This window comes from Apium graveolens, chromosome 6 (genome assembly GCF_009905375.1).
Source record: "Apium graveolens cultivar Ventura chromosome 6, ASM990537v1, whole genome shotgun sequence".
Classification (NCBI taxonomy): Eukaryota; Viridiplantae; Streptophyta; class Magnoliopsida; order Apiales; family Apiaceae; genus Apium; species Apium graveolens.
This window is the reverse complement of record NC_133652.1, coordinates 187938074-188010162: the sequence shown is the minus strand read 5'-3', so window position 1 is coordinate 188010162 and position 72089 is coordinate 187938074. Positions and strand designations below refer to the sequence as shown.

General features: G+C 36.1%; 2 protein-coding genes across 4 annotated transcripts; one reads left to right on the top strand and one right to left on the bottom strand.

The window, feature by feature from the left end:
* Positions 1-46265: 46265 nt before the first annotated feature.
* LOC141665633 (uncharacterized) lies at positions 46266-46913 on the bottom strand. The gene is made up of 2 exons (XM_074471618.1): positions 46666-46913; positions 46266-46587 (listed from the first exon to the last, which is right to left on the bottom strand). Exons 1-2 carry the CDS (start codon positions 46911-46913, stop codon positions 46266-46268), a joined length of 570 nt encoding a protein of 189 aa, XP_074327719.1.
* A 5357-nt stretch (positions 46914-52270) lies between these two features.
* On the top strand, positions 52271-60896 carry LOC141668263 (INCREASED PETAL GROWTH ANISOTROPY 1-like protein 1). Of its 3 annotated transcripts, none has more exons than XM_074475060.1 (6): positions 52271-53096; positions 53177-53493; positions 53586-53697; positions 58729-58860; positions 58939-59007; positions 59995-60896. In XM_074475060.1, exons 1-5 carry the CDS (start codon positions 52464-52466, stop codon positions 58978-58980), a joined length of 1236 nt encoding a protein of 411 aa, XP_074331161.1. In that variant the 5' UTR covers positions 52271-52463; the 3' UTR covers positions 58981-59007; positions 59995-60896. The 3 variants fall into 3 exon arrangements, with proteins under 3 accessions (XP_074331161.1, XP_074331158.1, XP_074331159.1); XM_074475057.1 differs by having other exon boundaries at positions 58932-59007; positions 59995-60895; XM_074475058.1 differs by lacking the exon at positions 59995-60896 and having other exon boundaries at positions 58939-59193.
* The last annotated feature ends 11193 nt before the right edge of the window (positions 60897-72089 follow it).

The following is a 72089-nucleotide window of genomic DNA, read 5'->3' as shown; positions in this document are numbered from 1 at the left end:
CTTACTTAAAATTTCTCAGTTCTCATCACCTTAATCACAACTCAACGGTCTTTTACCGTCATCAAATATATCAGTTGCTCATGCAACCCCTATCCCAATCTTTACTTCATACATTTGGAGTTAAATTAATCTTCGTAGTCATACACACATGAATGTCTTATAAACTCGTTATACCTATGACAACAAGACCAACTCATTCACAAACGTTCAATCTATCTCACTATTTCAAAGGACTAACTTAATTTATATTAACCTTCTTTTCTTTCTAATTCTAATAGTTTGTGTTCATGAAATTTCTATTTTCACTGACTGTTCTACTTTACTTTTCATGTCTCCTTCTGTTCGATTAGTCTGGCCTATACTCATTTTCTAATCAAATTCGAGAATTTTTAATCGGTCTCTTGCACTTTCCATCCGTCTGCGCCCGATATACTGAGCTCATGGCGTCTGATGCTTCAAAATGTTCTAAACCTATTCGAAAATTAGAAATTAAAGGAAAAATCTTGGCAATTGCATTTAACTCACCACTTTATGGTATACTTCAATTTCTTTTCAATCACTATCAAGGATATTCATCGAGCGAGAATCTGTTACTTTCTGAAAGGAAATATTAATTTGGAACAGAATGAATCACAACTTTATTCAAAACCCGGTCTCTTGGTAATAATACTCATTTTGTTGTCCTATAAAATTAGATATCAATACGAACTTTGATGCTCACAACGTCCCATTTTGAAGTCAACATCAATCATCTATATTAATACCACCTTTGATATCCAACAACAAAGTAAGTATCAGCATAACCCAGAAGACGGATCCAAACCTATTCTTCAATTTCGAACTTTTTCAATTCTTTTAACCATTTCCCAACAACCTTAATGGTATTCACTCTTTTCTTTCTATTTGAAACACATGTTCCTAAATGGACCTTGCTTGGTTGGTAATTAACCATACTTCCGTAGCTCATAATCTGTCATAACCGGAATTCAGACCTTTGAAGTTGAGAATGCAGTTGCTATTTTTTTAACTCTTCACAGTCATATCTTGGGGCATTCAACTTGGTCTTCCTTAGTCCTTCAATTAGCGAAGATGTTATCAATAAATACAATCACACTATCCAAGTACCCCTGGTACATTATGTCCATTTAATCTTCAAATTCAAAATTTTTGATAATCGATGCGTAATTTCATACCTCCATCCTATTTTTGTCACAACCACTTTTGTACATGGCGCGAAACATTCTTTATTTCATTATTTATTTCATTACACATTTCTGAAGTTTTCTTTCACTCATTATTTCATCCCTATTGAGTTATACAAATACAGGGCTTTTAACACTAGCTTGACTCTGTGCAGTAACCGACGGGAAATTCTTACGTCATTCACCGGGGTAATTTTGGCAATTCATTCGCTCGAACCCCCAGGACTTCATTTTAATTTTAAAGAATTCCGACATGAGATTTATTGCAACGTTCTTCTCTAGCAGTTCGCCAGCAATACCTTTGTTTAATCATCCCTGTTTACACGCATTTTTGGAACGAATTCCTATCTCCAACTATCGACGTTTAACCTCATTCTCTTCACAATTCTGGCACAACTGACGTTCCCAACTTGCTTATTTCCTGGATTATTTTATAAAATTTCTTTATCATCCTTTTTTATTCCACTTCTTTTCTTTATTATTTCTCCATTCTCATTATTCATTATCTCTTTTAAACATAACGAATTTCTTTTTCTTAGTAATATCAATTTGTTTATTATTGGACATGTCATTTTTGGAGTTCACACTGGAATGAAGGCTTTTATTTGCACTATTTAAATTCTTACTAACAGAATTATCGAATTTCCTCGGTAGCTATTTTCTTAGCCTTGCTTGACGTATCACAGATCGCGTGTTTGACTTCTCTTTATTGACCATCATCTCTTTTCCCTGAGTTCACATGCAGACTTCATCAATCTCCGTCTTTCATTGGATGCTTGAATTTGTGAGCTTTTCGTTATTCTACAGCAACTTCCATTCAATCATCATTTAAAATGAGTATACCTTCAAGTCCTTCCTAGAACGTCATTATGAATGATAACGTCTCTTCGTTTTGTCTTACACCTTCAGTTCTTAGAATATTTTTTGTCATTCACCGGTACCAATCACTTTCTGTTCCTCTTATTTATTGAAAAGGGCGTACTCTTCTGGATAAAACCTCGTACATGTTTGCCGTAACATCATGCTACTTTTACTCAATTTCCAATTTTTGTTAATGTCATTACTTCCTCCAAATTGCTAATTGCTTTGATTTTGGTTCTGGAAATTATGTTAGAGCTTGGCTCAATCTAATTCAAATCGATCTCCATTTAACTAACCATTAGTTCGTAAAATTGATTAATTAAATCTTTTAACTGATCAATTAAACCAAGTGAAGACTAGCTAACTGGAATCAAAGACCAATTTCACAAAGTCGATTTGATCATAACATTCTTTCTCAAGAACCGATATCGCAGTCATTGATGTACTGATGAAAATGACCATATACTTCCTTATTCTTGAATGTAGGGTAATTTCTGAAAATTTGGGCAGCACTTCCCTTGTACCATTGACTACCATTCGGACTCAAGCCGACACCATCAATCAATTAAAGTATTCACAATCATACCCATCCACTTTTATCAACCAAATTCATCCATTCCCACAATTCACCTTTGATCAACATCTGACTGGCATAACACATATCTTTTCAATTGGGATTGGGTCTGAAACCCACAATGTTTAATATAACCATACATTCCTCAATTCTTTCAAAATATTACGAATTGTCATTAATGAATTTATCTCGTTTTTTTTTCAAGGATTTTATTTCAGGATTCTTTTAACTTATTTCTTGTCATTACCAATTGTGTACAGTTACTTTTAAGAATTATGCCGCATCCTTCCACCAATCACAACAATCATCTATCTTGGACGATACACATTCAATTTCGTTAACTAATCTGTTTATCTTCTAATAACCACACACATTTTCATTACTATCATCACAATCTGGTGGAAACTTAATCGTTATATCATTATTTCTTAAAAAGGTTTCACAGTCGAGTCACCATTGCTTCCTCTCCACTTATGGTTTCACATCAAACTTTCATCACTGACCCGGGTATGAGCATTGAATTCACCATCACTTATTTACGTAAGTTAGAGAACTTCACAATTTCTTGAAGAGTATGCTCGAAGTTCGATTACATTTAAGATTTCTTCCATCTTGAATCTTCACGACGAATATCTTCCCGCGACAAAGAAATGCTTCATGTAGTAATTTTATGTCTGAATCATTGTTTAGAATTTCCTTGATCTTTGATTGTCGTCCCAATACTCGTTTGCTCCATCTGACGCACACAACTTTACTTCCTTGTTTTGTAATTGATTCAGTTATTACGGTTCACTAACGATTCATTTCTTATCGAAATCTTCCAATTCGAAGTGCATCGCGTTAACGTAATCTACCGTACTGATGAGATCCCTGTAGCAAGAACAACTGTCTGACTTGATATCTTCGCCATGTCCACATTTGTCGGTGCATCCATTTTTTCTCGCTCGCAGATGTCCACCATTTATCGATTTGCAGTCGTATCTATGTTCGTTGTATGATTCCACGTATCACATTATTTTATTTCTTTTGAAATCGTCAGAGAACAGACTCGATGCAAGATGAGAGTTTGTGAACATGATTTTGATTGAAAAACGGAATAAGTAATAACAATACAGCAACCGATTGGAAGAATTTGTAAATCAGAAAATAGAAGGAAGAAAAATGAGTGAAGAATGAGACAACCATATTCGTACTCAAGATGGCCAGTCTTTCATACTATATGGCATACATCACATGATTAGGTGGCGTCTCACCTGACTCTTCATCATTTCGACAAAGCGTCATATCACAACACTGTTGTCTCTATCAGGAATCAAGAGTTTGAGAAGAGAAACAATTCAGGAGAAATACAGAAATTTCATTTTTGTCTCATATGTTTTATTCACAGAAGAAGCTCATACGTATTCAAGAATCAAGAAAACATATACTACCGGATCAGAAGAAAGAATGTCGATGTTGATCACCTTCCACGCTTCACTTACGTATGCTTTCAGAAACCATTCGAATGAGAGAATTGAAAGAGATATGTCCTAAGTCCAATCATGTATGAGGATTTAGGAATAACTTTTATGTAATCTGTTTTGATTTCATTGATATTAATAAAAGACTTGTTTTGTTTTTATTACAGGCTCTATCTATTTAAATGTTTAAATAAGATATACCACAGTTTAGAGTAAAGCTTTTTATGGATTGTGATGAGATCATAATAATGAGACCTAAAAGATGATAACTCTAAACTTAAATAGTTCCTGGTCTTAGGATTACTAACTGGTAATTAATAATCTGTAAAGATCGGTATATACTATGCTTGCTTCATTATGAAGGATGTCTGTTCTCATAGACATTTGTGTGGTGACACTATAGCTGGTATGTAGGTGCTTATTATAGAATAAGTTCACTGAACATGACTCACACAGCTGAACAACTGATGGAGTTCACTCACGTGTCAGCAATTGTTCACATAGTGATAGTTGTACAAGTATCCTTAGACTTGAGGTCATCATAGTCATCTTGTGTACACTGAACTATGCTTTGGTTTAGTTCTTAGTCTCAAGGGACAATTATAAGGGCTCTACTGGGTATAGGAATTTGTACACGAAGTTAGTGTATGATCAATAAAGGATCTACCCCTTCCAGTGTAGGAAGAGAATGTTCAATGCTGATCCACTTATGTTAGTTCAGGAATCTCTGGCCAGAGTGAATGATATTAGAAAGAAGTTTCTAATTTACATTAAATAGAACTAAGCATAGTGAATGGGAAAGCAAGTGATTAAATAAGATAGGCTTGACACAAGTTCCATGCCTTGTATTTAATCGTGACATTGCAGGGTAGAAGGAATTGATTGTACGGTAACTACTCACTGAATAGGTTCTTGGTATTCTAAGCAGTGAATTCGTATTATCCAGATAGTCGCGATATGCTGAACTACGAATTAAAGCTTCTTAAGGTAAATATACTGAACTACGAATTAAATATTATTTTTCGCATGGATCCTGCGGAGGGTTTCGGTTTTTTAATATTTAAATTTACGTTTTCGCTGTGTTTATGTGCTAAACACCCTTCAATGGTATCAGAGCTACTTGCGAAAAGTTTTAATTCGTTTATGTGTTTAACTGTTTTCGATATATGAGCATGTACGTGATTCGCCATGATTTGATGTTGATATAATATGCTTATATATGTATGGTTTTGAATATATGATATTCATGTCAGTTGTATAATCATAAGATGATTATGTAATCTGTATATATACTGATATATACATGATTTATGTTTGTTCTAATTATGAGAATCATATTAGATACGGATTATGAATTGGCTGCTGTAGATTTGCTGAAATCTGGGTCCGGTGTCCGATTTATGCAAACGAATATCCTATTCTATAGGTAAATGAGCGTCTGAACAAAACTGATAGCTAAAGACTCGTCTGTAAGGCGTTGGACGTCGTTTATTGCCCGTAAACAGTGATTCTTGTTTTTCTGATTTTTCTGATTTTTGTCATATTTTTTTTTATAATTAGATCATTGATAATATGATATGTTAAGATCAGATTATGTGTTTTAACATGCTTTTATGTGTTGTATGAGCATGGTGGATAGTTATGGCCTTTCGACCTTAGTGTAATGGTTTTGGTTTTGGTTTTAAATATGACTTGCATGTCATCAATCTTTGTAATCATAAATCTCGAATGTAACTCAAGTTATTCTTGTAAGTTCATTAGATTAGTTTTACTTTCAATCTATGTAATGTAATTGAAGACTCAAGAAGGCTATCCAATGGAGGTGATACAAAGAAGAAGACGAGGCATACAAGAAGTTTAAACAAAGAAGAAGACTTATATAATAAGTAGTTGTATTTATTTCCATCACCATATTAGATTGACCTTGATCTTTATCACGAGCTTGATAAAGATCACATAGGATGGGGCCATAACCAAACACATTTACTTTATTGCACATTATATTTACTTGTTTATATAATTTTATATATGAGATATATGCCTATGTTTACCATGCAATGATAGATTTAGGTGAACTTAAATCAATATAAGGCGTGCTCTAGAAAATCTAGAATAGGAATCGTTTCTTGCCTTAACAATAATATTATGAATACAATCATGAGATTCTTGTGTTTATGAAACACGTAATTGAATATGAATTTTCAATATTGAGAGAAAGGATGATTCTGTCAACAACAGATTTCTATCTGTAAGAAAGGGTTATTAAGTGACGCCTCTTGACAATGCTCCACCCGATCTGGGAATCATCTGATTATCGATTATTGATTTGAAATATTTAATTTAAAAGGAAGAATCTCTTTATAATATGATTATGATTGTAACGTAATATAATCCCTCTAAAATTAAATAATATCAAGTAGTAATTGGCCAATGACACAACGGGCTTGTGTCGGTCATAGCCTTCCAACATGATAGAAAGTGGTTCTTATTTTTAAATCATTGTCGTTTCGTGCTACAGCCGAGGGCTTTGATTCCGAAATAAGAAATACTTGTCTATTACATAGAGATGTGTACATTGAATTAGAATCTAAAGGTCGGTACGTGCTACAGCCGTGGGCCGTTGGAGACTGATTCAATTGTACAAAATGTTGGGTTAGACTTAACTTAGAATATTGAGTTTGTCGTGCCACAGCCGTGAATCAATTATTCAAGAGGCTAAACTTATATTAAGGAATAACATAAGATGTAATTGACAAGAGTTGTCTGCCTTTTGAACATCACATGACGTTTCGTGCCACAACCGAGGTTGTGTGATGGAATGTAGGATCCCTATTCCCACTAGCATTATGAATGCTTAATTTTCACTTAGGGGGTTGAAAATTAGATAATCTAGTAGGAGACACTTATGAATAAAGACCCGATTCATATAGTGTTTTGAAATGAAATTGAATATTTGCTAAGTGTTGTTATGTGTTTATCACTTACAGATTTACTATATTCGTCATGTCTTCTGCACTATCACTCCGGAGCATACTAGATGCTCACAAGTTGACTGGTCATAATTTAGCTGTTTGTTTTCACTGTAACAAGTTGGGGCACTGGAAGAGGAACTGCAAGGTTTACCTTGCAGAATTGAAGAAGAAGAAGGGTAGTAAGACTACCGCTTCTGATTCAGGCATGTTCATGATCGAAGTTAATATGTCACTAGGTCAAATTTCTACTTGGGTATTAGATACCGCCCGTGGTTCTCATATTTGCAATTCGTTGCAAGGATTAAAGGGAAGTAGGACTCTTGAAAAAGATGAGGTAATTCTACGTATGGGCAATGGAGCAAGGGTTGCGGCCATATATGTAGGATCATTTAGTTTACATATGCCTACGAGCAAGACTATTATTTTGAATAATTGTTATTACGTTCCCTCTATTGTGAGGAATATTGTTTCTATTCCTATGTTGGATGTGGATGGTTTTTCATTTATTATTAAGAATAATCAATGTTCTATCCTTAGAGATAATGTTCTTTTTGGACGTGGCATTTTAAATAATGGTCTGTATGTATGTGACGTAGAGCATGATTTACTTCAGATTGAACAAACTAATAAAAGAAAACGAGATGATAAAAATCTGACCTATTTATGGCACTGTAGGCTAGGTCATATTAGTGAAAATAGACTGCATACATTGCATAAGGAAGGGTTACTTGACCCCTTTGATTTTGAATCATATCCTACATGCGAGTCTTGTCTATTGGGTAAAATGACCAAATCTCCATTTAGTGGACATGGAGAGAGGGCTGCAGATTTCCTAGGATTGGTACACACAGATTTATGTGGACCAATGTCTACGCAAGCCATGGATGGATTTTTATACTTCATTACTTTCATAGATGATAGATCTAGATTCAGATATGTGTATTTGATGAAACACAAGTCCGAAGCCTTTGAAAAGTTCAAAGAATATAAACATGAAGTGGAGAAACAAACCAAATACAGTATTATAACTCTTCGATCAGATCGAGGTGGTGAATACTTGAATGGAGAGTTTTTAGATTATCTCAAAGAAAATGGTATAGTCTCCCAGTGGACTCCTCCATATACTCCACAATTAAATGGGGTATCTGAAAGGAGAAATCAAACTTTGTTAGACATGGTTCGGTCCATGATGAGCTATGCGAATCTTCCAGTATTCCTATGGGGTTATGCATTGGAAACCTCAACATATTTACTGAATAAGGTGCCTTCCAAATCAGTTCCTAAAACTCCATATGAGATATGGAAAGAAAGGAAACCGAGTCTTAAACACGTTAAGATTTGGGGATGTCCAGCTTATGTCAAGAAAGTTGACCCAGATAAGCTGGAATCTCGATCCGTAAAATGTAATTTTCTGGGATATCCTAAAGAGACTTTGGGGTATTACTTTTACACCGATCATCGGGTGTTTGTCTCCAGACATGCTACCTTCTTGGAAAAGGAGTTTATCCTTGAAAGAAACAGTGGGAGCAAAATTGAACTTGATGAAGTTCAAGAAGCACAAACTACTACGGATCAAGTGGAAACACCTGTTCAGACTGAACAATCTTCTGTGGAACAACCCATTCGTAGGATAGGGAGAGTGTCTCGCCAATCTGAGAGGTATTATAGCCTTGTCATTGAGAATGACAATGAGTTGTCAATCATTGATGATGACGGCTCTGTGACCGATAATGAGGCTATGAGTAGTGTTGACTTGGAGAAATGGCATAGTGCCATGAAATCCGAAATGGAATCTATGTATACCAACCAAGTATGGACTCTGGTTGAGGCGCCTGAAGGTGTTAAGCCTATTGGGTGCAAGTGGGTATACAAAAGAAAGATTGGAGCAGATGGCCAGGTGGAGACCTATAAGGCCAGGTTCATGGAAAAAGGATTCAAACAAAGGCAAGGGATTGACTTCGACGAAACTTTTTTGCCTGTAGCCCTGTTAAAATCAATTCAGATTTTGTTTGCGATTGCTGCTTACTACGACTATGAGATCTGGAAAATGGATGTGAAAACGGCCTTCCTCAATGGGGAACTTGAGGAGGAAGTGTATATGACACAGCCAGAGGGTTTTCTTTCCAAGGGAAATGAACACCTAGTGTGTAAGCTGTTGCGAACCATATATGGTTTAAGGCAAACTTCTCGTAGATGGAACATCCATTTTGATGAGACAGTCAAAGAGTTTGGTTTTATCAAAAACATAGATGAACCATGTGTCTACAAAAAGGTTAGTGGGAGCGCGGTAACATTTCTTGTATTGTATGTGGATGACATACTTCTTATAGGAAATGATATACCGATGCTACAATCAGTCAAAGTATGGCTATCAAAGAACTTCACCATGAAGGACTTGGGAGAAGCATCCTACATTCTCGGTATGAAGATCTATAGAGATAGATCTAGAAGAATGATAGGTCTTACCCAGGCTACATACATCCAGAAAGTGCTTAAAAGGTTTAGCATGGAAAACTCCAAAAGAGGTCTCATACCGATGAGCCATGGAGTGTCCCTTTCCGAAAAAATGTCTCCTAAGACACCTGAGGAAAGAGAGCGTATGAGTAAGATTCCTTATGCTTCAGCAATAGGATCTATCATGTACGCGATGTTTTGTACAAGGCCTGATGTTGCTTATTCAATTAGTGTGACAAGCATATATCAGTCCAATCCAGGTGAAGACCACTGGAAAGCAGTGAAAAACATCATTAAGTACTTGCGAAGGACTCAGGACATTTTTCTTGTTTTTGGTGGTGAATCTGAGTTGAAAATAGAGGAGATGTCAACGTCGAGAGAGTTGACACACATAACAACGTAGCAGACCCACTCACAAAGCCGCTTTCGCAGAGTCACTTTGATCGTCATAAAGACAAGATGGGTATTAGATACCAGAGTGATTGGCTTTAGTACAAGTGGAAGATTGAAAGAGATATGTCCTAAGTCCAATCATGTATGAGGATTTAGGAATAACTTTTATGTAATCTGTTTTGATTTCATTGATATTAATAAAAGACTTGTTTTGTTTTTATTGCGGGCTCTATCTATTTAAATGTTTAAATAAGATATACCACAGTTTAGAGTAAAGCTTTGTATGGATTGTGATGAGATCATAATAATGAGACCTAAAAGATGATAACTCTAAACTTAAATAGTTCCTGGTCGTAGGATTACTAACTGGTAATTAATAATCCGCAAAGATCGGTACATACTATGCTTCCTTCATTATGAAAGATGTCTGTTCTCATAGACATTTATGTGGTGACACTATAGCTAGTATGTATGTGCTTATTATAGAATAAGTTCACTGAACATGACTCACACAGCTGAACAACTGATGGAGTTCACTCACGTGTCAGCAGTTTTTCATATAGTGATAGTTGTACAAGTATCCTTAGACTTGAGGTCGTCATAGTCATCTTGTGTACACTGAATTATGCTTTGTTTTAGTTCTTAGTCTGAAGGGACAATTATAAGGGCTCTACTGGGTATAGGAATTTGTACAGGAAGATAGTGTATGATCAATAAAGGATCTACCCCTTCTAGTGTAGGAAGAGAATGTTCAATGCTGATCCACTTATGTTAGTTCAGGAATTTCTGGCTAGAGTGAATGAAATTAGAAAGGAGTTTCTAATTTACATTAAATAGAACTAAGCATAGTGAATGGGAAAGCAAGTGATTAAATAAGATAGGCTTGACACAAGGTCCATGCCTTGTATTTAATCGTGACATTGCAGGGTAGAAGGAATTGATTGTACGGTAACTACTCACTGAATAGGTTCTTGGTATTCTAAGCAGTGAATTCGTATTATCCGGATAGTCGCGATATGCTGAGAAGTATCCCTCACGATGTAGAATAAATATGATTAATTAAATTAATCATATTTAATAAATTAGAGAATTTATATAAATAATGATAAAATAGTTTTATTATTATTTATTTCTACTACCGGCTTAATATTGAACCTACATGGTCACACCATAAAAGAGAATGATTTAATAGTGGAGGAATTAATTAATAATGGCTGATAATTATTTATTTATGAAATAAATAATTAATTGACAAATTTAATAATTGATTAAATGAGATTTAATTGATTATAAATTAATTAAGAAAAGGTTATTAATATTATTAATTAAGAATTTAATTTTTGGAAATTAAATCAAGTGAGAGAATTATTTCTAAAGAGTTTAGAAAAAGGATTAATAATTAAAAGGTGTTTTAATTATTAGTGAGAATAATAAAGGGTTAATAATAATAATATTTTATGGGAAAATTTTCAGCTGAAAATTTTGCCTATAAATATACTATTATAGACCCTATTTTTGCCTCAACCAAAAAGATATACAAAACCCTAATTCTCTCCATCTCCTCCTCCTTCATTACATCGTTTTCTTGGTGGATACCGGTGGAGTGCTTCACACTTGAGGAGCAGCTGCCAAGGATCTCCGTTCATCATTTTTGGATCGCCATTAAAGACCTCCATCTTTCCATTAACGTAAAGCTTCTTAAGGTAAACATACTGAACTATGAATTAAATATTATTTTTCGCATGGATCCTGCGGAGGGTTTCGGTTTTTTTAAGATTTAAATTTACGTGTTCGCTGTGTTTATGTGCTAAAAACCCTTCAAGATTCACCATTTAGGTCACGTTATAACTTCGGAATGTCGTCTGGAAATGCCTCCATGTCCAATATTGTAATGATTTGACCATAATTGCGACCTTGTGAAATTTATAACCACTGCTTTGGATTGCATTTATCTGCGTAAAATAACCATCGATCACGCAACGCCTCAATTTCGTCAATAGAAATACAATTCTTCTCCAATCATCTGGAAGACTCTTCCATCTCCTTTAATCATCCTCCGTCCATTCGATTCACGAATCTCGTTAAATTTTAATAATTTTATAAATTAGATAAAATTTATCAAGGGTAGATTTAGGATTTTGTTTTTGTTTTTTTCGTTATTATCTCAATTCGCATTGCAAGTATCGTTTTAAACAAATAACCCACGAGTAATAATAACCCGAAAAGTTATCCGAACATATTTAAAAATTCTCGAGATAATTAAAATTAATTATCCTAAAATTTTTATAATTTTAGAAATTATTTTTGAAACGCGCATTCAGACCCACATTTATCATTTAACGAATACACTTGCAGTTAAATAAAAGCCAGAAAATTCCCGAAGAAATTTTAAAATTCTCAAAATATTTAAAAGTTAATAGAATCAAAATTTCCATAATTTTTGAAGCATTTTCGAATTAAAAACTGATTTTACAATATAATCAGAAAATCATTTAAAATTAAATAATTAGTAAAATATTGATTTCTAAATTTTATAAAACCCTAAAAATAATAAAAAAAATTATAAAATAATAAAAATAATTTTAGAAACAATTTTAGCATTTTTAAGAATAAATATTCAATAAAATCACTTTAAAATGAATTAAATGCATTCAGCTAGATAATTAATTATAAAAGTAATCTTCGTGTCCAACCAATCAAATACAATTAACAATATAGCAACACATCGCTAACAGAACCATTGCATATTTTATTTATTTAATATTTCGATAATTACATTTATAGACCGGATCCAAAAATAGGTTAATTAGCCGCTAAGTAACTAAAATGACGATACGATTTTAATACCAAAATTGGATAATTATCAAAACAGAGCTTCCTATAAAACATTTTATACGAAAATAAGGTGATAATATCTCGCCTTTTGAAAATATGGAATTTATCAATCTATAAAATGATTTGCGTATCGAAAATTTCACACTGGGACTCGTACAGGTCAAACCGTATCCCGGATCGAGAAAGTCAAAACATGAAAAGTGTTCAGAATTATCAGATTAGGTTAGGAAGGAGTTTTCGGAAGAGTTTCAGGTTGTAAAAACGCAAAAATGATTAAAGTGGGATGATTCCTAGGTCTAAAAAGTAATTTTATAATTAAGTAAAAATAATCATTATTAATTCTATAAATCCTTATAAAATCATATGATAATCCAAAAATTACCAGAAAAATACCAAAATTATCTAGATTTAATTCTGGATAATTGGAAATTAAAATATCTCAATTTTATCAGAAATAAACATCCAAATATTATTATCCATCATCAAATAATTCACCAAAATTCACATAAAAATCACATAATAATTATTTATTGATAAAAATAATTACATAATATTTTCCAGACGTTACAACATCTCCATCTGTGGATTCCTCAACTCTGACCATAGGAGTGAAGGGTCCATTTTTGAGAATCTGAATGTATAGTGGATTGGCCATCCTGATAAACAACAACATTTTCTTCTTGCAAAGAGTGTAGTTAGTTTTATCAAAAGTAGGGATTTTAATGCTACTGATTTTCTGTATATTCATTCTTCCAAGATCTTGAATATGTTTACTTTCAGATTTTGCTCTGATACCACTTGTTAGATAATGAATCACACACAGATGGGGGGGGGGGTGAATGTGTTTTTATGTTTTTCTGCTTTTCTTGAATTGTTTAAGGTGGTGAACAAAGTAAATTAAATCTTGTAGTGAAATGCGTTAATACTGAAATTAAACAAGTAAGAACAGTGGACACAGATCTTTCAAAACTCACTTCATTTTATATTAAAATTAAGAATGTTTTGGTATAAAATTTCTAGGCTCTTTGTTGATACAGAGCTTAGCTTCTTCCTTGAGAGAATACAAGATTTTTCTTATCTAAATTGTTACTACTAACAAAGCATCAAGTGTTTACTTTATAGAACAGTAAACACTGGTTATTACACAGCATGCAACATCATGTACTAAACCCTATTTTTAGATAACCAAATCTTTCTATTTCTGGCTTAGTGTATCTTTGCTAATCTTGCATGCCTGTGACTTTTACTTTTCCAGTTAATCTTAGCCTTTGATCTTGCACTCTTCAAGCTGCTTTTTGTAGACTTGTCAATCCAACTTGATTAGATTGTTTGTTGATTGATAATCTTGGATATTGAATTGGTCTGCATTTTGTACTTTGAGTTTTACCTCGAGATCTCCAGTTTGGCATGTAGAGAACTTTACATCTCGATAAGTATATTGGCTTATCGAGATCGCTAATCACTCTATAGTTGTTTTGACTTATCAAAGTCTCTGAGTTCTCTATAAGAGAGTTTGGATTGTCGAGATCTGTTAACTTCACATCTACACTTTGAATTATCGATAACTCTGAATTCTCTAGTGATATTTTTGACTTGTCGATATCTCAAAGTTCTCTAGTGATATTTTGACTTGTCGATATCTTAGAGTTCTCTAATGAAGAAATGACTTATCGATATCTCCATTCTTCATGTCTTCAAATTGGCTTGTCGATATCTCCAAGTTCTCTAGCAGCTTTCCAGATTTCTCGATAAGTCATTCCGGAGTTCTCGAATGACTTCTCTATAACACTTAATCTGTGACTTGTGGAGATCTTGACTTAGAATATTTTTCCCAAAACAGATTTATTCAACTCCAAGCTTCTTCACAATTCTTCTGAGACATGATCTTCTTGATCTTCTTCCAGATAGAATTCTTAGGCTTGATACTGTTTACAGAAAAAGAATCAAGTTTGCCCCTAAACATTTTTACAGACTTAAGAATTACAATATATAACATAGATTATCATACAACTTACTTAGGATTTTCATATTGACTTAGTCTTGTTATTGTACAGGCATGTGTTGCACAACACTCAGTCATGTACTTCTTTAGCTATTCAAAGGCCTGTTGGCTCTCAGTTGTCCATTCAAAATTCTTCACCTTTTTAAGGGTTTTGAAAAATGGCAGGTCTGATATCCCGTAATTTTTTTAGGAATTAATATTATTAATAAGTGAATGATTTTATGTGAATTAGTGAGTAAATATTTAAAAATAAATTATTCCATTTTAATGAGTTGGTATAAGATTTGAATTGTGATTTGTGACGGATGAACGAGTTGGAAAGTATGTAGGGCGGTCAACTGAGACGCGACCCGTAAAAGACATTTACATGAAAAGAGGAATGGGTGACAACAAAGAAGTAGAAGAGTTGATTTAATTATATTCAAATTTTGTGAAAATATGTGTTGTGAAGAATATTATGTGCTTCGGTGATTATCTGAGTCAGGGTATTTAAAGTCAGGTCGTTAGTTGAATTATTGGGTGATCGGTGATTATTCAAAGGAAGTTATAAATAAAGGATTAAATAGAAAAAATTGTGAGTATGAGATTTTATTAATTGAGATATGTCATTATGTGTTTGATTCATAAGTGAGTGACTTTATGGTCAAAGTATTTTTTTATATTTTTTAATAATTTATTGTATAAGCAAATGGGGTTTAATGGACCTTTAAATATTTTTATTAAATCATCGATATATGATGGAATCGTAAATCCTGTTTTATTATATCTAGAATACCTTTAGAGACAATTTAAAAATAATAGTTGTATTTATTTTGTAATTGGAGTATTTTATAATGAGATTATGAGCTTTATTTCTATTTTTGAGCATTATCTTGTAAAATTCGTATAAAATAAATCGTACGCTCAAAAATTATTTTAAAAATATGGGGACGAAGCTAATTTTATTATCTACATTCTAAAAATATAAATATATATATATATAGTTATTACTGACATGTTTTATATTTTATAAAAGACGTTTTTATAAAATTCTACACTAAAAACAAATAAAAAGGAAATGGATTTTTATTTTAAATTACATTTATGCCCCTAGGATATAACCTTCTTAGCCCCCTTCCTTTCTCCTGATTCTTCCTGAGACTTCATCTCTCCCTCTCTCGATCTCTTTTCTCTCTCTTATTTCTTCAATCTCGTTTTATGACGGAAATGGAGATTCGTGGCCAGATTTTCATTCCTTTTCTTATCCTGCAGGCATGTTTAATTGTGTGTATGGTTTAATTTTTATAAAAACCCATTTGGGTTTGGGTTTGATTTTGATGCCTTTGAGTTCAATTCATGATAAAAATATGATGACTATGATGTGAGTGATTGAATTAGAAGAGAATCGAGATTGGAAACCCGAATTACGGGTATGTAAGAACCCAAATTTTTGACGTCTGTAAAAGACCTTTAGGAATAGTAACCTTGCGGTTTAATAAAAACTTTTGCGACCATACTGTATACGAGTTTCTAATTTAAGATTTCGAGTTGATATTGTGACTATACGTACCAAATGCGTGTATGTAAAAGCCATTCGTTTTAGGAGAAAACAACCTTATCTTACGGACTATCGAGGAATATGAGAATCACATTACGATTAATAATTTAGAATTCTACGAATTAAAATCCAAGTACAAGATTTCAAAGCATAAAGGATTTATAAGAAAGGATTTACCCCAAGAATCGCTTACGAAGATTTATTACGAAAACGAATAAACGACCAGGCGAATATGTAAGCGAATAAAAAATGAACCAAGGAAATGAGAATCCCATCCAAATTAATTAGCAATAAATTATCCAAGCTAGCTAATTAAATTAAAAATTAAGTAAAAGATAATATTTCTTAAAATAAGAATTCATGTTTTATAATTAAAATGCCTAGTCAACTGTGGTGTGTAAGCTAATACCTAGGCTTGAATAAGAAGCATCTTGTTGAACACACCTTATATATACACAATACATATCACAAATATCATCCAATACTTCCAAAGGAAGCCAAACCAATCAACTTTTTTTTCTCTCTCTCTCTCTCCAAAAACTCAATGCTGATTTTCAAGAACACCATGGAAAGAAAAATTCATATCTCATGATCTACTCATTCACAAATCACCAAATATTTACCAAACCTCTTTCATATCATGGGTAAGTCAAGCACCAAATTTCATGCCCACACATGCAGTTTTCAATTTTATAAAAATGTTTGAAGTTGAGGGTGAATAGTAACTCCGAAAATCACTAACTTGTTTCTTGATTTTTCATGAAAGTTTAAGGCTCCTATTAGGTCTCAATATGTTTGTAGAAGGGGGGTTGAATACAAACTATACCGTTTAATCAAATAAAATGCGGAATAAAAAAGTGAAACAAAATTCAAGTTAAATAAAACTATTATTAAACTTGAAAGGTATTACAACAACGGTATCGTTTACAAGGGATTAATCTCAAATAAATTATTTCAAATTTAGAATAAATTCGACATGAACTTTTTCTATTTTTGAAATAAAAAGGATCAAATGCTAAAAGCAATTTGAGATTAAGTTCTAGGGATTTTGATCCGCTAGATAGTTACACAAGAACAAGAAAAGGATTTCTAGTAGTTTAGATTTAACAATTAATACTAGAAATTAATGATCTGAAAAATTGTAATAAGTTCTCTGCTGTTTTCTTGGTTCTGTGTTCTTCTATTAATTTGATATTCAATGCTCTGTCTTTAGAAAATCAGCTGCTGCTTTTATATTAAATCAATCCTTGATTTAACTGGCAAGACAATCCTGTTAGCTCGGCAAGACAATCCTTTTAACTGGTAGAACTTTCGTGACAATCTATTGAACTGACATGACTTTCGGCAAGACAATCTAAATGAACTGGCATGACTTTCGGTATGACTATTGATTGTCATACCGATTGTCATACTAATACAAAGGATTGTCTTTGATGAATTAATTTTGATTTTAAATTCAAAATCAATTCTGAAAAACCATAACATTAATTCAGAATTAATTAATCAATTAATCCAATTAATTAATAAATTAATCTTTGCAGATATAATTTACTTTCTTAATTAAATTATACAACTTAATTAATTAATAGAGAATTAATACTATTCTTGAACAACAACCACTCTTTTGACAATCTGCTGAAAATCACCGAAACTTATGAATCCATTTCACCACTTCAATGTTGACACTCGATGTACTGTCTGGTTCATGAATGACTAACATCTGTGATGTTTCTTCATGTCTTGATTTTCTTCAGATTAAATCCCTGTAATTAATTGATACCCTGACGAGATCTCTGTCACTTGATTAAATCCACAATCTTGATTTATATCACTGAGGCTTGATCAATTTCTTGAGCTTCTTCCAGTGAATTAAGTCCTCAAGTCTGTAGATGAACAATGTTACTTAATCCTCTAACATTTGTTACTTTGAGAGATCTCTCTGACGATAGAACCACTATTTACTTGTTGCACCCTTATTTGAGTTGAGTTAAATCCTCGAATAAACAAATAGGCTATGACATATGCCTTTCAATCTCCCCCTATTTGTTTGTTAGACAATAACAACAAATACCTAGAGGATAACTCAACTAACAAATAAGAAAAAGATATAAACAGTAATGCAAAGTAAATAGCAGAAAAGTTCTGGATTATATTTAACATTTTCCAGATTCCAAAAGAAATTTACAAGTGAATACAAGATAGATGTTCCTTTAGACTGAACATATAACTACATTAGTCTATCTTGATTCATAAAGCTCTAAGCATATTACAATAAATTTTGAGCTAATTGAATTCAGTTGTCTTCCCTTCCGAATTCACCTTCTTCCAAATCTTGAAGCAACTCCTTGTCAAAGACACGATCCTTTTCAGAAGTGAAGCTGGCTGGTCTGACTGGTTGAACTCCAACTGACTTTAGCTTATTCTTGAACTGATTGTACCTTTTAATATTCTTTTCATAATAAGCTTGAATCAGATCAGTTGCTTGAGTTTTCAACATGGATGAATATCCAGCAGTTCTTAAGTGATGTTCCATCCAGATAAGATGCTTAGCAGAGTAGTCTTTAAGAGATTATGAATCGAGCTAGCAGATTTGAAGATAGTCAGACTTAAAGAATCTTACCTGATGGGGATTGTTGACCACTTGAGGACTAGCCCTGCTGGCAAACTCTTTGAGCCTTTCTCGAAGAACTTCATTCAATTCTGAGCTTCTTTTGACTTTGTTGAGAAGAACCCAAATCTCTGATAAAGAACGATTCTCAAACAGATGAAGTGATACCTTGAAAGATCCTAGGCTCTGACAATATACAAATATGCTCATTTCATTTAGAGATCTATCAAAGGCAGCTGTGATCCTTGAGACTTCAGTCTTGATAGCATTCATGTACACATCATTGTTTGGATTAGAGATCTCCATCTTGTCAAGAAGATGTAGAAACTGCCTATCATTGTTTGTGCTCAGCTGAGGCATATCAAGTACTCTTCTAGCTTCATCCCATTTTTTACCAATCTTCAGTTTGACATCTCTTCTCCTTTCTTTAGCTTTAATGTCATGAAGACGTTGCTTTTCAAGAGTTTCTGTTCGTTCAATGTTTTTCCTCATGTCAATGATATGGGATACCTTTTTGAGTTCAGCTTCTTTTCTTTTCAACTCTGACTACTGCTGCTGAAACTCTTTCTCAAAAACATGATCCACTGGAGCTTCCTCTTCCTATTCTCCAAAATCACTTTCCTCCTCAACTTCAAAGAAACCATCTTTATCTTCCAAGACTGGTTCAGTGGGAATGTCAAAAATATCAAAGTCATCCTGTTCTCCACTATAGTAGACATCATCACCCTTCCCTGTGCCTCCAGCAGAAGAATCTTTTTCTTTTCCCTTTCCACTTCTCCCTTTCTTCTCCCCCTTAGTTAAGGAATCCTCTACAGACTTTCCCTTAGACCCTCCATGACCTCCATCACCTCCAGAGCCTGAGCCTCCACCAGACGGCCCTTCAAAGAAAGTCCTTTGTTCTTCATTAGGGCAGTGAGAATTTTTGATCATGAAGTACAAGTGCTTCATCCCTTCATTGAGATGTTCCATGCCCGTCTCTATCTTCAGAAATCTGGAGGAGTCCAATGAATGATTCATTTCAACCAAGTCTTCAAGAGAAGTCATTCTTGAATGGAGAGAGCAGAAGTTTGAAATGTCTTCAGCTGATAAAGTTGAAGATGCCTGGATTGAGTTAAGCTTTGGTACAATAGAGGTCTTCAAATCTGATATCTCAGTCCTGATGAGAGCTAGCTGATTATTGACAGAGGTGGAAGAAGAAGACCGTTCAACCACTTGTGCTTTGAATGATTGAGCCTCATCCTGACTTTTTGCAAGTTGTTCTTTCAGATCAGCAATTTGGGCTAACAGATTTTCAGTGTTTGTGTCTGTGTGTGCGCTCACCTGAATATCTCTCTTGCTTCTCCCCCTATGAGAATCAACTGATTAAAGAAGATCACCTTCGTTTACCACATCTCTTGTACAATAGGATCCGCAGATAAAAACCAATGGTACTCCCCTTTTGGAAAACAGCTTCTTCCCCTAATAGGAAATCACCTTGTGTTTACCACCTCTCCCGTACAATAGGATCTGTAGTTACAAACAACAATGGTGTAGTGTAGTGTACATATGTACGATCTTTTTCTTCCTCCCTGCTATTTCTCCCCCTTAGTTGAGGAATCCTCCAAACTATTTCTTAAGCTTTTATCTCCCCTTTAGAGAAGGAATGTATGCCGTTGTCTGAAGGAGTTCTCATATTTCACTTGGTTGGAAAAGAAATAACAAGTAGTTTCTCTTACTTCCTCACTGTGAGTGTGTGATTCTGTTTAGTGTACCTCACATGTGTTTCACTCTTCTCTCCACTCGTGTTCACACTCATTCTCACAAGTGTATCAATCTTCTCTCATAGCTCCAACATTCAGTTGTACCTGCAAGGAAAATCACCTTAGCCATCCTTAAGGAGGTCACAGGTGGTGCAATGGGAGTTCGCAAATCCCCATCCTTGTTAAACTCGTCAGATGAATCTAAGTCATAATCTATAAGTTGCTAGTTTCCCTTTTAGGGTTCCATATTTGAATTCTGGAAAGGTAAACAATGATCCAACGAATTTAGCATAAAGATCAAAGTTCCCTTCTAATGTCTGTGAAGACATTTCCTTGTGACTCATCAGGTAATATCTGAATCATTGTCAACAAGTTGCCGATCTGCACCTATGTCAGATCCACTATCCGCAGATGCATCCAGGGGATTTAAGCCTGGGGAGGTAGACACTGACCACTGACATATGGCTTTTGGATCAATATCCTCTCCTGACACCTGTAAAGGCAATTGGTCCATTAACGAACCTTGAACAATTGAATCTGACCTTAAAATGGTCGAAACTCTTGTTTCCGTCAACTCATCCTTTGTGTGTGTAACTTTTCCTTGTGCATTAAGAATTGTTTATGTTTTGAAGTGGTGACACTACAACAGATACCTTGGCCGATAGGCAAATTTCAATAGACGCACCCTGTTGAGAGGATCAATCTAGTAACTGTTTTTGTGCCTTTTCAGCCATTACATCTTTCTGAGAAGATGTATGGGGGCTAGCAGTTGTCTCGGTTTAAATACTACTCATCTATGTAGGAGACAAAGCTACTGGGTTGACTTCAGAACCTTTCTTATGTGGTGCACTAAGGCACTATCTCCCTCACGCTCATTCATACTTTATTTTGGTGATAAGAGAGTGTTAGTTGGTTCTGTTTCTGTGTTTGTCTTTACAATCTGGGATAGAAGTTGTGGGTTTTCAACCTCATGACTGTCAATGAAAGAAAGTCATTGGAGATTGAACCTGTATCACAGAACATATGGCAATAGAGAGATAAAATGTACTTAAGATATATAATAAATGAAAATTATACATTTAATCTTTTGAGAGAAATGATGTACAATAGTGATTTCAAAGGATTTTACATGAAATAAGAAATCACTAATGTAGAAAGAAGTTTGATTTTCTCCTAAAACTGTCTGCACATATAAAACAATATGTTTGTGCCTAGTGATAAGAGAGTTATTAATATGACGACTCTACTAGTTCATATTAAACTGTAACTTCAGTTAGAGTGTCATACAATGTCCTTGACGATTGCTTGAGTAGTACACTAGTTCATACCAACCTGAAGTGAGACTGTGAAGAAGAGATTGCATAGTCCAATAGATCTGCAGCTGCAAAGTCCATGAACTGTGGTGCATTGACTTCCTCTTTTGACTCACCAACCAGGAGTACATTTGTATACATCTTACTAGAGTCCAATTCCAAGTGTAAAGTGCATCAGGTGCCTGATATGTCGTAATATTCTCAAGTCTCGTCACTGGTATTATATGTTAGATACTGCTTCCTGATAATAACCTAGCACAATATACAAATTTACAATGATAACATTTCCAGCTTGCAAACAACCATATCCCTCACATAAACCTTTGCTGTTATCTCCAAAGGTAACCAGTGGGCCAGCTTTCTCAACCACATTTGATAGCAGGGCTCTATCTCCGGTCATATTTCTTGACGATCCACTGTCAAGAATCCACACTACCGGTTCCACCTGTTTACTGCCCTGCACTTCAAATGGATTAGACCTTCTTCGGAACCCAAACTTGGTTGGGCCCGACATACTTGTAGAATTGACCTTTGTTAGGCAAAACAACATTCTTAACTTTAATGGTCTCCACTTTCTCAATGACTAAACATTTGACCTTGTAAACAGCCTTAACAAATTTCTGTTTAGGCACAAATGTCTCCTTTCTAGCCTTAGAAGGACTAGCAGTCTTAGACCTATCATGCTTCTTATTATTCACATACTGACGAGGAGTAGTCTTATCACTAGAAACATGCTTACCATTAAAATAAGCATACATCAGATTAAAAGCACAAGACATACAATTAGAAATACAACATGCTTTATGAGAGAGATTAACAACAGGCAAATTATGCATGGTAGACATGGCAGTTTTGTTATCCAACTCATGTGTGTCTGAGTTAGTCTCAGTTGCTTTCACAACTTTGACTGGAACTTTTGACACACTTGACTTGGAAACAATCTTCTCATTAGCATGATCTTCAGCACGCATTTCTACTTGAATAATAGAAGAGGTCGCATCAAATGGTTCAACAATTGATGCTTTATAGAGGGGTTCATCAACACCCTTAAGCACATGTGGTACTTCCCTACCTTTTAGCACATACATGAGGAGGGGAGTTTATGCCTAATTCTCCAATAGCAGCATTGTAATCATAACCTATTCCAGATATTTGATTAACAGCTCGCTTACTTTAGAACTCTTTAGCCTTCGAACAAGAATTGAAGTAGGCTCTAACCTTAGTCTCAAGACTGGTGATCTTGTCTTTGAGAATAGTTTCGAGTTGTCTATAATAGTCAACTCTATTCTCTAGAAAAGATACTTGTTCTTTTAACTTGTCTTGATTAATGTGCACAAGTCTTAATTCATTGACCTCTTTCTCAAGGTCTTTGATCTGCTGACTTAACAGTTCATTATCACGACGAGCACAATATAAGGAACCTTCTAGATGATAAACTAATTCAGCATCAGTAAATTTTACCTCTTTTCTTGACGATGAAGCTTTTCCATCAATAGCCATAAGAGCAAGATTCTCATCTTCTTCATCTTCACTATCAGTATCATCCCAGCTTCTTCCCTTTGCCAGGTAAGCCCTTTCAGAGTTACTCTTCTGATTTGAATCATAAGAGTTCTTCCTTACTTGCTTTGGCTTCCTGCATTCTGTGGCAAAGTGTCCCAACTCATTGCAGTTATAACATCTAATGGTGCTCCGATCAACCATCCCTATTTTGTATCCACCACTACTAGTGTTAGAGGATGAAGATCCACCTGTCTGGAATCTGTTGTAGTTGGACTTGTACTTGAACTTGGGATTTCTCTTGAATCTGACATTGGAGAATCTCTTGACAATTTGGGCCATTGACTCATCTTCCAATTGCTCCAGCTCTTCCAAGGAATAAAAATCATCACTGGATTGATTTGTAGTAGGAGGATCATATTCTGCTACTATCACATTTTCCTCAGCCTTGGAAAACTGTACCATTCTCTCCGACTGTTGAGATTGGTGTTGTTGTTGACCTTCAGCTACAAGAGCAGTAGATGTGCTGACCATTCTATCTTGCCCGTAGACTTTCTTCTGCTGAATCTGCTCCAACTCATAGGTTTTTAACACACCATAGAGTCTATCCAAAGAAATCTCACTCAGATCTCTAGCTTCTCTTATGGCAGTGATTCTATGTTCAAGATGAGTTGGCAGTGTTAAAAGGAACTTTTTGTTGACCTCCCTGATTGAATAATATTTTCCATTTATATTCAGGTTGTTGATCAATGCATTGTACCTCTCAAACACTTCATTAATTCCTTCTCCTGGATTGGATTTAAAATGTTCATACTCAAAGGTTAGGATCTCCAACTTGTTCTCCCTAACTTTCTCTGTACCTTCATTAATCACCTCAATAGTTTCCCAGATGTGTTTGGAATTTTTACAGTTCATCACATATCTGTTCATCAAAGGATCGAGGGAATCAACTAAAATTAACTGAAGGCTGGCATCCAAGGAGGCTTCTTCTTTTTCAGCAGGAGAAAAATCCTCAGGCTCTTTTGGATATGTTCTAGCTTTGGTAATAACAACATCATCTACTATCACCTCTGGTTCAATAACCATCAGAATTTTTGGACCCTTCTTTAACAAGTTCAGATATTTGGGATTTGCAACTTGTAAAAACAAGAGCATCTTCTTCTTCCACATGATATAATTTTCTTTATCAAATAGTGGAATTTTAACGGTTCCAACTTTTTGTGAAGTCATTATGAATTTTTTGAATGAATAAAAATTCAAGGAGTTGAAAAATCACAAAAGTCTAGGATCTTGATTTGTTCGTTAATCAGAAGGCTCTAATACCAATTGTTAGGTCTCAATATATTTGTAGAAGGGGGGGTTGAATACAAACTATACCGTTTAATCGAATAAAATGCGGAATAAAAAAGTGAAACAAAATTCAAGTTAAATAAAACTATTATTAAACTTGAAAGGTATTACAACAACGGTATCGTTTACAAGGGATTAATCTCAAATAAATTATTCTAAATTTAGAATAAATTCGACATGAACTTTTTCTATTTTTGAAATAAAAAGGATCAAATGCTAAATGTAATTTGAGATTAAGTTCTAGGGATTTTGATCCGCTAGATAGTTACACAAGAACAAGAAAAGGATTTCTAGTAGTTTAGATTTAACAATGAATACTAGAAATTAATGATCTGAGAAATTGCAATAAGTTCTCTGCTGTTTTCTTGGTTCTGTGTTCTTCTGTTAATTTGATATTCAATGCTCTGTCTTTAGAAAATCAGCTGCTACTTTTATATTAAATCAATCCTTGATTTAAATGGCAAGACAATCCTGTTAGCTCAGCAAGACAATCCTTTTAACTGGTAGAACTTTCGGTAGGACAATCTATTGAACTGGCATGACTTTCGGCAAGACAATATAAATGAACTGGCATGACTTTCAGTATGACTATTGATTGTCATATCGATTGTCATACTAATACAAAAGATTGTCTTTGCTGAATTAATTTTGATTTTAAATTCAAAATCAATTCTGAAAAACCATAATATTAATTCAGAATTAATTAATCAATTAATCCAATTAATCAATAACTTTATCTTTGCAGATATAATTTATTTTCGTAATTAAATTATACGACTTAATTAATTAATAGAGAATTAATACTATTCTTGAACAGCAACCACTCTTCTGACAATCTGCTGAAAATCACTGAAACTTATGAATCCATTTCACCACTTCAATGTTGACACTCGATGTACTGTCCGGTTCATGAATGACTAACATCTGTGATGTTTCTTCATGTCTTGATTTTCTTCATATTAAATCCCTGTAATTAATTGATACTCTGACGAGATCTCTATCACTTGATTAAATCCACAATCTTGATTTATATCACTGAGGCTTGATCAATTTCTTGAGCTTCTTCCAGTGAATTAAGTACTAAAGTCTGTAGATGAAAAATGTTACTTAATCCTTTGACATATGTTACTTTGAGAGATCTCTCTGACGATAGAACCACTATTTACTTGTTACATCCTTATTTTAGTTGAGTTAAATTCTCGAATAAATAAATAGGCTATGACATATGTCTTTCAGCTCCTAAAGCTAGACCAAGGCTTCATCAAGGATCTTAGGACTTTATTAAGTATTAAAAATCTTCAAGGAAGGTATAAACATTCATCCAAACTTTGTTTAAGTTTTAAGTTTCAAGAAAAGTAAGAATCTTGGATATAAGTATGGTTTTGATAATTAATTTGATATTATCTTGATGTTTAGTTATTTAGTTTTAAGGTTGATGATTGTTGCCTCAAGAACATGATGTTATTGAGATGAGTTAGTGTTGAGATGATGATTTGATGGTTGTTGATGGTGGTATAATGATTTAAGACGTAAACGAAACTCAGACCGTAATCGTAACCTCGTTAAAATGAACAAAACTCAACTTAAGTTCTGTAGAAGCTCCCGAATGTATAAACTATAGTTTCTTGAAAAGTGAGACTTGATTATGATATAAAATATTATGAGGATCGTTTAGGCGCTTGAATCTCTTGATTTCAATTTAAGGATCAAATGTTATGACCGATTTAGTAAAAGTGATTTACGCGACAAAACTGCTACAAATTTCGAACTTTGTAAATATAAATGATCGACTAAAAAATATTTAAATATCATAATTTTTTTACAGAGAGTAATAAATAGAGTTTATTAACTTCCATAAAAATTTCAAGTAAAAATGTTGATTTTTCAATTTTATAAAGATATCGAAGCCGAGTTCGTGCAGAGTACGAAAGTCAAAAACAACCCCCTATTAGGAAATTTCCACTTCAGTATTTTCACCCCTGTTACCAGAAAACCATTTTTTGATGTGTTCTAAATTTTATCTAGATCATGCACGCGAAAACGGTGCATCAACTGAGTTAACGGTTTGAGAGATATCAACGTTTTAGTGAAAGCGGTCTGAGTAGTAAAACTCTGTAGTTGACCGAACTTTTGAAATCATTTTCACCTAATTAAATTCATTTTATCAAAATGAAAATTTTAGGATAAATATTAAAAACACTCAAGAAGCTCCTCGAGGTGGTTTCGTATTAAAATATTAATTTTACGATTTATTAAAAATAATAGAGTGTGAGTCGCGTAATAGTAATATTCGGTAAAGTCAAATCTAGAAGACCATTTTGACCGTCCGTTTTGACCAAGGAGTGATACTTATTTCGAGTTGGTCGACTAATGAAAATTATGAAGTATTGAACTTATTAGAAATATAAGTTGTTGATGAGAGTACGAATACTGATTAAGATTATGATGTTTGTTGATTAGAAAACCCGGAACGAGAGGAAGTCGGGAAACGTATCTTGGACTCCAGGAAAGTTTACGAACCCAACTCCATATACTGTTGTGTTGTGAAAGGATTGTTTTATTATCATTTGCATAAATTTCGTGCTTTCCATGATACTATGTAATTGAGTTTACACATAATGTAGCGATGTTGTACGATATGTATATGTCGTAGAATGTTTAACGCCGCCACGAGCGGGACATATAATTATAAGACCGAGAGTCGGTCAGGATTTTAAAATAAAAACCCGGGAATCATCCCGGTGATATTTTAGGACGATTAAAGTCTGTAGTGGTTGTGTTCCAAGGGACTCAACGTCCACTTGTGAAACATTAAATACCTCAAACTTTTATTAAAACGATTTCCTAATCGTATTCCCTCAACTATATTTAAATACCCGAATGATGGATACTAATTCATTTATTCATTTAAAATAGGAAAATTATTCTCCAATGATTATTTATTTCAAACGCGATTAATTATTAAAGATTTCTTTAATTAGCTAAACCTAAATTAGTTGAGGAATATTATTTCAAATATTCATTTAAAGTATAATTATTCAAGGATTAATTAGTTAAGGATTATTATTTAATTAATAATTATTTATCAAATGATTTAATATGATTTAAAAATCATAAACCTGATTTAAAAATACTTTTCGATTTTCGGAAAATCATTCGAATAATTTCCGATCGTCGGAGAATATTGTCTCGACTTATTTTAAATATTTTGAATATAGTTTCAAATGAAACTCTCCCCTTTATTTATTTATCTGTTGACGGTCAACTCACATCCTTAGTACTTCCTCCGGAAAACTTTAGGAAGTACATATATATATGTGAGATGAGCTGTGCCTATCAACAAGCAAAATGCTTGGGGAACTTCGACATAGTTCAATGATTCCAAGTATATGGTAGGATTCTTAAAAGGACAAATGAGGGGTAGAGATCCAGTACTTCGTGGACTGGGGAGACTGCCATATTAATTTTTCCGTATGAGAAGGTGCCATGTGTACTGAGGGACATAGGAAGTATGCAAAACATACCCTGGTAAAATGGGGAAGCATATAAAGCCCAAATGTGGCTAGGGTGACAACCGGGAGTAAGGAAGTCGTCCCTCTACATGTAGAAAAGGTTACTATTTCCGTAGTGCGACTGATCATCGTATGCGGTGGCTCCAGTGAATATCCTATTCTTCCAATTGGAATTGTGATGCAATACCGTAACCCAAGCCTAGGTGCTGGGTTTACCATTAAGTTATTTGCAAGATAATAAGTCCATAAAAGAATTGTTTTCGAAAGAAGGTGTGTATCACTGAGGAAAACTATTTTTGAATAAACATATTTATCATATATGGAATTATACTTGAATTTCTCATACAGTCTTTTCATACTGTACATTATTATGGCTGAGCATTATTACTCACTCTTTCTTTCTTTTAAATGTCCCAACATAATAGATAACTAGTATGCCGGTGTGGGACTTAGTCGCTTGCAGTCATGGGGAGAATCCCTGACAGTTTTGTCTCAGGTGGGCCAGAGTATCAGATAGGTATAAGATATCAGTCATAATTATTGTAACTTCATGTAGAGGTTATGAATAATTGTTTGAGATCCTGTAAAGTACATTTGAGTTTTAATAACAAATGATACTTGTTGTACATCATTTCTAAGGCTATAACTTGTGAGTGTGTGGGATTGGGGGTCTGTGATATGGAATTATTGGATTATTGAGTTAATGCAGGTTACACATGATTGAAGGATTGCGTGGCGACCCAGATTCCTAACCCCGGATTTGGGAGCATTACAGAAATGGTATCAGAGCAATAAGTTATAGTACTCAGAGACAAGAGTTTTAGGAGTCTGTCTAGATGCGAGATTTCGTAAGAGCTCATATATAGTTCATCATTGGACTACCGGATGTAGCCTCAATGTGTAGGTTAGGATAAGTGTATATTTGAGATATTAAAGTATGACTAATAGGACCATTGGAGATTATTAGAATGATGAGAAGAAAAATTAGAATCATATATGATTTGGCAAGTATGTGGATGTAGAACTCGGAGCTGAGTCTCCAGGGCATTTGGGGTAAAGACGGTATTACCAACACCATATGTTTATAACACGAGTCTGGTTACTCGTACTTCTTTATAGGTTGCCCATGAAGGGGCATCACATGTAGGAACCATAAAGTCTAACTATTAGTATACAATTGAGGTTATTGACCCAAACTAGTTGAAGGTGTCATTTTACCAATAAGGATTTGAATATCGTATTACTAACGAATTCAGCAAAGATAGTGTCTGATATACCCTTGAGTATTTTTAATTCCATTAAGGAGGATTTGAATATAATATACGAATGTTATTATGAAAAAAGAGTACACTACATGATATTATTAGTAAGCTTAACATGTAAGGTTATGATGGTTTAGCTTAAAAATTAAGAGCATCGAGAATCGATGGCATGGCTACAATTAAATGGCGTAAGATTACAACGCGCGATGGTTCAATCTTAGAACCTTTTAAAAAAGGATAGACCAGTTAGTCTAGAGTGGAATTCTTCGGTAGATATAATGTTAGAGGCTTCGTATATATACTTGTAGACCTCTAATATATTGGGTAACGTATGTTCAATTACACGCACATGCCACCGAACTTATGGACTGCATTGAGATCCCTGAGAGATCTCTTTGATCTATTTCTAGAGGGAACTGGCCACTTGTAATTAGTAAAGGATGCGTGTAGCAGGCCCCTATCGGCCCCTACAGATTCTTTTGGAATATTTCTGATTAAAGTCTTCGAGGTGAAACACCGGAATGACAGATATATTTGTGAAAGTCAAGATAGTAAGCGATTTTAAAATGATGATTGAGGGAGACACTAGTTAAAACATGAAATTGAGGAAATAATGAGATGGAATCATCCTTGGATGGATAATGACGAGGGTAGGATAATTAGTGAAATATTTTGGCACCTACTCACTGTCACGTTACTCCCTCCAAACTGTTGATCATTCGTATTGCCTTGATAAGTCATATCAGGAAATCCTTTTCATTCCCTACTTTGAAATTCTGATGTGACCATCTTGAATAGTCTTTCTCTACATTAGGACTTATTCAATTCTTTTAGTTAATCCATGAACTTTCATTCATAGATCATGGCCTTCTTGTTCGGCTCAGAGCTATTTATACTTTCTTTCAACTATCCGAGAAATTTTAATAAACTTTCCTCCATTAATCGAGGAATATTCATAATGAATAACTTCACTTAATTCTTCTTTCATACTTAGTCTTCTCAGTCAAGATGGTAAATATTTAACAAATTATTAAAAACATGGATGATCTGATATCCATATATTCCTCGGGAATCCTTTTCTTCTAATCGGGATGAAATTTTATATTGAACTTTGAAATCATAGTAAGGGTATCAATTTGATATTGGTATTCCGAATTCAATTCTATTTGAGAATATGATAAAGTATGTGAACGAGGACACCTCTAAGTGTACCATTTTATTGGAAAATAATATTTGATAAGAGGCTATCGATCGTTCCGATGCTAGGACCACTCGATTCAGAGTTATAATCATCTTTCTCGGCCCAAATTTGAAAACTCTTTATTTCAAAATCGTCATCCGGGTAGCAACAAATTTCTTCAGTGGTTACGATGTTGAGATTTTTTTACAAATAAACTAAAATATGCCTAGTTGCATATGTTCTCATGAATGACTAGTTAATTGTCCTAACTAGTCGAAAGTTTAATTAATATGACGAAAGCCTAGCTAATCGTCCTAGCTAGTTGCTATGGGCCAAACCAATTGAGCTTGCCATTTTCTTAGCCGGTTGATAATATTGCTTGATATGAACTAGTTATTATTTTTCTAATTCCACTTCTAATCAAATTTTTATTTTTCCATAGTGCATTATATATGCAAAATTTAATTGTAGATAAAATTTTCAAAGAATGATTTAATTGAGACCTAACTAGGTCGCCCACCCAAACGAGAATTCATATTCAGTTTTATGAAATATTTTGTTCATAAAATATTCTATTATTTCATTTATATAACTAATATCCAATTAAAATCATAAAGTGATTGAATAACAATATACTTCCTTATTTGTTAATCATTGAATAAAATTCATTCTTTCAAAATAGCATCTCTTTAAAACCTCAATGGTTAACCTTTGGTTGAGGATCTTATTCGATATTTCTTTTATTATTCGAAAAGAAAAGTATTCTTTCATTGGGGAAATCTTAAAAGTATTGTTCGTATGATGTTATTATTCAGCAATCATTGCTTTCAAGGAATATTCTCTATAACATCATAGTATAAAATTTTAAGGACATGGAAGGATAATCCTTTTTGTATTCTTCCTTCCAAGTTATAAATCTTTTGAGTGTTGCAACTCTTTTATTTGGAGCTGATTATTTCTTCAAATATTAGATTTTGAAATCTTATTAAGATTGTCTAAATTACATCGATATCGTGAGAATCATATTATTTCAAGACTAATTGCCTTCCGAACAAAGAGAGGTATAGTTGAGAACCAATTGTTGTATTATGAGATTGAAGACTCAATGCTAAGATGGTGCAATCGGAGCATCGTGATGAGTAAGTTGTTTTAAAAAGGAAATACCATATTTAGTTATTATTATAAGGATCTTTAACATGGTTATAGAAGGACGATTATATAGATACCAACGTAATTAGTGAGGTACGCTTTTGTCAAACACTATCGGGATAAGTACTAATGAATTCGGGAAAGACCGAGCATGTATGAATTCGAGGAATATGATTTTGTGTGATGTATAATGATATGTCTATGCGACTTAAGGACCATGACATTATAATAATAATCTAGAATAATCACGATAAGGTTCGCACCGGAAGGGACAAAAAGTTTAACTTATGAGGAAAAATTTGAAACTTTTTTTCTTACATTGAACACGAGGTAGATGCTACAGTCAAATTGATCAAGAGTTATGATTGAGAAATCTATTATCATCAAGGAAAGGCAAATGTGGTGGCCGACACTTTAAGTAGAAAAAGATAGATTGAGGATAACAAATTTTAGGACAACTGATGAGGAGGATCGCACACATGAATTTTAAGTAAGACAATGGGAAGAGTACCCTTTATTACGTAATGGGAAGGATTAAAGACAACTAGAAAATTAAGAGGATACTAGTCATGACCGAATATGAAAAGGGATGTCATTGAGTAGGTAAGTAAGTACTCGACATGATTGAAAATGAAAACAGAAAGGCGAGGAATAATTTTTTTTTAGCGATTGCGACTTTTAAATGACCTGAATGGGAGTAAGAGTTTATTATAATAAATTCTGGAGGAGGATTATCAAGAACCAAGTAAGCCGTCGTGCTATTTTAGGATTTTGAGTAATTGGTTAAATAAGACCGCTTATTTTATTACACAAATGATAGATCTCCGCTCTATAAAATTGTTATGAACACGGAAGAGATAATTGGTGATAGAGAGACCCCGTGATATCACGCCACGCAAGGACCCAAGAATTAATTTCACAACCGCATTATTTCGCAAGATATTTTGTGAGAAATGACGAACAGAGGCACGACTTAGAGCTCTAAAAATTGACAAGTAAAATGGGAGGACTATCCAGACCATGAAGATACGTTTATTGACTTGCTTTTTTTTGTAACAGTTAGGAGAATCGCCTATCGTTGATAGAAAACTCGTACAGTATGCTTACCACACGAGCATATGGAAAATAGCTGGCGATATCCCTTACGAATGACAACGTGAAAGAATGAAAGATGTCACTGTCAGAGATGATAGAAGGCAAAGAAAATCATACACGCCCTATAAAGGCCACCGGTAGAAGGTACCAATAAACGCGAATACGTCTAAGGCGCTAGCGAGAATAACAAGTACGACCCAAAATGTATCGTAGTACTATAGGTACTATACGGGGAACGATTAAAGAAGTCCTACCGATAATGGAAGCTGAGCGTTCCACGAGTCTAAAAGTGTCAATCAATTGCGTATGAAATGGTGCTTCCTTCAAGATGGCAACATGACCCGACATGCCTTACGTTACTACGGGAAGAAATGTTAAATCTGGCGCTAAACGTATAACATGATACGAGTGTGTAGAAATGTTGTGACGGCCTCAACCCCGGGGTCAGGAGTTGACGTCACTAAACACAATTTCCAAAAATATAAACAACAGAATTATTATTAGAATATATTAACTTGACCCCAAACCAAGATCCGATCCAGGTTCAAGTATAATTCAGGTTCTCAATAATACAAACTCTTTATTCACTATCTAAGACACACCAACTTTATTCAGCAACTCTTCAGACCTCATGGTCTGATACAAACTACCTCAGAGGAGCCAGGTCCAATAAGGGCGGGAACACGGGTCGGTCTGACTGATCTTCTAGGCATCTGCGAAATATACATAACAGTTTGCAAGGGTGAGCATAATCGCTCAGCAGTACCAAATATGAATAACAGATTAAAACAGTAAAGTAATAATAATGGGAACATAGCTGTAATCACGATATCAACATTTCATAATGATAATCAAAGTAACTGGATATCACTAATTAGCATAGTTTGTGAAATCAACATTATAGTGTGCTGCGTAATACCAGAGTCCAATTTTAGCATGCTAACCATTTTATAAAACCGCTGTATCAATCAATCATGCTTTCATATAATTCACAAATCCCAATCAGATACATAGCGGATATGTGAAGACAGCTGATCAGGCTATCAACACCAGACGGCTCTAACTGCCATCCCATTTACCTGTTCCGGAACTCAGAGACTAGCTAGGTCTCTGACCTGCTGGACTAATCGGTTTTATATTGCGCGCAACTGAATTAGCCTCTTACGCCACCTCAATAGGCCTACTCTGGCCCCAATGTATCCCATATCTGACCATTTTATCCAGTTTTCAAAAACACTTGTACCTATCTCATTTTCAAAATCATTTATCTAGCTAGCACACATATAAAATCCGTTTCGCAAATCATTTCATTTGAGACAGGTACCTTTCGAAGTTACTTTTCCCCAAAACAATTCGAAAACAGAAATTTTATAACTACAGGGGATACGTAACTTAAAAAATTTCTGTTCCATTACGAGAATAAAACATTTAGCTATCCATATACACTGAACCATAAAAGAATGGTCAGGGGTACTTGCCTTGCAACGCTTTACAAACCCTAATAGCTTTCACGTTGACTTCGATCCTGGAACGACTCGATTGGGATCTATAATTACAGAATACCCTAATTAGTTATGCCGACATGCTTAATATCCTCTAATCCTAATAACCCAAATCCGACAACCCGACTCGTATTATTATTATACACACAACCGTAATCACATAGTCACATCATCGGAAATATTGTTAGGGTGCCACATAAATATATATTTTCGAACATATTTTTAGGAAATTTTGGCAGCATCTTCTTAATTTATAAGACTACCCGTCGATTGCAATCGACGTCAATAATTCTCAACCATCCACAATTTTATTTTATCCTTTTATACAACTTACACTCCAATACCAATCACAATTAATTATTTAAATCCGAAAATATTTTACGAAAAAAAATAATTTTATTTATTTATAAAATTTAGGACTCAGAACATCGTCATCACCGTCCACCGTCGACTCACCAAAGTTCATCGTCAACGGCGGCACAATTTATTGGCGCCTGATATGATACGGGTTCCCAAATAAATTATACCGATTAATATTATTTCCCGCAACGAAAGTTTTAATTTTACGAATACTAATCATTTATTTTCCTGTAGAAAAGAAAATAGTAATTAAAATTATAACAGTTAGCCCACTGCTTTCAAAGCCCAGCCCAACAGTCAACCCAACTGCAAGGCCCAACAAAGAAACCAAGCAACAGAGAACAGAACGGAGCGCCACACCCGCGGCCGGAACACGGCAATACACGGCCGCCCACACACACCAACACACCAACACACACATATTCACACACACACACACACATATTCACACACACACATATTCACACATACATACACAATCACGCACACATAAATATATATATAAAGGAATGAATCGACTGGAAATCGAACAGAAGAACCGGAAGTAATTACCGGAACTCGAGGCCGGAGAATCACCGGAAAAAAGGAAGAAGAAAAACGGAAAGGAAACGAAGTGAATCGGAGAAGAAGAAGTCGAGAGCACAGGGCAAAGAAAAAAAAACAACCGAGATAAAAGAATAAGGTTGAGGGAGTGTAAGATGCTGTGAACACATGTCCTGCAAAATTGGATACGTGTTAACTTCTTAATATAAGTTGTTAACACGTAGCCCTGAATATAAGTTGTTAACACGTAGCCCTGAATACTCGGGGGCTCGATTTTTAACCGGAATTCTTATTTTTTTACGAAACAGAATACGATTTAAATGTATCAGAAAAATCTCGAAATACTCTTAAAATTTCAGAAATTTCCCGAAGTTTACGAAAACATAATTTCAAATTTTTTAAAACAATTCTTAAGGTACTCTTGGTACCCAGTTTTTAACAAATAATGAAATGACACGCGGTGAAACAAATCCCAAAATTTTTTCAAAATAATTTTAAAATTCTTCGTATAATACGAATTTAATAATATATAAATTTCATAATTTTTAAAGATTCCCATAATTAAATATGGATTTTAGCATTTAACACACTCAGAAAATCATTTAAAAATGAATAATTAACGAAATATTGATTTCTCAATTTTATAAAGTCCTAAAAATAATTATTGAAATTATAAAATTAGAAAACCAATTTTAAAGACAACCCAAATATTTATGGAATTAAAATTACCATAAAATCACTTTTACAAGCAAAATAAATCATGTAACTCACTAACAAATCTCACAATTCAATCCCACTTATCAACAAATCATAATTAATTAAATAATAATCAATAACCGATGCCAAAAACCATTATACACATTTTATTTATTTACTTAAACCTTTATTACACTTCCAAATAAAATAGAATTAAAATAAAAATACACTAGTCGTTATATTCCTTCCCCCTTAAAAAGATTCTGTCCCTAGAATCTAATTTAACTAAACAAATGAGGATATTTATCAAGCATGTCTGACTCCAATTCCCAAGTAGACTCTTCTACTCGAGGATTTATCCACAAAATTTTTACTATAGAAATTGATTTATTCCTAAGGACTCGTTCCTTACGGTCTAGGATTTGAACTGGTTGTTCTATATAGGATAAATCTGGTTGAAGTTCAATCGGTTCATATTCTATGACTTGATTCGAATTAGGGACATAGGGCTTCAACATAGACACGTGGAACACATTATGAATGTGCTTCCACTGCGGTGGTAACGCTATCTCATAAGCGACCTTTCCTACTTTCTTCAAAACCTCAAAGGGTCCTATGAATCTAGGGCTAAGTTTACCCTTCTGACCAAATCGTACTAACCCTTTCCAAGGCGATACTTTTAGTAACACCAAAGCTCCTATCTCAAAGTCCATGTCTTTCCTATGCAAATCTGCGTATTTTCTTTGTCTATCTTGAGCTGCTTCCAATCTTTTCCGAATCAACACTATAGCATCTCTAGTCTGCTGAACCAACTCAGGGCCTAACACTTTCTTTTCTCCTACCTCATCCCAGTACAATGGTGACCTACACTTTCGTCCATACAAAGCTTCATAAGGTGGCATCCCTATACTGGCATGATAGCTGTTATTATATGAGAACTCAATTAAAGGTAGGTGCTCATCCCAATTACCCTTAAAATCTAGAACACAGACTCTCAACATATCCTCTATGGTCTGAATTGTCCTCTCTCTTTGGCCATCCGTCTGAGGATGATAAGCAGTGCTCATATTCAATTTCATTCCTAGGCACTCTTGGAATTTAGTCCAGAACCTGGAATTAAATCTCGGGTCTCGATCCGACACTATAGAAACAGGAACTCCATGTTTGGTATCTATCTCATCCAAGTATAACTTAACTAACTTTTCCAATGTATACCTTTCATTAATCGGAAGAAAATGCGCCGACTTAGTCAATCTATCAATGATTACCCAAATAGCATCATGATTCACTCTCGTCTTTGGCAATCCTACTACAAAATCCATAGCAATGTCTTCCCATTTCCCTTGGGGAATCTCCAAAGGTTGTAACAATCCACTCGGTCGTTGATGCTCTGCTTTCACCGTCTGACACACGTGACATTTACTTACCCAATTGGCAATATCTTTCTTAATTCCTGGCCACCAAAAATTTCTCTTCAAATCCTGGTACATCTTGGTACTACCAGGATGGATAGAAAACCTAGAGTTGTGTGCTTCCTGCAATACCTCGTTCTTTAACTCTGTTACATTAGGAATCCAAACTCTGGACGAAAATCTATACAAACCTTGACTATCTTTTTGAGTACATAGCTCTTCTCCTGTCAAAGTATCTAACTCTTGTTCCATAACTCCTTCTTGACACCTTTTGATCTTTTCCATCAATGCTGGCTGGAAAGTAACTTCATATAGCTGCTCCTGACTTTCATTTGGTACTCGAACTTCAATTTCCATTCTTTCTAAATCTTGCGCCAACTCTTCCGCAATCTTAATCATATTCAGCCTTTCCTTTCTACTCAAGGCATCAGCCACTACATTGGCTTTACCTGGGTGATAATTAATTGAACAATCATAGTCCTTTATCAACTTCAACCATCTTCTCTGTCTCATGTTCAGATCTTTCTGCGTGAATATGTACTTCAGGCTCTTATGATCGGTGTATATATCGCATTTCTCTCCATACAAGTAGTGACACCATAACTTTAAAGCAAATACTATAGCCGCCAATTCAAGGTCATGAACTGGATATTTTTGTTCGTGAGGTTTTAGTTGTCTGGAGGCATACGCAATCACTTTGTCATGCTGCATTAACACACATCCCAATCCTTTCAGAGAAGCATCACTATAAATTACAAAGTTTCCCGTCTCATCTGGCAATGCTAACACTGGAGCCGTCACTAATCTTCGCTTTAACTCCTGGAAACTCTCTTCACACTTTTCCGTCCAAACGAACTTCTCATTCTTCCTGGTCAACTTAGTTAATGGGGATGCAATCTTTGAGAAATCCTTCACAAACCTTCGATAATATCCTGCTAATCCAAGAAAACTTCTTATTTCCGTGGGTGTCTTCGGTTGCTCCCATTTTGATACGGCTTCAATCTTTACCGGGTCTACTTTGATACCTTCCTTACTCACCACATGTCCAAGAAACTGTACCTCCGTCAGCCAAAACTCACACTTAGAAAACTTAGCATACAATTGCTTTTCTCTTAACTTTTGAAGGGCAATCTGCAGATGCACCGCGTGATCTTCTGGATTCTTTGAGTATATGAGGATGTCATCAATAAATACAATAATAAACTTATCCAAATACTCCTTGTATACCCTATTCATCAAATCCATAAAAACTGCTGGCGCATTCGTCAATCCAAATGACATTACTAGAAACTCGTAATGGCCATACCTTGTTCGAAATACAGTCTTGGGGATATCCTCGGGCTTTATCTTCAATTGGTGGTAGCCGGACCTTAAATCAATCTTTGAAAAGTAACATGCTCCCTTAAGCTGGTCAAACAAATCATCGATCCGCGGTAAGGGATATTTATTCTTTATCGTCAACTTATTCAACTCTCTGTAATCTATACACAACCTCATACTTCCATCCTTTTTCTTCACAAATAACACTGGGGCACACCACGGGAAAACACTGGGTCGAATAACTCCTTTATCCAATAACTCCTGAGGTGCTTAGCCAATTCTTTTATTTCAATCGGGGCCATTCTGTATGGAGCCTTAAAAACTGGTTCAGCTCCAGGTATCAAATCAATGGAAAACTCTATCTCACGATTAGGTGGCAATCCTGGTAATTCTTCTGGAAAAACATCAGGGAATTTTCTTACTAAAGGGATGTCATCCAAAATAGGGGTCTCTTTCTTCGTATCCACTACATGAGCTAAGTACGCTTCACATCCTTTCCTCGGCAATTTTCTTGCTTGCATCACTGAGAGAAACTTCTTATCTTGCCTCTGCCCTTGGTAACTGATCCTTCTATTATTTGAGGTGTATAGAACAACTCTCTTTCCTTACAATCAATATTTGCCCTATATCGAGATAACCAATCCATACCTAAAATAACATCAAAGTCTCCCAACTCGAAAGGTATTAAGTCAATAGGGAACATATACCCTGAAATCTCTAGGGAACAACTAGGACAAAATTGTTTTACAGGTATTTTATCTTTATTAGCCACTTCTATAGTTAAGGGTTCATCTAAGTCTTCTAGCATCAATTGCATCTTATTCGCACAATTGACAGATATAAAAGATTTGGACGCTCCCGAATCAAACAAAACGTTAACAGGTACGGAATTAAGAATAAGCGTACCTGCAACCACATCAGAATCATAAACTGGAGACTTCTGGGTCATCTTAAAAGTCCTAGCTCTCGCAGTAGTGGTTGCTGGTCCTTGAGACACACTCCTTCCCGCATTACCTTGAGTCACTGACTTGTAATTCCTAGCTATGTGTCCCACTTTGCCGCAACTAAAACAAGTAACTCCTTGAATCTCAGACTTACACTCCATGGAATAGTGACCTTTCTGTCCACACTTAAAACAATTAACATTCTCTCAGCACTGTCCACTGTGCTTTTTCCCACACGTCTTACAATCAACCATTGGCTTACTCATCCTCGTCGGGGCAGAGTTAACTGATGTTGTACCGGGCTTAACTTGGGGAAAGTTTGGCCCTTTAAACTTTTTATTCTTATTTCTACCGAACCAATGCTGAAACTTCCGACTCGCTATTCCTGATTCTGATCTAGCAGGTCCACTTTCAAATTTTCTCTTCTTCTCACTCTGCTCCTTTGCAGCTAACTTCTGATCACTCTCTATCACCAGGGCAGCCTGAACTACCGAAGTATATGTCTTGAGTTGTAAGGCTACAACTCCACTTCTTATTTCTGGCTTCAACCCTTGTTGAAACCGCTTCACTCGTTGGGCTTCTGAACTTACATATTCCGGTGCTATACGGGCCAACTCCATAAACTTCGCTTCGTATTCCGTAACACTCCTATTTCCTTGTTTCAACTCCAAAAATTCCATCTCCATTTGACTTTGGAGACAGGCTGGAAAGTATTTTTCCAAAAACAATTCTGTGAATCTGGCCCAGGGAACTGGACCTTCTCCTTCTAGGGCTCGCGTAGATTCCCACCAATAATTCGAATCATTCCTCAGAAAATAACTAGCATAATCAGTCTTTAAATCCTCACTAACCTTAGTGAGCGCAAAAGCCTTTTCCATTTCCTTTAACCATATCCTGGCAGCAACAGGATCTACTTCTCCTTTAAACTCCGGGGGCTTCACTGCTTGAAAAGACTTAAAACTAACACCTTAATTTTCCCCTCTCATCTCATGCTGTTGTTGGATTTGTAGTTGCTGCTGTTGGATTTACTGTTGTTGTTGCTGTATGAGCTGCTGTTGCTGTATGAGCTGCTGTTGCTGTTGTTGTTACTGTTGCAATTGTTGCTGTTGCTGCTGGAATTGTTGTTGCTGTTGGGCCAGCTGTACAGTCTGCTGATGCAACAAGTTCATCAAATCACTCATGGAAGGATCCCCAACAGATCTGTTATTGGGCTGAGAATTTCTCTTTAGTGGCATCTCCTGAAACATAATAGTCATATATATAAGAAAATGGATTGCTCCAGCAGTTTATATTCATGCATCAGGAGAGCGTTGCCACTAAGACAATATTCTCATCCCCCATTATAATTGGATCCATCCTGAGTGAATGATTATAATCTAAAAATGCCAACAACAGAATCAACAATAACAATAACAACAATAGTAGCAACACACAATATATAAAAACTGAAAAATAAGATAAAGCAGCTACAATACAATAACCAACAGAATCCAACCGGTACAACTGAAAATCCAACTACAAAGAACCATTCGAATACACACCAAAATTGGCTGTCATAACAGCCTCGCCTACTACAAACTATCGCAACATAATGTACATATACAAAGTAAATAACCACAGAACTCCTAAAAGTCAACTATGAGCTCTACATCCCTCTACTGCAACTCTGTCTAGTCTCTACCACTGCCACCAATGGAATCTAGCTCAAACACTAGCCAGTTCACTAGATCCTGATACTGCACAGCTCTGAACTCTGAACTAATGAAACGATCAACAGATCTAGCCCTCTCTACAGCCATATGGGTCAGAGCTCTCACACGGGCTCGCACCTCAGGGGAAGGGGCAGAAATACCCTGAAATGGTGCAATAGGTACCTGGTCCAATTGGGCAGCAAACTCTGGACTCTGGTCTCTGATAAAGGAAGTATTCACCGCCCTATGCACATGATAAGGGATCGGTGAAGAAATACCACTAAGGGCCACAGGAGGTGCCGGAGGTCTCATCATGGAAGAACTGGGACCGCAGCCAGGAGGGAAATCCCTGACATCAGACACAGACCTACGTACCCAACGGGGACGAGGACCAGATCCAAGAATGTCTCGAGGTACATAAGAAGGAACTCGTGGAGGAGGCATAGGGGTCTCCTCGACAACAGCATCAAGGGGTTTCTCCGTATCTGAGCTATCCGAATCAGAAGCCCAAGATGGAGAACTCGAAATCGCAATAGGCCACTGCCAACATAACAAATATACAGGCAAGACACAACCAGGTCAAGGCAATTCTATCAAAACATTTAATAGATGCCAGGGTAACGCCGTCAGAACCCTCGACTGACTCTAAAGGTTTGATCCTCTATATGAGTTGCTGACTCACACTTAAAGACTCACGTTATCACCTACTTCACACAATCCCTAACCTGAATCAGGGACTTGAACCTGTAGCTCTGATACCAACTGTGACGGCCTCAACCCCCGGGGTCAGGAGTTGACGTCACTAAACACAATTTCCAAAAATATAAACAACAGAATTATTATTAGAATATATTAACTTGACCCCAAACCAAGATCCGATCCAGGTTCAAGTATAATTCAGGTTCTTAATAATACAAACTCTTTATTCACTATCTAAGACACACCAACTTTATTCAGCAACTCTTCAGACCTCATGGTCTGATACAAACTACCTCAGAGGAGCCAGGTCCAATAGGGGCGGGAACACGGGTCGGTCTGACTGATCTTCTAGGCATCTGCGAAATATACATAACAGTTTGCAAGGGTGAGCATAATCGCTCAGCAGTACCAAATATGAATAACAGATTAAAACAGTAAAGTAACAATAATGGGAACAGAGCTGTAATCACGATATCAACATTTCATAATGATAATCAAAGTAACTGGATTTCACTAATTAGCATGCTTTGTGAAATCAACATTATAGTGTGCTGCGTAATACCAGAGTCCAATTTTAGCATGCTAACCATTTTATAAAACCGTTGTATCAATCAATCATGCTTTCATATAATTCACAAATCCCAATCAGATACATAGCGGATATGTGAAGACAGCTGATCAGGCTATCAACACTAGACGGCTCTAACTGCCATCCCATTTACCTGTTCCGGAACTCAGAGACTAGCTAGGTCTCTGACCTGCTGGACTAATCGGTTTTATATTGCGCGCAACTGAATTAGCCTCTTACGCCACCTCAATAGGCCTACTCTGGCCCCAATGTATCCCATATCTGACCGTTTTATCCAGTTTTCAAAAACACTTGTACCTATCTTATTTTCAAAATCATTTATCTAGCCAGCACATATATAAAATCCGTTTCGCAAATCATTTCATTTGAGACAGGTACCTTTCGAAGTTACTTTTCCCCAAAACAATTTGAAAATAGAAATTTTATAACTACAGGGGATACGTAACTTAAAACATTTCTGTTCCATTACGAGCATAAAATATTTAGCTATCCATATACACTGAACCATAAAAGAATGGTCAGGGGTACTTGTCTTATAGCTTTCACGTTGACTTCGATCCTGGAACGACTCGATTGGGATCTACAATTACAGAATACCCTAATTAGTTATGCCGACATGCTTGATATCCTCAAATCCTAATAACCCAAATCCGACAACCCGACTCGTATTATTGTTATACACACAAACCCGTAATCACATAGTCACATAGTCGGAAATATTGTTAGGGTGACACATAAATATATATTTTAGAACATATTTTTAGGGAATTTTGGCAGCATCTTCTTTATTTATAAGACTACCCGTCGATTGCAATCGACGTCAACAATTCTCAACCATCCACAATATTATTTTATCCTTTTATACAACTTACACTCCAATACCAATCACAATTAATTATTTAAGTCCGAAAATATTTTACGAAAAATAATCATTTTATTTATTTATAAAATTTAGGACTCAGAACATCGTCATCACCGTCCACCGTCGACTCACCGAAGTTCATCGTCAACGGCGGCACAATTTATTGGCGCCCGATATGATACGGGTCCCCAAATAAATTATACCGATTAATATTATTTCCCGCAAAGAAAGTTTTAATTTCACAAATACTAATCATTTATTTTCCTGCAGAAAAGAAAATAGTAATTAAAATTATAACTGTTAGCCCACTACTTTCAAAGCCCAGCCCAACAGTCAACCCAACTGCAAGGCCCAACAAAGAAACCAAGCAACAGAGAACAGAACGGAGCGCCACACCGGCGGCCGTAACACGGCAACACACGGCCGCCCACACACACCAACACACCAACACACACACATTCACACATACACATATTCACACACACACATATTCACACATACATATACAATCACGCACACATAAATATATATATAAAGGAATGAATTGACTGGAAATTGAACAGAAGAACCGGAAGTAATTACCGGAACTGGAGGCCGGAGAATCACCGGGGAAAAGGAAGAAGAAAAACGGAAAGGAAACGAAGTGAATCGGAGAAGAAGAAGCCGAGAGCACAGGGCAAAGAAAAAAAACAACCGAGATAAAAGAATAAGGTTGAGGGAGTGTAAGATGTTGTGAACACGTGACCTGCAAAATTGGATACGTGTTAACTTCTTAATATAAGTTGTTAACACGTATCCCTGAATACTCAGGGGCTCGATTTTTAACCCGAATTCTTATTTTTTTACGAAACAGAATACGATTTAAATGTATCAGAAAAATCTCGAAATACTCTTAAAATTTCAGAAATTTCCCGAAGTTTACGAAAACATAATTTCAAAATATTTAAAACAATTCTTAAGGTACTCTTGGTACCCAGTTTTTAACAAATAATGAAATGACACGCGGTGAAACAAATCCCAAAAATTTTTCAAAATAATTTTAAAATTCTTCGTATAATACGAATTTAATAAAATATAAATTTCATAATTTTTAAAGATTCCCATAATTAAATATGGATTTTAGCATTTAACACACTCAGAAAATCATTTAAAAATGAATAATTAATGAAATATTGATTTCTCAATTTTATAAAGTCCTAAAAATAATTATTGAAAGTATAAAATTAGAAAACCAATTTTAAAGATAACCCAAATATTTATGGAATTAAAATTACCATAAAATCACTTTTACAAGCAAAATAAATCATGTAACTCACTAATAAATCTCACAATCCAATCCCACTTATCAACAAATCATAATTAATTAAATAATAATCAATAACCGCTGCCAAAAACCATTATAAACATTTTATTTATTTACTTAAACCTTTATTACACTTCCAAATAAAATAGAATTAAAATAAAAATACACGAGTCTTTATAAATGCAATGAGAACTTCTTACATAAAATAATCGACATAGATGATGCGCCGAAATGAGCAAACGTTAAGGAACGAAATTCTAGTAGTAGTAAGAGTGATGAAGGGGGAAACGAATAAGTTGAAAGAGCATTCCAAACACTAGAAGATGCGCTAATAGTCCATATTATAGATTTTTAAGCAAAATGAAGTGACCAATTGACGTTAATCGAATTACCAATAATAACGAGTTATCATGCCGACATTGGAACGTCTACAAAGCGTTGTACAGAAGAAAGAATAGTTCTCCCTTAAGTTGGGAAGAAATTGGTAAGTGGAGGATAATGGACCATAGTCGAGTCAACAGACCAAAGAAATTCCTAGAACTTATCAAAACCCGGCTAGTGGCAGCCTAGGATGAATAATAGAGATATGCGAACTAGATCTATAAAGACGAAAAGTACGAAGTAAAAGACCAAGTATTATTGAAAGTGCCTCCTGGGGAGGGAGTGATGAGATTCGAAAGGGAAAGAAATGTTGAACCAAGGATTATTGGACTGGTTGAAAACTTTAAAGGACTAAGAGATTTGGCGTATAAATTAGCACCAATATCGAATAGTCACCAAGTTTATAACGAGTACCCGGAAATATATTTGACAGATGGGTGGAAATTTTATGAAGAGATCTAGTACTGTGAAGTTAATGTGAGAACTCGAGGTGGTCACGTGAGAAGCGTATTCCCGCCTATTTCTGAACTGAAGCGTGTCCAAGATGGCTTTGATCTTGTCAGGGTTGACCTCAATTCCCCTCTTCGAGACCATGTGACCCAAAAATTTTCCAGACCCAACACCAAAAGCACACTTGTTGGGGTTTAACATCATCTTGTGGTGTCTCAGCACTTCGAATGCCTCTCTGAGGTGATTGATATGATTGGCCTTGGCCAGGCTTTTGACTAACATGTCATCAACATAGATCTCCATGGTCTTTCCAATTATATGGGCAAATATCTTATTTACCAACCTTTGGTAAGTAGCTCCTGCATTCTAAAGTCCAAAAGCCATAACAAGATAAAAGAAGACACCAAAGTCAATTATGAAAGATACCTTGGGGGTGTCATATTTGTGCATTTTGATATGATTGTAATCGCTGAAGCCATCCATGAAACTTAGCATCTCGTGTCCAACGGTGGCATCGATCAGGGTATCAATCCTTGGTAGGGGTAGCATTCCTTAGGACAAGCACCATTCAAGTCAGTGAAGTCAATGCACATCCTCCACTTTCCATTGGCCTTCTTGACCATTACGGGGTTGGCCAACCATTCAGGGAATTGTACTTCCTCAATGAATCCAGCTTCTAGGAGCTTCTCGACCTCCTGTTTAATCGCTTCCGGCATGTCAGGGGCATAAGTTTTCTTCTTATACTTCACGTCTTTCTCAGTTGGATCAACGTTCAGTTTATGAGTTATGAGGTTCGGGTCGATCCCAGGCATATCAACTGCCGTCCAAGCAAACACATCACTGTTCTTTTGTAGGAAAGTTATCAATTGGCCCTTCAAGGGCTTGTCTAAAGATGCTCCAATATGCGTGACCTTCTACAGGTCTAAGGAGTCTAGGGGAATTGGGACTAAGTCCTCTGCTGGCTTCCCTCGAAGTTTTTTATTCTCACGAACATCCATGTCTTCTATGGGGAGGACCTTCCCCCAATCCCATCGGGCAACATAGAAACTACGGGCCATTTTATGTTCTACTTTCGCCTCTCCAACACTGTTCCTAGTCGGGAACTTCAGTACCAGGTGGTAGGTTGAGGGCACGGCCATAAACACGTAGATTCCTGTTCTACCCATGCTGGCATTATAAGTAGAGGTTGCCTTAACAACTTGAAAATTTAGCATCTGTGTGGCCTCCCTGGACTCTTCCCCAATAGTTACAGGATGTTATATTGCTCCTTCGACTTGGAATTCCACTTGGTTAAACCCGGAGATGGGTGCGTCGGAATGAGTCAGTTGTGAATCATTATAGCCCATCCTTAATAATGTGTCATGGAAAAGAATATCAATGAAAGCTCCATTATCTACTAGGACCCTCATAACAGGATAATTTCCAATTATCGGGGTGATAACAAGAGGATCATCCTGAGGAAATTTCAAACCTTCAAGGTTTGGGTCACCGAATTCAAGCGTCATCTCTGACTTAGAACGCTTAGATTATTCTCCTCTCATCACCTTTCTCCTTTCTCGCATAAACTTTTCGAGATTTCCTTATAGTCCTAGCTGCTGTAGGACCTCCTGAGATCATATTGATTACTGGCCCTCGGGGATGTGGGTTGCGATCTCTGTCATTACCCCTTCGATCATTGTCTCTTTTTTTGCCTCCAGCCTCTTCACCCTTAGTGAAATGTCCGAACTTTCCTCTTCAGATCAAATACTCAATTTCATCCTTGAGTTGCCTACAATCATCAGTATCATGACCAACATCTTTATGGTACCCGATTATCGACTCTTCTCTCTTTTCTCGGGGTCTCCCCTTAGTGGCTTCGACCATTTGAACTCGTTGTCCTTCTCAATTTCCATAAAAAATTGGCTCCTTAGAGTGTTCCACCTTGCTTATTCAGTGAACCTTGGTGATTGATTCTTATTAGAGGACGAGTCAGAATCTTTACCAGTTCGCGGATACGTGTCCTTGACATTCTACACCTGATCTGTATTCCGCTTCTTGTTGCCTACGGGCTCGTTACTTACTATTGTCTTCTTCATACTTTCCTCCACCTTGATATACTTTCCACTATCCTGAAGCTGCAACATGCTTTCAGGAGGGCACTTGGCCATGGGCATATTAAAGAACTCATTTATTGTCCCTTGTTGTACGACTATCATAGCTATCTTGTCATCAAGATCTGGGACCTTCAAGGCCTCCTTAGTGAATCCGTTCAGGTAGTCTCAAAGGAATTCATTTGCTTCTTGAACTATGCCTCTGAGAGAAGCTGAACTCTTCTCGTGTACTCTCCCACTAATGAATTTCTTGATGAAAGCTTGACTCAAGTCCTTGAAGGATCCAATCGAGTTTGGAGGAAGACGGTTGTACCACCTTTGAGCCATACACGATAAGGTTTGAGGAAAGGCCCAACACTTAATAGCGTCGTTCACGGGTTGTTGCAACAGGACGTTAGAGAACGTCATGACATAGTTAGTAGGGTTGCTAGTACCATCATATATTTTGATGGTGGGCATCTTAAACTTCCTCGATATGTGAACGTTCATTATCTCTTCAGTGAATGCGGGGTTCGGATTATCAAGATCTCCTAGGGGCATCTGATCACTTGGATCAGCCCTTGGGGCAACAGCCGTTCGTGGTGTTGGACCATCAAGGTCTATGATTGGAGGAAAATCCCTTTGTCTCACTGCAAATAGAGGTCTTGGGGTCAAGTGCACCTCTAGATCACGCTTCAGCCTTTGGATCTCAGCTTCATGAGCCCTGATTCTCTCTTGTACATCTTGGGGAATTTTCCCTTGAGTGCTCATAGGCTGTTGGTGGCCACTAGGCATGGGCTCCTTACCAGCACGCCTCCTCCCTGGAGCGACCTCTTCGTCCGAGAATTCAGAGTCTCTAGAAGAGTAAGGTCTAGAGAATTCTCGGTTCTCAGGGATGGGAGCCAAACCACTAATGTATTGGGATGTCCATTGAGACGTCCGTCTTGTCCTTCGCTCCGATTAGAGTGCCCACTTCCTCCAACCTCATGGTATAGAGGCATCCCGTAAGGGGAGTAGTGGTCACGATCGTGGAGTACTCATACCTAATGGGTTGAGGATTCACTGTTGTATGTAGCTACTGTAATTGAGGATTTGTCCCTTGTGGAGCCAGGGGATTCGTCCTTATTGGAGGATCTTGGGTTGGGGGATTCGTCCCTTGAGGTTGAGCCTCAGATGCCCCTACCGAGGTTTCTCATTGGGTGGAGGCATATGTTGAGTGCGGCGGTATCTCCATCGCTGATGCGATTGTTTGCGATGGGACATGGTTGTCTGTTGCACTATTGTTTCTGCTCCGTTTGTTCACCATTGTTGTTGTAGTCTTCCCACAGACGACGCCAAATGTTGTGAAATAAATACTAGTGTGCGTTAGTAATTAATGCTAGGGTTTGTGAGCTTCGAGCTTTAATTGTTGTTCTCACGTTTGAGACTGTCTGTCCTCGCAAGATGGCTACGTATCTCTGTATTGTAGAGAATCAAAGACAAAAACATAGTTCTATGTTGATGGGTGAGCCCTTTATATAGAGGTGAGTCTAATGTTAGACTTGTGTTGGGAGACTTGGTGGACAAGTCTCCAACTTATATGGTAATTAGGACTCTTGTAAGGGAAGAAATTCCAAAACCTTCCTTGTAGGAATTTGTGTTCGTTTTGGACACATGTATCTGGTCTTCTAGTCGTATTGGGCTTAGTCCGTGGACAACTCTTGTTCGTGAATCTTGACGATCTCTAGTAGTGGGCCTTGACCGCTTGGGTCGTCTCTAGCCTATTATGTACCTAGATCAGCCTGGTTTGTACCGGGCTTTGGACAAAAAGCCCAGGTGTAATTAATGTGACACTTAACGTGTCTATAAGATATATTTTCTATCCATATTAATAGTGTTTATCCCTCTCTTATTTTAAATAAGAGTTAAAATCTCATTACACAACAGATATGTGTGGGTGAGTTTTACAATTTAGGGGTTTACGCGGTTTGCATCAGATTGGTTTTGATATAAAAGTCGAACTAAATCGCGAAGAGCGATTCTAGAAAATTTTTATCCGCAACCGTAATTGCGGCTGCAGTTCGTAATCGCAATTGCGGCTGCGGTTAACCACATTATTTACGGTTACGATTTTACGGTTATTGCAGTTCGGTTTGTGGTTAATTACTTAATATAAAACTATTAATAATTTGCAAAACAAATAACTAAGAGCGACTAAAGTATAAAATCAAACAATGCCTCCTACATTTCGCAGTAATATAAAGTATCTCACGGTAATACAAAGTACCCCACTTGGTATTTGACATTTGGGTGTTAGCAAAATTTCAGAAAATCAAACACACAAACCCAGTTAGAATAGGGATAATATAATGCAAGCAAGTTGTGAATGTAAGAAATTAAAATATGGATAATATGAGCATTTATCTGTGCACACCAGGACTGATACCGAAGTGGGGGTAAGGGCTGGATTAATAGTTGAGTTTCAAGTCATGACAATTAAGTATTAACAAAGATGGGTTAATTTTGCTTATAAGGTTTGACTCAGTTAGTTAAAGAGTGGATAATTATTCTTTTAGTCAGAAGTTCGAATCTCACAAGAGGAGAATTTATGATTATGCCTCCTGAGTTAAAGGCTCTGGTTTAAATGCGGTTTATCATGGTTCACGTGGTTTGCAGAAAGGCTAGCGGCTGCGGGTTAATTACGAAAAAGAGTTAATTTTAGATTATTAAATAGTAATTTTATTCTAAAACAAATATTTTATAATTATTCGCAAAAAACAATTTAATTGCAAGCTGTTTAGCGGATGACATTTTCTGTAATGGTTTATAAGAAAAACGGAAAGTTCTAATAAAATCCAACTTGATTTAAACCTTTTCCCCTTTAAACAGGTTCAAGTTGGTGCTCAGTCGACTAAGATGTATATGCATCTTCGAATAGTAATCTGTAATTGCATTAGACACATTACTTCCCCTTTAGCTAGGGCGTATGCCATATAAATGAAATTCCCACTAGGTTTTCTACCTGTACATCATTAATAATTAGGACCCAACATAAATTTGCATGTTCTCTCGTTCCATTGTATAGAGCTTCAGTTCCCCCGCAATTAGGCAAATGAATGTTAATATAGGGTTCGGTCCGATCCATCCATGATAAACGTATGATTTAGTATATAGTATCTCGCTTATGGTTGAATATTCGTTCAGGAGTCTACTTATTACCATATCACGCCCAACACGTTAGTTGGGTACCTGACCCCCCTTAAAAATATAAACATGTGGATAGATGAAGCTAAATTACCGTAGGCTCCTAACATTACGATGACACTACTTGTTATAGTTATACTGTTATAAATCCGAGTACCTTTTTCTAACTTTGAAAGTATGAGAAGGAAACTTGATAATCAAGTTTCTTGACATGACTATCTAAATTTCATCAGCACAATAGTTTAAGCCTCAAGCAAACATAAGTTTCTCATTTTATATTTAACAAATCTTAGCAATACTGAAGTGAAATTGGAACTTCCCAACTCCATCTTTTGATGTCTCTTACTTTAATTATGAGTTTACAGCACCAAACCAAATATAAATAAACTAAGCAACAGCTAACTCACTCCTTGTCTCATAAATATACTCTCTCCGTCCCGTTAAAAGTTTCCCCTTTTAATTTTTTGTACTGTTCACGGTAAACGATTGACTAATAATTTATATCTAATTTATAATGTCAAACATAGTCATGAGTAATTTTGTTGAATTCGTATTTATAAGTAATTTAATATAATAAAATTTTTATATTTAATACTAATATAAAATTAAAAATACTAACAATCAAAAGTGTACATTGTCAAATATGTCCAACACAAATAGAAAACGTTTTTAGGGACGGGGAATTATCATTTTTCAACCAACGTTTATAGTAATAAAAAGAAAAGGTTAGAGGAAGTAGAGATATAGTGAATGCAACAGGACCCATTCTGGTAGGCTGTAATAATCATATACTTCTACTTTTCTCTTTAAATTCTAGTGTCACATCTCTCCCTCTTTTTTCTTTCTTTTGCTTTTAGTCCTTGTTTTTTTAATATTGCACACAAGCAAAGAATAAGAATTACTTCACCCTTTCTTTTTCACAGTTTTTCATACAAATTTACCATTAAGATTACAATAATCTACATAAAATTCTAATTTACTAAATTACTGCAACACATTTTTTTTGGAACTAAATAAATTGCAAGTTGCAACACTCAATTAGCCAGTTGAGAAAAGAAAAGTAAAGTTTAGATAGTAACTAAGAAAAGCTTCATGCTCAAGTAAAACCAAATTACCAGGTAATTTGAGCATGAGTATAGAAAATAAATGTGTACCTAAAATTGTATGACTAGCAAGTCTAGCATGGGACAGCTACACAGGGGCAAACTTTATGACAAGAAAATCCTCATGGGTAATGTCTAAGATAGCCCATATTTGAAAAATCAATGTACGCCAACATAAGTGCATTTCATAAGATCAAGGGGCAATTTTTGCAAGTATAATATTTTCAGCTTAGCTGAGGATACCTTATTTCAGAAGTAACCCCATGCATAAAGAGAAAGCAGACCAACCAATTTAACTCAACACCACTTCCCCAGTTTCCCCTTGTTCCCCTTCTCTGCAGAAACACAAGCGGTTTACAAAATGCCCCTCAGCGGTGAACAGTCCATGAGGATTACTTTCCTCAAGAAAGAATTTGAAGCTTCTTTGCTAAAGATCCATTCACTGGAGAATGAAAATCAAGAGCTAAAACAGGAAGTGGCTCGTCTAAAAGCACAAGTAAATATACTCAAAGCACATGATACTGAGAGGAAATCTGTGCTCTGGAAGAAGTTACAAAACTCGTTGGATGTTAAAGTTTCGGACAAGTCTCAACAGAAACCGAGTTTTTCAGTTGAAGTTCAAGAGAGAAGTCATCCTATATTTGAGAAGAAGTTCAGTCCAAAGGAGGATGTTATAGATGATACAGTTAAGAAGGAAAGACCGGCAATAAGTGTACCAATACCACCGCCTCCTCGGCCTTTTACCTCTTCATTGAAACAAATACAGGTAAATATAGGTTCATTATCACCACCACCGCCACCTCCACCCCCAACAAAGGTGTTAGTTGGATCAAAAGCAGTACGACGTGTGCCAGAGGTGATGGAGTTGTATCGTTCACTTATGAGAAAAGATTCTCGGAATGAGAATAAAAGCAGTCCTATGGGGTTTTTGCAGGTAGTAAATTCAAGGAACATGATCGGAGAGATCGAGAACAAATCAACTTATCTGTCAGCTGTAAGTTCTAAATGTTATCACCATTTATACTTATGCATATCTTTATTCCGTTTACACAATCAATGCCTTTGTATGAACAGATAAAATCTGATGTGGAAATGCAAGGGGGACTTATTAATAACTTAACAAGAGAGGTTGAGAGTGCAGCATTTAATAAGATCTCAGATGTAGAGGCATTTGTAAAGTGGCTGGATGAAGAACTTTCGTGTTTGGTAGATGAAAGGGCTGTCCTGAAGCACTTTCCACAGTGGCCAGAGAAAAAAGCTGATGCATTGCGGGAAGCTGCCTTTAGCTATGGAGACTTGAAGAACCTTCATACTGAAGTTTCATCATTCAAGAGTAATACAAAACAGCCATTAACACAATCCTTGAAGAGAATACAAGTGCTGCAAGACAGGCGAGCATGTACCCACTAGAAAGTTGTTCTCTTAGCTCAATTTTATACAAGTAAAAATTTACATGTTTTTTTTTTGTTTCTGTTTCGCGCAGATTGGAACAAAGTGTAAGCAACATTGAAAAGGGTAGAGAAGGTACAAGCAAGAGATACAGAGAATTCCATATTCCCTGGGAATGGATGCTAGACACTGGATTAATTGGCCAGGTAGGTGACATTACTGTTGATTTTTGTTTTAAAAAAGCTATAACATAGCTAGTTATACTGATTACAACATTTTACCAATAAATAGACGGGGATAGAAAATTAGAATTGGACAATTGATTGATGTTGAAATAAAGGATTTTGATATTTGTGAATGTATGAACACTACTACAAGAAGCATAGTCATTCGTGCTTCTAGGTTATGCTGCGTCCATTTTCAGAAGATTAAAGGAAAAAAAAAAGTTAATTGCACTTTACAACCCTCATCTTTTATTTTAAATTATTTTAAATCAAAACAGTATACCTATGCAAAATACAGTTTGTAACCCTTAATTTTCAATATCAACTACAACATGCATCTCTTGCGGTTATAAAATTGAAATTGAGATGTTGATATTAATAACTAAAATTTTAAATTAATTGAAATATTTAATTTAATATATTTTTTACATGAAAAAAATTATAGATATTTTCTATCAGTAATATTCTAAATTAATCATAATGCTAAATACTTAAATTATATTTATTAAGCAAAATATATGTTTATATATATAATCATAAAGTTTCTAAATATATCTAAATTTTAAAAATTTTAAAAATTATACTGAGTAATAAAATAATTGACATTAATATTATTTTTATAATTTGAAATTCTAAATTTTAGTTTAATTTAAAATTATTATTTAAATATTTTGCTGAATTTCAATTTTAACCTTCACAATATAAATATTTGTAACAAAATGGTCAAAGGGATGTATATTGTATTTGATATCTAAAGTTAGGTACTTAATTTTTGAAGAAGGTAAGTATATAATTTTGTTATTAAAGTGCAATTAACTAGAAAAAAGAATCATCGGTTTTAGCTTTTTTGATGAAGCCTTCTACAGCGTCCTTTAGAAGACATCAAAATTTATCACTTAAAATCTTTTTTCATAAGAAGCAAAGCTTCAATTTGTATTTGGAACTTGTGTAGGAGAAAGAAATAGTCGTTCATTTTTTTGGGAGCTCCTTGCGTGATCCACCCTTACCTTCAATAGAAGGCTAGGCATACTACACCCATGTCTCTACTGGATCACACCTTATCATTCTGCTCTGTCTCTGCCTAATCTTCTTAGTTCTCCTTTTAAAAAATTTGGATGGAAAATCTGGAAGAACGTACATCTATTTTCTCTCCTTTACAATTCATCTACACAGATGCAGTGATGTTTTTCCTTTCTCGTCATCCCTTGCTTGTATCCTTCAAAACACGTACGAACACACCTCTCTTCATCTAGTCATCCTTTCTTTCAGTCTAAACATTTTACTTGTATAAGCATCCTTTTCTACTTTAATTGTGCGTTATTTCTTTCTTCTTTCACAACCTACAGCTTCCAAAGTAAGCCAAGGTATCGCTTTTCAAGATTCATAAGTAGAGTCTGTTTCTTGATGACATCTTCATTGAGCATTTTATCAATGTCCGTCTTAAGTTTGAACCACCAGAAACTAGATGATTGTGCTGTTGGCAAAATTTTTCCTTCTAATGGGTTAAGTCAATGCAATGAACTAACGGTAAAGACAATTAAAGGCATATGTTGAGTATACAACAACAAAAGTAAAACCTAAAGCGAATAAATAAGAATAAGAAAATAAACGATAATCACACAAGACAAAGTTTTACGTGGTTCGGAAATTTCTATTCCACAAGCCGCACTAATTTTGTATTGATCTCTCACAATTTGTTGTGTCATGATTTTACAATTACATGATTATTTATAAAAGAAGAAACTAGGCATAAATCAAAATTATAGTCCAAATTTGAAAAGTAGACTAATCTATAAATTAATCTGAATCTGAATAGTCTATTTTCATGGGCTTAATTAATAGACTCCACAAACCCAACAATCTCCCACTTGGAGTCTTGCCAGTCTTCACTTCACTCTTGTAAGTCTGGTAAAATCAATTCTTCAATCAATAACTCTAACTAGTGTAGCGCCTTCTCATCAATCAATTTTGAAGGCCAGTTGAAACTACGCAAAACTTCAACTTTTCATTCGTAACCATCTTAGTCAACATATCTGCAGGATTCTTTGAACCAAGGATTTTCTTCAAGGACAAAGTACCATTGCTTATCAACTCTCTTGTAAAGTAATATCTCAGCTGAATATGCTTCGTCCTAACATGAAATACGGGATTCTTCGCAAGATGAATAGCACTCTGACTGTCGCTATACAAAGCACTGTCCGCCTGTTTCTTGCCCAACTCCTCAAGAAAATCTTCAACCAAATCATCTCCTTGCTAGCTTCAGAGATAGCCATATATTCTGCTTCTGTGGTTGAAAGAGCAACACTATTTTGAAGTCGAGACATCCAACTAACTGCGGTGCCACCCAAAATGAAAATATAACCCGTTGTACTTTTTCCTGTGTCCAAACATCCACCCAAATCTGTATCAGAGAACCCTTCCTAGATAACATCTTTCCTACTGAAATATAGTGCAAACTTGGATGTGCCTTTCAAGTAGCGTAACAACCACTTGACTGCTTCCCAATGCTCTCTTCCTGGATTAGACAAAAATATGTTAACAACTCCCATTGAATGAGCAATGTATGTCCTTGTACACACCATAACATACATTAAACCGCCAACTGCAGATGCATAAGTAACTTTAGCCATATCTTTCTTGCCTTCATTCGTTTTAGGTGATTGCTTCCTTTTGAGATTAAAGTGACTCACCAACGGTATACTTCTGGTCTTCACATCCTGGACACTGAATTTCTGTAACAATTTCTCAACATAATTCTCTTGAGATAATTTTAAAGTACCTTCAGTTCTATCCCTTATGATGCTCATAACAAGTATTTGTTTTGCTGCACCCATATCCTTCATCTCAAACGCCTCAGACATCTGTCTCTTTAACTTGTTGATTTCCCTCATATTTGATCCTGCTATCAACATGTCATCAACATACAATAATAATATGATATAAGATGAATCAAACTGTTTAAAGTAACAATAATGATCCATAGCGCTCCTCGTGTACCCATTCTTCATCATAAAGCTGACAAAATTCAAGTACCATTGTCTCGGTGCTTGCTTTAAACCATGCAAGCTTTTTATAAGCTTGCAAACAAGGTTTTCTTTCCCAGATACCTGAAATCCCTCTGGCTGAACCATGTAGATGTCTTCCTCAAGATCATCGTGTAAGAACGCGGTCTTAACATCTAGTTGCTCTAGATGTAACTCATCTGCAACCACAATACTTAGCATAATTCTAACTGTAGTCATCTTAACAACAGGAGAAAATATATCGGTATAATCAATACCCTTTTTCTGTTGATAACCCTTGACTACTAACCTTGTCTTGTATCTCTTGCTGCCATCATGTTCTCCTTTGATCTTAAACACCCACTTATTCTGTAAAGCCTTCTTTCCTGCTGGTAACTCTGTTAAAGTCCAAGTCTCATTCTTCTCAAGAGAACTCATCTCCTCATCCACGGCTAATTTCCACTGAACTGAATCATCCACTTGTACTGCCTCTGAATAACAATGAGGCTCCCCGTCCTCGGTCAATAACATATAATATGCTGAAGGAGAATATCTTTGTGGTGGCCTCCCACTTCTGCTAGATTTTCTTACCACATTCTGTGGAGTTACTGGAACCCTGTCATCAACATTCTCCGAACTCCTACTATTTTCTGCAAAATCTGTTTCTGTAATATCTTCAAGCACTGCTTCTTCTTTCTCAGGTTGTTCCTTTGTAAAAACAGAATCAACTATAAGCATATCCTTATACACTGCATTATCATTAAAAGTAACATCTCTACTTCTAACGACCTTCTTAGTCAGTTCGTCCCAGAAACGGTAACCCATATCATCTGAGCCATAACCAATGAAGATACACTTCTTTTCTTTCGGATCAAGCTTGTCCCTATCAGAATCTTAAACACGCACATAAGAAACACAACCAAAAACTCGCAAGTGTGAAAGATTTACCTTTTTTTCCTGCCACTCTTCTTCAGGAATCTTGAACCCCAAAGGACTTGAAGGTCCTCTATTTATGAGATACATTGTTGTGCTGACTGCATCTGCCCAAAACATCTTTGGCAACCCTACATGTAATCTCTTACTCTTGACCCTCTCATTCAAGGTTCTATTCATGCGCTCTGCAACACCATTCTGCTGTGGAATCTCCGGAATAGTTTTAATCATTCTAGTCCCAAATTCCGCGCAATAACTTTTAAACTCATCACTACTGTATTCACCACCATTATCTGACATCAAACTCTTCACCTTCAAACCGATCTGATTTTCAACTTCAGTCTTCCACTTCTTGAAAGTAGAAAACACATCTGATTTATTCTTCAAAAAATAAACTCATACCTTTCTAGTGGAATCATCAATGAAAGTGACATGGTAGCGAGATCCGCCCAATGACGCAACTGTTGTTGGACCATATACATCTGTATGAACTAACTCTAACTTCTTAGCCTTGGGGGTCCTCCCTGATTTTGCAAAAGAAACACGTTTCTGCTTTCCAAGAACACATGGCTCACAAAATCCAACTTCCACATTCTTCAACTCTGGAACCTTCCCGTCTTCTGCCATCGCTCCCACTCGCCTGAAAACCTAGGCTCTTGATACCATTTATTGAGTATACAACAAGGAAAGAAAAACCCAAAGCAAATAAACAAGAACAAGAAAATAAACGACAATCACACAAGAGAAAGATTTACGTGGTTCGAAAATTCCTACTCCACAAGCCGCACTAATTTTGTATTGATCTCTCACAATTTGGTGTGTCATGATTTTACAATTATATGATTATTTATAAGAGAAGAAACTAGGCCTTAATCAAAATTATATTCCAAATCTGAAAAGTAGACTAATCCATAAACTAATCTGAATTTAAATAGTTTATTTTCATGGGCTTAATTAATAGACTCCACAAACCCAACATGATAAATATACACTAACATGCTCTTACGTAACACTACAACACTCACAAACTCAAGTGGAAGCCACAATTGATGAAAATTCTTTGTTTACAATGCCACAGATGAAATTGAGTTCACTTGTGTTGGCAAAGGAATATATTAAAAGAGTAGGCAAACAACTGCAGAGCAGCGACCCTTCACAGGATGGAGATCTCTTGATACAAGGCGTTAGATTTGCCTTTCGAGTGCACCAGGTATCCTTTCAACTCTCCTAACATATACATTTCTTTCTCTTAGACAATTTATTAATGAGAATTACTTTCAGCTTGCAGGTGGTTTCGATACAGATACTTTGTATGCTTTTGAAGAACTAAGGAAAATAGGAATTAGTCATCTGAAAAGTTAGTAACGAATTAAATTAAGTCTGTTACAACCAGCACATTACATATACTAAATACAAGCATAAAGCTTGTATGTACATGAATCTGGCACATTTTTTAGATAAGTGTCATATGTTAATACTTAAAAGCTTCCGTTTACATTAAGGCACCCCATCTTACTGCAAGTTATGTTATATGATTTGATGATATCAGCATTTATCATCAGAGTTTGCCATCAACACTTGATATCAAAGTTTGACAAAGATGACGTCATCACTTGCCATCAACACTTGATATCAAAGTTTGACAAAGATGATGTCATCACTATTTACCGTTATTATTTGTTGATCAGTACTTGTCATCGATATTTGTCCATATCAGTATTTGTCAAGCTGGAAATTAGGAGATATTACTGAAGGATAATATTTAGAGAGATATGTCAGTGTATGACTTTACTTATATTAGCAATCAATAGTTGGATATGTATTATGATTCCTTACTCAATTTTAACATATCTTCTAGATTGATTGTGTAGCTGTGCAGTATATAAGCACATGTTAGGTCTAATCTTAAGTAAATGTTACACATGTGGCAAGACAAAATTAATTTTGGCCTGTAATAACTATCACCTTGTGGATTCAATAACTCTAGCAATGTGTTTGTTTTGTTTCCAAGAAAATAGCCTGTGTGTGTGGATTATTAAGTGTGGGGTTGTACATGTATGAGTATTCATATTATTGTACAAGATAAGTGTTTAAACATGATTCTAGATGGCGTGTCCTCCTAAATCCTTGACCTCGGATTTGGGGGCTTCATATAAATGGTATCAGAGCCTTAGGTTATCAAATGTTGGAAACAATAGGAGATAAAATTTGTAGATCTAAGAATAATAAGAATTAATCAGAACTCAACTCGAGTTCGTCGTCAGACTACTTGGTGTGGTCTTGACAGTTTTACCCTCCAGGGAATCCCGACTCTAAATTAGTAACACATTGCCTATTGTGTCAGGTACTAATGGAGCCTATAGGGGAGGTTGACCCTGTTGAGGATATCATGCCACTTGAGCGCGACCCCACTCCCGAGTCGGAGGACCCACATATTATTGACTCAGAGGATGACCCTACCGAGGATCCCCAAAGGATGAGACTGACCTCTCTGCACCTACAACAGATGTTGAGGAGCTCTAGAATGATGGCATAGGCTGGATAGTCATAGATATTTACCCTCTTCCGATTGTTCACCCTCCTACTCCTCACCCATCGATACTAAGCCCCTTACCCTCTGTTGATGAGGATGATGATGATGATGAGATGGAGGAGGACACTTACGAGGCCTATGATTTGCCCTCCAGTGACCCTGACTCGCCCCTACCACCCCCAGCGACCGTGCATGTGGAAGTTCATGACTGGATTGTGGCTCAGCTGAACGCTGAGATCACCACGGCGGCGGGCCGCATTGCTGAGTTACGTCAGGCGTTACTCGTCAAGTGAGCTGCTAGACTTGGATACCTCAGAGACTTTAGGACTGCTTCCCCGACCCTAGCTCGCCGAGAGATCGACGGGATTGAGCTCCTCGCCCGAGTGCAGATGAGAACCACTTCGTTAGGATGATATGTTCCAGTGGTCGATGCTGAGCTGATTCTTGCTGGAGCGATGAGGAGGGTCATAGATCTCACACGCCATGACATGGAATGACGAGAACAATAGATATATATGGACCTTGTGAGGGCTGGGTGACTTGTCACCAATTTGTTAGGATAGATGGTAGTAGATAACATTCCTAGCCCCACAAGGTGCCCTGTTTATGTATTTGGTATTCAGTATTTAGGATTTATATATTGGTTAATTTGTATTCAGAACTTATGAATGTATTTCAAATGTATGTATTTCACACCAAGACATAGGCTGGGAGATCTTTTTATGTGATATTTATCAGTTGTTAAGTATTTGTCTTACTTTATTATTGCACCCTCGATGAAAGCATGCCAAATATTTAAATGCATGTGTACGTATAATTGAATTAATCAAAATATATATTTGTGCAATTGTGTTAACAACACTTTTATTATCCGAACGATGTCACCCCGTAGGAGAGGAACTAGGGCTCAGCCCGCAGAATCTGTTGATCAGAGATAGGATGAACCTGACCATGTTGTAGATGAGGATAGTGAGGAAGACCTAGATTATAATGAATTCGATGAAGAAGAGTACGTAGAAGAAGAGGCTGAATATACCCACTCAGGAGGAAACCCCATGAATGAATTTATGGATCTCTTAAGGGCAAATCTGAACCGACAACCTCTTCCACCGACATTGCATGATGCCCCACATACTGCTGTTATCACCTTCATGGCATTTATGTCCCTCAAACCCCCAGAATTTCTAATATCTGCCGATCCCATTGAAGCACGGGCTTGCCTAAAGGAGATAGAAAAATCTTTTAAGATACTAGGTATCGAAGAGCGACACAAGACCATCTTTTCCTCCTACATGCTAAGGGAGAAGCTAACTACTGGTGGGAGTCCAAACGTAACCTTGAGACTGACTGATCCCCTAGGATAGATTCACGTGGTTGTTTCTAGACAAGTACTTCCCTTGGTTTATGGAGACTGAGATGGAGATAAAGTTCCTGGAGCTGAAACAAGACAGAATGCCAATGGTGGAATACGAGGCCCAGTTTACTAAGTTGTCACGGTTTATATTGGAGTTCATAAATATGGAAAAGAAGAAGGCACGAAGGTTTTAGATTGGTCTGAAATAATGGATTGAGAACCGAGTGGCGATGTTAGAACTGATAGATTATGCCACCCTAGTGTAGAAGGCCTCGACTATAGAAGCAGGAAGTGAACAAAGTTTGAAAGAGAAGGAAAGTAGGAAGAGGAAGATAGGAAGTCAAGGAGGAGGAGAAATTGGGAATAGGAGCCTTCCGAGCAGGTTCATCAGGAGGGCGGTGTCTCAACTTGCGAGAGGCCCCGGGTTTAGGAAGACCTTGAGTGAGAGTATCGTCCAGGATGGTGGGAAATTTAGAGCAATATTTCACATTCAACCCTGCACCCCTATACCGGATTGACGGACATGTGGGAAGAGATACCTCGGAGTATGTACCCAGGCAAGAGCCCCGCTAAAATGCTACAGGTGCGACCAAATAGGACACCTCGCCAATAGTTATACCCGACCCATTATGACATGTTTCCAGTGTGGGAAAGTAGGGCACATTAGGAAGGATTTCCTGACATTAAGGCCCCAGGCCTCCAGAATGAGTAAGGCTGCTTCCAACTGCTAGGACTTTCAACATGACCGTTCAGGATGTTGTCCGGAACACGGACGTAATAGAAGGCACCCTTCTGTTAAATTTAGAATATGCAAATGTCTTATTTGATTCCGGAGCGACCAAGTCATTTATATCTAGAAATTTTGGTAAGAAAATAAAACTTAATGTTATACCTTCACGCGAGATATTGCAAGTAGAAATAGCAAATCAAGAGATCATTCCTGTTAATCAAGTACATCCAAATTGTGAGTTAAAACTAGAAGGATTGCGAGTTAATTTGATCCCATTTGCCTTAGGGGAATTCAATGTAATCCTAGGAATGGATTGGTTACCCAGTAAAGGGGCACAGATAGATTGTGAGAAGGAAAATAAAAATAAGAGTGCAAGATGGAAAATAGATTGTGTTTAAGGGTCAGCGAAAAATCCAGAAGTTTCTAACCATGGTCCAAACGAAGAGGTTATTAAGAAAAGGAAATGAGGTCTATCTGGCTTATGTAATGGACACTAAAAAGGGAGTTCCCGACATACATGACATACATGTAGTGAATGAATTTTAGGATGTCTTTCCAAAGGACTTACCAGGGTTGCCACCCGATCGAGAGATAGAATTTGCTGCAGAACTAGCGCCGGGAACGACGCCAAAATCTAAGGCCCCTTATAGGATAGCCCCAGTCAAAATGAAGGAACTAGCTTCTCAACTACAAGAACTATTAGATAAATGGATGATACGGCCAAGTGTGTCACTATGGGGTGCACCAGTGTTGTTTGTGAAGAAGAAGGATGGTAGCATGAGGCTATAAATAAACTATCAAGAGTTAAACAAACTGACCATCAAGAATAGGTACCCTCTCCCTAGGATTGATGACCTATTCGACCAACTTAAATATGTCGTGCACTTTTCTAAGATAGACTTGAGGACATGATATCACCAGTTGAAAATCAAAAATAAAGATATACCAAAGATTGCCATTCGCACTAGGTATGGATATTATGAGTTCCTAGTCATGTTATTTGGGTTAACCAATGCACCCGCAACCTTTATGGATTTGATGAACAAAGTATTTAAAAAGTACCTAGACATATGCGTCATAGTCTTCATATACCATATCCTAATCTACTCAAAGACAGAGCAAAAGCACGCGGAATATTTGAGGATAGTTTTAGAAATTTTGAGGAAGGAGAAGTTGTATGCGAAGTTCTCAAAGTGTGAGTTTCGGTTGAAGGAAGTTCAGTTCTAAGGACACGTGGTAAGTAATGATTACTAGTCGAACCCGCCAAAATAGAGGCAGTATCCGATTGGGAAAGACCGACTACCCCAACCGAGGTAGGAGCTTTGTCGGCTTAGCAGGGTATTACCAAAGATTCGTGCAAGACATTGCCAAGATAGTCGGCCCACTGACTAGGCTTACCCTTAAGATAGAGAAGTTTGTATGGATGGAGAAATGTGAGGAGAGCTTTCAAGAGTTGAAAATGAGACTGGGGTCAGCACCAGTACTCGCTCTTCCCGATGTAAAGGGATAATTTGTGATTTACAGTTATGCCTCACACAAAGGGTTAGGATGTGTGCTCATGCTGCACGGAAAAGTGATTGCGTATGACTCTCGTCATTTAATGGAATATAAGATAAGGTACCCTACACACGACCTAGAGTTAGCAGAAATAGTGTTTTCCTTGAAAATCTAGATGCACTACCTGTATGAGGAAAAGTGCGAGATTTACACAGACCATAAGAGCCTCAAGTACATTTTCACCCAGAAAGAGCTGAACATAAGATAGCGAAGATGGCTAAATTTGATAAAGGATTAGGATTACGAAATCTTGTACCACCCGGGAAAAGCCAATGTGGTGGCTGATGCCCTCGGTAGGAAAGAGAGACTTAAAGCGATAATAACGTCGGAGGAACTTATTAAGGAGTTCAAAAAAATAGAGATCGAAGTCAGGATAACTGGTAAGGGATCCCAAGGGTTATTTGAAATCAGGTTATTACCGGAACTGGTTGAGAAGATATGAGCATGTCAGGAGAATAAAATGAGTGAAGAAAAGAATATTATTGGTGGCCTAACATGAAAAGAGACATAGCATGTAACACCCCCAAATCCGAGGTCAGGGGATTTGGTCGTCACTATGAAACCTTAATCCAAATCAACCTGTTTAATCAATAAATAAATGCCAGCGGAGGATAATTATTATTTATAACCCCAACTACTCCAAGATCTTTTAAGGTTATATTTCTAGAAACAAGAATTCCAAATTCCAAAAATAAATTTTTCACTTTCTTTTAAAACTCTTCTCAATAATTTACAAACTCAAAACTAAACCCGCTTGTATAACTTCGAAAAGAAGTATACTAGGCCCAACTATAATATAATATAATATAAACAACTTTACATAAAAGAACTTACACTAGCCCGTAAACCCTAGACCAGCCACCTTCCAAGAGCTTCTTCTTTGCTTCCTCGAATTACGCGGCTAAACAGCGCAAGCTAATCCTCACTAAAGGTTAGATTTAAAAATAGGCAAGTATGAGCGAAAGAAATGCTCAGCAAGATCATTGTAATATATATATGGTCGTTTTGATATAAAACCGACATCTGCAATAGCGCATAACATTTTAAAATCATAATTGCTGAAACAGAAGATTTATTAAAGAATCGGATAATTGTTTATCACTGTATTCAAAACTCTTTTTGATATTTTCGAGCGAAATCTTGATATTAATACTCATGTTGTTGTCATATCAAATTAGATATCAATATGAACTTTGATGCTCACAATATCCCATACTGAAGTCAACATTAATCATCTATACTAATACCACATTTGATATTTAACAACAACCTAAATATCCACATCAAGCAGATGCTGAATCAAAATGGCATTTTACCTTTAATCCAAAACAGAAACTGTTGATAAATCATTTATTCTATGAATATCAAAAATGATATGATAATTTAGATTGGGATCATTCTCCGATGGACGTACTATCACATGCTGATCAGCCTTGTGATAGCACTGGTTCATGATTCGTAGAAACATGTCCCCAAAAACACGAGTACTCAAATAAAAAGGCAATATACCTGCCTGTGGCAAAAATTGTGTCATAATATTTCGTATGACACTTAGAAATAGCCCTCCGCTGGACCGTCCGTCCCGGTCACTTACGCAATTATGCTCCAATCTTAAAACATTTTATTTAGAGAGGTCATAATAATCGACACCCGAAATAATTTTATTCCCCCATTTACTTGGGTAGGAATATTCGCAACCAAATCATCTTTCTCAAAATCCAAAGCATTTGTAAATCCAGTAATTTGATAAGTAAAATCACTTAGCTATTCTGAACATAGAATAACAGAAGAGTACTTGCATAAACAGAATTATTTAATTCAACCATATGTAAAACATTTATCTATTCCGAACTGAGAATAGGGAAAACAATACTTGCATAAGAAGATTTAAAATAAATATCACTTGAACAATAAGTGATGATATGGATATTTGCCTTTGGGTTTTTAGTAGTTAGTCACACTCGCAAACACGGATCTATTTTGATATTCTGTCTCAAGACATCACCGTCTTATTCTACTAATTCTTTAGCCTGTTGCTCATGCAGTGCTACAACCCAATATTCCATATTATTCAACTCTAGTCTTCTTCATCCATTTCATCTGGTCCTGATCGTCTTGAAAGACTCATATCTATAATTAGAAAATATCATTTTAATCGTCTAAACGATAATTACTCGACGAACTGCGCGTCAAAATCCTATCGTCTACTCATACGATAGCCCACACATAAAGAAAACAGCCAAATACAAGACTTATGACCCACATATACACGTAATACACATAGTATGTAAACACATAACTCACGTATCACATAATTCATATCACACATGCCTCAGTTCGTCAAAACATTCGACTTGGCACTTTTAAAATCGAAATCGGGTCAAAAATATGGTTTATTGATCAATAATCGACTCAAAATGACTTGTAAAACAAGTGACCTTGGGAAACAAAAGAATTTGGGTCTCGAAAGTATTTTTTTAATAGAAGTGTAATATTTTTCTGAGTCTAGAGGCGTTCGTTTCGTATTAAACGGACGAACGGTTTATTTTCTACGAATAAAACACGAATAATTAGGAATAAATCAATTAATAATAATAATTGATTTTTTTTAAATACCAAAATATAATTTTAAAAGCTCAAAATAATTTTTAGGAATTATTTGGCTTTATTATAAATAATTATACTTTATTTAACTATTTATAAATAAATTTAATTGATAAAATGAATTAATCAATCAATTAAATCCATAAATAATTAACTAAAATAAATTATAACTAATCAAATCAAATTTGGATTTTTGAAAATAATAAAAGAAAATAATTTTCTAGAATTAAATTAATTCAGTTAATTATTTAAAAATAATTAATTAAATCATTTTTGAATTTAAAATACATTTTTGAAATAAAAATTTGAATTTTGATTTATTTTTAAAAGAAAATCTGCACAAACAGATTTCTGGATTTTGTAATAGGGAAAACGGATTGAACCCAGGTTACAATTAAGTAAAACGGGTCGCTCAAGAACGAACCTGGGTCGCTCAAGAACGAACCCGGGTCGCTCAAGAACGACCCGCCGACGTTCATGTACTCCCAGAAACCGGCCGCCGCGGAAAAAGCCGACCAGCTTCGATCTCAGCCAAACATGAACCAAATGAGTTGGTTTTCATTCCTAACATGTTCTAAATTATTCCAGGAACCCAGAAACGCAATTATCGTCGAACTATAACCCACCAATCATCAATTTCAGTCCAAAACGACCCTCTTTCCGGCGAGCTCAATACTTATCCGGCCAACACTGATTTTTACTCGTTTTTGCACCAAAATTAACGATTAAACTATCAAAATCAAGCTCAGAATCAAAGCAACTTATTCATGGTCTTCAAATCAGCAACCCAGCAACAAACAATCCAAAAATTTGAACTTTTAAAATAGAAACCATAAAATTTTTGAATTAACAACCCAGGTAATCAATTTGTACAACTAAATATACAAAACTTCTCTAAATTTAACAAGGAAGCTCAGAAAATCATTAAAACATTCATACAATCATGAATATTAAAAGTCCTGATTTTCGTCGATTCCGACGAACACGGAATAAACAGAATACAGCACCTTAGAACACGATTCTGATGTCAAAATGATTGGGAAATTGCAAGCTAAATTTTAAGATCAAAATCAGTGAAAACGGATAACTGGTTCGTCTGATAGGATTGAATCTTTGAATTCGGTTCTTGAAGTGTTTGTCAGATACGAAGAAAAGACAGTAATTATTTGTATTGTTTTTTTTTATTTTTAATCAAATGAACTGATAAACATGGAGGGTATTTATACTCAGTAAAACTCTCCCGATAATTCACAAATCGATATTTTTTTCCGTATATTTAAAATCACACACCCTGAAAATAGTTTACGGGAAAAGGTTTTAAGAACATAATTTACACATAATTACAAACTTTATATCAAAATTTCCTAAAATTGCGAATAATTCAAAAATAGAAAAATATTGGGTATTTAAAACACGAATTATTCTATAAAAATAAAAACACGAATTTTTTGGGCTTTGACGTCCCGGTGGGGTCCCGGTCCGTTGATTTTTGAAAAACAGGAACAATTCCTAAATTAACAGAAAACCCCGAAAACACATAACTAGTATCCCGTTGGATCATATCGGATCTGAAAATAGATTACTTAGCCGTTAAGTAACTATAAAAATGATACAATTTAGTATCAGATTCGGATAATTATCAAAACCGGGCTTCTTTGAAAATACTTTATACGAAAATAATGTAATAATATCGCGTCTTTCGATAATATGGGTTTTGTTGATTTATCAAAACGTTTAACGTATCGAAAATTGTACGTCAGGACGCATACGGGTCAAACCGTAATCCGGATTGAAAAAGTTAAAACACGGAGAATGTCCGGAATTACCAGATTAGGTTAAGAAGGAGTTTTCGGAAGAGTTTCGGGTTGTAAAAACGTAAAAATAGTTGAAGTTGGACGATTCCCGGCTTTATAAAGTAGTTTTATAATTACTTAGAAAATAATTTATAAATACATAAATCATTGTACAATCATATAACAGTCCAAAAATTAGCATAAAAATATCACAATTATCTATATTTTAATATGAACATCAAAAAATAATATTCAAAGAATATCATATATAAACATCCAAAGCATCAACTCCAATTATCATTTAATTCACTAAAATTCACATAAAATCACATAAACAATTCCAAATAAATATAAAAATAATAATAATATTTGAAAATATGGGATATTACATAGCAGAGTGGGTCAGCAAGTGCTTGACCTGTCAGAGAGTAAAAGTTGAATATCAGCGACCGAGTGGATTATTACATCCCCTGGAAATTCAAGAATGGAAGTGGATGCATATAACCATGGACTTTGTGACAGTCCTACCAAGGACTAAAATGAATCACGATGCCATATGGGTCATTATAGATAGACTGACTAAGTCCACGCATTTCCTGCCAATCAACAAAAGGTACACGGTGGACAAGCTGCTGGATATCTATCTAAAGGAGATCGTAGTAAGATACAGAGTCCTCGTTGCCATAGTGTCAGGCAGAGATCCAAGGTTTAACTCCCGATTTTGAAGGAGCTTTCAAGAGTACATCGACACTAGACTGAACATGAGTACAACTTACCATTCCCAGATAGACGGGCAGAGTGAGAGGGCCATTCAGACTAAAGAGGACATGCTAAGGGTCTGTGCCATTGACTTTAAAGGAAGTTGGATTGACCACTTACCTCTTATTGAGTTTCCCTACAACAATAGATATCACGCTAGCATAGGAATTCCCCCGTACAAAGCTCTTTATGGAAGAAGATGCCTCTCTCCCTTATGTTGGGATGAAAGGGGCGAACATAAGATTCTAGAGCCCGAGTTGGTCCAGCAGACACGAGAGATGGTGGGACTCATCCGGAAGAGACTGGTAGCGGCTCAAGACAGACAAATGAAGTATGACGATCAGACCAAGAATATGGAGTGGGAGATTCAGTGTTGTTGAAAATGTCTCTGTGGAAAGGAGTGATGAGGTTTAGAAAGAAAGGAAAACTAAGCCCCATATTCATCGGACCCTTTGAAATCCTGAGGAGTATAGGACCTCTAGCTTACGAGCTCGCCTTTCCTTCTAACTTGCAACAAGTGCACAATGTGTTCCATGTGTCAATGTTGAGGAAGTACCATGCCGACGTGTGACACGTGATTAAGAGTGAGCATTTCCCAGTTAAGAACCGAGAACCGAATCGAACCGAAAGAAAATTACGGGTCCGGTTCGGTTCTTCACTAATTCGGGTTCGGTTCGGTTCTTGTTTTTCTAGAAATTTCGGTTCTCGGTTCAGTTCGATTCTTAACATACTAGAACCATAAGAACCGAACCAAACCGTATATAAATGAATAAATATAAAAATATATATAAATATATGTATATATATTATGTATTATGTTTTCTTATTTATAATATTTTGATAAATTTTAAGAAAAATATGATTTTTATTGTATTACTCGTTTCTTTAAATATATATGGAGTTTCGAATATTTTTATAAATATTTTTCTTCTTATATATTAGAAAGTAATCGAATTTAAAATGATCCACCACTAATCAAAATCTTTTTTACTAAGTTACCCTTAATAAATAATCAAAACTAGTCAAAATTTAAAAAGTTAGAATATAAAATAATATGCAAAATGAATAAATATAAAATAAAATATAACTTCGGTTCTTTCGGTTGGAACCGAACCGAACCGAAATTTACGGTTCGGTTCTTACACATAAACGGGTCCAGTTCGGTTCTTGAAATATTTCTATTTCGATTCTCAGTTTTGGTTCGGTTCGGTCTGGTTCTGACCTGTTGCTCACCCCTACACGTGATAGAATATGAACATGTAGACTTGCAACCGGACATCGAGCAACCAATGAGAGTAATGGACCAAAAGGAACAAGTGTTGAGGAACAAGACTTTCAAGTTGGTCAGAGTCTTGTGGAGGAATCAGAATGTTGAAGAATCAACCTGGGAACTAGAAGAGGCAATGAGAGAAAAGTGTCCCCCACTTATTTTCAATTTGATTCCGGGACAGAATCCTTTTAAGGGGGAAGACTATTGATAGGGAAGAAAATAAGGCATGGGTATGTAGTTAATGTTGCATTAATCATATCAGAATTGGGCCAACAGCTAGGCCCATTTGAGAAGGCCCAAAACCCCTGAATATTAATTAATTTCATAATTAATTAATAAGGGATAAGTCAGCTGATAAGATGAGTCCTAGTGGAGAAATAAATCCTTGTAGATTGGCCTCCAAGGAACCTGGTGGGATAAGGAATCAGCATCCTACTTCTTAGGACTCCACAGTCCATTCTAATTCTGAGACTTGACCACCAAGTCTCCTAACCCAAGTCCAATTCAAGGACTCCCAACATCTATATAAGGGGCCTCACCCCACAAATCAGAACTACGTTTTTGACTTGATCCTTGACAATCGGCAAGGTACGTAGGCATCTTTTTAAGGCAGATCGAGTCACGAAACACAAGAGCAGTCAAATCGAGCCTCGAAGCTCACATTCCTTAGTAATAAATACAACAATTAATATACCTTAGTTTTTGATCCATAACATTTGGCGCCGTCTGTGGGAAAGCACAACAACAACTATGGCGAGAACACGGAGAACAAGCAGCGCCCTTGAAGGAGGAACACCCGCGGGGATAACCCAAACGATTTCGTCAACCATGGAGGTACCTCCGCATTCAACCTATGCCGCCACCCAAGGAGGAGCCTATGTAGGGGCAACTGAACCTCAACATCAAGGGACAATTCTCCCGGCTCCTCAAGGTATGAATCCCCAACTTCAACAACTACATACATCTGTGAATTCTCAACCCATTGGGTATGAGTATTCAACTGTTGTGACCATTAACCCCCTTATGGGATGCCCCTTTACCCCGAGGTTGGAGGAAGTGGACATGCTGGACGGAGTGAAGCACGGGGGAAAACACCCCCTACATACAAGGTTTGGCTCCTATCCCGGAGGATCAGGATTTTTCCGGTCCTTATACTAAGAGAGACTCTGAATCTTCGGATGATGAAGTGGCCCCAGAAAGGAGACGTGCTGGCAAAGAGCCGATGCCTGATTGTAACCAACGTCCTAGGAGCACCCGAGGGGTTAATCCTCAAGAAGTGTAGGAGAGAATCAGGGCCCATGAGGCGGAGATTCAAAGGCTGAAGCGTGACTTGGAGGCGTACCAGGCTCCCAGGCCCCCATTACCAACTAGGGGAGAAATCCTCCTCCAATTATAGACCTGGATAGTCCATCACAAAGAAGGGTTGTAGTCCCGAGAACTGATCAAGCAATCTTCTTCCCCTTGGAGATCCTGATGAGCACCCGAGGGGTTAATCCCCAAGAAGTGCAGGAGAGAATCAGGGCCCATGAGGCTGAGATTTAAAGGCTGAACCGTGACTTGGAGGCGTACCAGGCTCCCAGGCCCCCATTACCAACTAGGGGAGAAATCCTCCTCCAATCATAGACCTGGATAGTCCATCACAAAGAAGGGTTGTAGTCCCGAGAACTGATCAAGCAATCTTCTTCCCCTTGGAGATCCTGATGATCCTACTCCACCATTCACTGAAGAGATAATGAATTCCCATATCTCAAGAAAGTTCAAGATGCCTACTATCAAAACTTATGATGGCACGGGAAATCCCGCTAATCATGTCAGGACATTCTCCAATGCACTGTTGTT

What these genes read in the sequence shown, in the direction of transcription:
- LOC141665633 (XM_074471618.1), bottom strand. Translation starts at nt 46,913, where the DNA reads ATGGGTAGAACAGGAATCTACGTGTTTATGGCCGTGCCCTCAACCTAC. An exon ending in CCCCTAGACTCCTTAGACCT is followed by an intron (nt 46,588 to 46,665) that starts GTAGAAGGTCAC and finishes ACAAAAGAACAG; the next exon opens with TGATGTGTTTGCTTGGACGG.
- LOC141668263 (XM_074475057.1), top strand. Translation starts at nt 52,464, where the DNA reads ATGCCCCTCAGCGGTGAACAGTCCATGAGGATTACTTTCCTCAAGAAA. An exon ending in ACACTGGATTAATTGGCCAG is followed by an intron (nt 53,698 to 58,728) that starts GTAGGTGACATT and finishes ACAATGCCACAG; the next exon opens with ATGAAATTGAGTTCACTTGT. An exon ending in AGGAATTAGTCATCTGAAAA is followed by an intron (nt 59,008 to 59,994) that starts GTTAGTAACGAA and finishes CTATTGTGTCAG; the next exon opens with GTACTAATGGAGCCTATAGG.